The sequence below is a fragment of the Tupaia chinensis genome, unplaced genomic scaffold (assembly GCF_000334495.1).
Source record: "Tupaia chinensis unplaced genomic scaffold, TupChi_1.0 Scaffold000046_3, whole genome shotgun sequence".
NCBI lineage: Eukaryota > Metazoa > Chordata > Mammalia > Scandentia > Tupaiidae > Tupaia > Tupaia belangeri.
This window is the reverse complement of record NW_006159504.1, coordinates 1113197-1181785: the sequence shown is the minus strand read 5'-3', so window position 1 is coordinate 1181785 and position 68589 is coordinate 1113197. Positions and strand designations below refer to the sequence as shown.

General features: G+C 39.5%; 1 protein-coding gene and 1 pseudogene across 1 annotated transcript; one reads left to right on the top strand and one right to left on the bottom strand.

The window, feature by feature from the left end:
• The first annotated feature begins 7959 nt into the window (after positions 1-7959).
• Positions 7960-44667, top strand: UBXN2B (UBX domain protein 2B). The gene is made up of 8 exons (XM_006140864.2): positions 7960-8056; positions 14762-14865; positions 21718-21868; positions 26403-26486; positions 27264-27373; positions 31428-31565; positions 39895-40056; positions 40853-44667. The coding sequence occupies exons 1-8, from the start codon at positions 7976-7978 to the stop codon at positions 41013-41015; spliced, it is 993 nt and encodes a 330-aa protein (XP_006140926.1). The 5' UTR covers positions 7960-7975; the 3' UTR covers positions 41016-44667.
• On the bottom strand, positions 18370-21153 carry LOC106735415 (heterogeneous nuclear ribonucleoprotein A1-like; annotated as a pseudogene).
• Positions 44668-68589: the final 23922 nt, after the last annotated feature.

Sequence of the window (68589 nt, the reverse complement as noted above, 5' to 3'; positions counted from 1 at the left end):
AGCCTTGCCAACGTGTTGATCCGACTGGAAGCGGAGCTCAAAGGTCAGGGGGCTCAGACAGATCCTGGGGCCTTGCCGGGTCGGACTCCTCCAAGTCCTTACAGTTGGTTTTTAGGATTTAAGCTGGTTATAGTTCACAGAAGAAAAAAAAAACATTGAATGACTTCAATTAAATATAATTTTATTTCTTTTCCACACAGGATTTGAAACTGGGCCATTCTTAAAGGAAAATTTATTCTTAAATGCACATATGAGAAAGGAAGAATGGCTGGAAATTCAACAATTTAAGCATCTATTTTAAGTACTTAGGAAAATATAAAATTTAGCTCAAAGAAAGTAGAAAAAGGAAACAAAGTCCAATGTTGGCTCTCTGAAAATAAAGAATTTTAGGGGCTGGCAGGTGGTGTGGCGGTTAAGGGCGTTGGACTTCCGCACGGCCAACCACAGTTCAAGTCCCAAACCTGGTGGCTTTCTCTCTCTCTCTCTCTCTCTCTCCTCCAGACAAGGTAAAATAAATAAATAAAGTTAAATAAAATCATTATTAAAAAAAGAAAAGAAAGAATTTTAAATATTTTCTTTCTTTCCACTTCTTTTGAGGGTAAAGCACCCTCATCAGTGTCTTCATACTGCAGTCCACCCCAGCCTTAGCCCACCCACACTGAGACCCTGGGCCACAGCCTGAGACTTCCCATGTGGCCTCAGTATTGTGAAGCATGGCATTACCCCTGAGCCCTGTGGCTGGCCAGGTTTCTCGCTTGAAGTTATTCTACTTGGGGTTTTCTGAGAATTTTTTAATTTGTGGGTTGATTTTTAAAACAAGTTAGAGGGGCCAGCAGGTGGCGTTTGGTTAAAGCAGTGGACTTCCAGATGGCTGACTACAGTTCAAGTCCTGGACTTGGTGGATTAAAAATCACTCCAGGTATGAACTCCAGAGAGGAGAAAAGAGGAGAAGGGATAGCAGCATGGCCATTCTTCCTGAGGGGTGATTTTTCACTTTGCCTTTCACTGTCTCTCTCTCTGGTGAGTGCATGTACCTTATGGCAAAAACATAAAATAAAAATATAAAAAAAAGAAAGTCACCATAGTAAAATAACTGAAAATCTGAAATAAGGAGGAAATCTTGAGTCAGCCTCATAGCACAGTGGTTAAGCACACAGGACATTGGGAGCTGGGTCCCGTGTGGAGCAGTCCCATGTGGCTGACTACAGTTTGAGTCCCAGCCCTGGAGGCTTGACAAACACACGGGGCACATGTACGTGTGCGCCTAAAATCCTGCCAAGATGGAGAACAAGAGGAAAAGAATTGTAGCGTGACCACGCCCCACTGAAGAGTACTTCCTCTCCCTCTCTTTTTCTATTGAGCACACACACCCTCTGATAACTAAACAAATAAAAATCTTAAAAGCACCAGGGGGAAAGGACAAGTTATACGCATACAAGAATAAGAAAGAGGCCATAAAACAAGGGAGGGCATGTTACTGAATGAGACAAAAGCAAAAGAAAAAATTTAATCTGGGGGAAAAAATCATGGATGAAGGCAAAATAAAGATATTTCAGAGAAATACAAGCTGTGAGACTCTGCACCAGTAGATGCACACTGTAACAAATGCTGGATGAAATGAAGGGATTAAATTAAATAGATAAAATAAAGAATGTCAGATGGAAAATCTGAACATACAGGAAGGAAAGAAGGAAAGCAGGTAAGGAGGGAAAAGAAGAGGGAGGGCCCTGAAATTGGTAAATATACAATTATATATTAATATAAAAGAGGATTTTTCCTCTTTTTAAAATACTTTAGGGGGCAGCAAGTGGCAAGGTGGTTGGGTCGCTGGATTCCACATGGCCAATCATGGTTCAAATCCTGAACTGGTGGCTAGCTTTTTCACTTTCCCTCCCCCTCTCTCTCTGTGTCTCTCTCTGATGACTACAGCAAGTTAGTAATAATAATAATAAATTAAATAAGTATTCTTTATGAAAAAAAAAAAAAGCCCTTAAAAATACTTTAAAAGTTGGGACCAACAGATGGCATAATGGTTATGTCGCTGGACTCCCATGTGGTGGACCTAGTTTGAGTCCCAGACCTGGCAGCTTAAAACTCATGCTGGGCATATGTGTGTGCATGCCCAAAATCCTCAGAGGAGATTGGACGAGACAGGATTGCAGCGTGGCCATTCCCCCTGGACGATGATTCCTGGCTTTCTGTCTCTCTATCTCTCCAGTGAATGCATGTGCGTTATAGCAAAAATCTCTCCTAAAAAATACTTCGAAAGTCACCTTACTATTTAAAAATGATAACATTTATTACAGAGTTCACAATATTGGTGGCAGTAAAATATGTGACCAAAGTGCAGAGAGTGGAAGTACAAGCAAAATACATGTTGCAAAATTCTTGCAATTCCTATAAAGTACTCTACAAATCAAGGTAAACTGTCGATAATGAGAATGCAACCACTAGAAATTATGTTAAAGACAGACAGAGGCCAGGTGCAGTGGTGCAGCCAACAACACAACACTGCACGGCTGACGCCATCTGGGGAGGCCCGGGGTTCCTGTGCCGAGGCCTCCCTGCACACAGCAGGGGCAGGTGTGTGTGCACCCATGGTCCTAGCTGGCTAAGGCTGGGCAGGTAACTTCCCAGGCACCCTAGTGTGTTTTACTTATATTTAGTCATCCCCACTATCCTTTAAGATGACTGTTATTTTTTCCATCTTGACTGAAGAAACGAAAGTTTTGCTTCAGATCAAACAACTGGTGAGTATCAGATTAGGATCTCAGCTGTATTGTTGAAATCTCTGCTCTTACACATGGTGCCGTATGCATAAATAAAACAATTAAATAAAGGGCTCAGCTTATAAACAATAGGTGAAGATTTAAGATGTCATCACTTGAGCTTGGCTGTAAGACCTACTGAGCCATTGGCACACACAACCCACAAGAAGGGAGAAGAGCTTTGCAGTAAATAATCCCAAGGGGTAAGTACTGATGTTAGATGAGACACTGCATCCTCCAGACCACCACCGGTTCTATTAGAGAAACAGAATTCAGCCTTTCCTGAAATGGGCAGGCACTAGCCTAGTAGCAACAAGCTCTAAATGGGGTTTGAGAAAGAATCCCAGGCTTCTAAGGATTTACAAAGAAGCACTGCAAAGACAAACAATGTCCAGCAAAAGCGTCTGAGTCAGCGTGGCATCCTTCACCAGTACAGAGGCCACGCCAGGCCCGGGGATACATCCTGAAGGAGTGAAGATCCTGGGACTCTTTACAGGAACCCACTTCTAGGTAGTGCTGGGACTGAAACTGGAACTAAGCCCACCTGCCTGATTCGATATTTGCCCAGGAACTAGAGCAGAACTGAGCCTCAGAGCTAGGGGATTAAGGCTGCTGTGAAGAACTGGAAAAGAAATTACTTCTGGGATGAAAAGGTAAAGCACTTTCCTTTCTCACCGACTGTAAAGAATAAAAAATATGTAATTTTATAACTACTTACAGTATTATGCAACACACGGTGCAGATCACTATTAGTCCACGTTTCTAAAAGTAATCCATGTCGCAGTTACAGTTGGTGATGTTAGCAATGTTGCAATGTCTGTAGTCCCAGAGGTTCCCATATAATCTGATCACCGTCCCCGGGCATGTAAAGAGTCTTTGGAAGCCATCACCTGCATCAGGTAGAAGCCCTGTAAAATAGATCTGGCATGCTATTTTCTGGTAGCTCACAAACCATTAGACTTCAAATATGAAATAACTACTTTAACACATTTAGACTATCTCAGGACTTTACTGAAATCTCTTAAATGAAGATAATGCTTCCTGATATCTGGATGTTCAATCCAGTACTGTTGCAGAAGTGACCTCTCTCTACTCTAGTAATGTTAAGAGTTTCCATATACTAATACATCTTCAAAAAAAAAAGTAACATAGAAGAAATGCGTTTCAGTAAATTTGGATGACTTAAAAAGCATCTACCATAAAACCACAAATATTTTTTTTGTTCATATGAACATAAGCAATAAAAAAGTTCTTTAGGAACCATTGGTTGGAGAATGTGTTTACAAAAGTTACTCATTGACTCATAATCATGAAGGCCATCTCAGTCTCTCTGGTGTCTCCAGAAAGGAAACTGGCCAGTGTGCTGTCCCAATACTGCTGCTCCCAGGCCAGGAAAGGCTTAATAATAAAGTTTTGATTATAAACAGAAAAAAAAAAAGATGATTATTAGGTAATTTATGGGGATAAAGATATCCTAATTGATGAATTATGATATAAGGAAATCAATTATGCAGGAATGTAGAGACATCATTTTTTTTGGAGAGGTTTTTGCTATAGGGCATGTGCACTCACCAGAAAGACAGAGAGAGACAGAGAGACAGAGAGACAGAAAGCGAGAAATCATCACAATTGCAATGGACATGTTCCAATCCCTTCTCCTCCATTCTCCTCTCAGGATCTTGGACAAGCACACACACTCACCCAGTGTGAGTTTAAGACACGAGGTCCAGGACTCGAACTATGGTCAGCTACATGGGAATCCAGCAACATAGCCATTACGAGATCTGCTGGTCCCAAGACATCATTATTAATCAACTAAAACTGTCTGAGTCAAGGATAGATAAGAATGCAGACAGCCTTAATCGTAAAAAATAATATCAAGACTCATGGTTTAGTGGCCAGGAGTGGCACATGGTAACACAACTGGGCCTGCCTGGGAAAGGCCCTGGGTTGATATGACCTAGGACCTCGCTATACATGCTGGGCCTTCATGTGCACGCCCATGATCCAGGCCGGCTAGGACTGGAGCGGATTGTGGTGTGAAGAAGTTGGAAGTGCTTGTCTGTCTTTCTCTCTCATGGAAGAAATAAACAACAAAAAGACCCAAGATTTAAAGAGAATATTTCCATGGCCAATAACAGAAAACAATTTCCATGCACAATAACTCAGGGATAAGCTATCCCCAATCAACTGAAGCCCTCCATCCTCCCTGTCACTGATCTTATCACAGCCTCATACTCTTGGTCCAAAGTGTTTCTCAATCTCCTACTTTCCCAACCGTCTAACATCCTAAACACTATTGCTAAACACAGAGGTAGAACGCTGTAAGAACCTGTCAAAATTTTACTCATCATTTATTGATGACCACCCAGATTGCTTTTGGTTTGGGAGCTATTACAAATAAAGCTTCTGTGGACATCTGGGGACAAATATTTTTGTAAACATATGCTTCCATTCTTCTTGGTTCAATACTTGGGAGTAGAATTGCTGGGTCTAGAGATCATAGAACATTTAACTGCAGAAGAAATAGTCCAACTATTTTCCAAAATGGATGAACTATTCTACATCCCCACAGCACTGTATGAGGGTTCCAGGGCGGAGAAAGCCCATCTCGCTCAGCTTCCCTCTCTCAGATATCTCAGACCAGTACAGCCTACTGTTCAGTGTCTGGAAACAGTTATTTCACATATTTTGTCAAGGTTTTGAGTTGTTCAAATTGGGAGGACAAGTCCAGTACTAGGTATGCTGTCATGGCTGATAGAAAACTGCACTAGTGGAGCCTCTGAAAAAATACGAGGCCCAAGTCCCACCGCACACCAGCTCCCGAAGTGGAAAGGAAAAGGGAGGTGATTCTGATGTGCAGGAATGTTTGAGATCAACTCGCCTAGAAGGTAAATTCAATCTCTTTTCTATGGCAAGATCCTTCAGAATCGTCCAAAAACTATGTCGCTATGTTGTGCCCCAGTCACGAACTTCCCAAAAGACCACCAGGGAGCCGTTCCAATGTAAGCACATGAGGGTCGCTTTTATGCAGGCTCAAGCCAGGACTCCCAACCTCACCTACACAGCAGGTCAGAGTTGAGAGCCCTGCATGTTGGTTGGGCTGGGTTTTTATTTGGCTGTTGGGGTGGGGAGAGGTGGAGGGGTGCTGAGGAATGCACTCAGGTGTTTACACATTGGCTGTAGATTACAGGGAGTGTAGTTGTCTCACAGAGTGTAGCTGTCTCTGGTATCTCCTTTGTTTCTCTAAGCAAAAAAAGTTACTTCAGGTTTCTGGTATCTCCTTTGTATCTCTCATTGGTCAGTCCTGGTGGGGTGATGTTCTCATGATTTTTCCTACGTGACCAGCTCCCCTCCTTAAAATGGCACCATTCTCAGCAAGGTGGGTTTAACAAAATGGAGTTGCCCCAAAAGAAATGGAGTCACTCTGGCCCTTCAGCTAGTCTAGCTCTGGCCCCACACACAAACACACACACACACACACACACACACACACACACAACCATCTTTTGCCCATTCTCCTCCTTTGCTGACATGAACATGATCTTTGAAATCTGTGCCTTTGTCATAGCCTTGCCTTTACCCAGAGTCCTTTCTACTACAGCGTCTACTGCTCAACATAATTAAAGTGTCACTGGCTCTTTGGGGCACTTTTGGTAAAAGAAGAGTCAGAGATTTTTTTTAGAACAGAATGTTGCCTTAAAAAGAGTATGGGGGACTCCCATGTGGCTGACTATAGTTTGAGTCCCAGCCCTGGTGGCTTGTTTTCTCGCTCTTTCTCATCCTCCCTCTCTCTGTGTCTCTCTCTGGTCAAATTAAAAACAAATAGTAATGATGTGAATAAATGAAATAAAATTTAAAAAAAAAAGAGTATGGGGGTGCAGCAGGTGGTGTGGTGGGACTCCTACATGAGTGATGCAATTCAAGTCCCAGACCTGGTGGCTTGCTTTGTCACGTTCCCTCTCTATCTCTCTGACTATAGCAAATTCTAAAATAGTAATAAGTAAATAAATATTTTCAAAAACAGTATTGACACAACAAATGCAAGCTTTAGCATCTGGTACTGCTGTTTACTACACGGTGAATTTGGTGTTTATCATATCGTTTCCTCATATGAGATTACACATGCACTGTAGAAAAAAGAAAACCTTCTCTACTCTTGGGGTCTCCAGCTAGGCCTAACTATTAAACTTAGAATTAAACTCAATAGGAGAAAAGCCTAAATGTTTAAAATCATTTTACATGCACATGGCCAGCCTCACAGGAAAGCGGAGACCGAAAGAAGCGCTTATTTATGAGACTGAACAACGAGTAGGGAAGACAGGCGTTCCTCACGCTCGCATCTCTGATGATAAGGATTTCTTTCCTCCAGGCATCAGGAAGACATCTTTCACGTAATTTTGTTTCCTGCCTTCAGGAAACAAAAGAGGGTTAGAATGCCTTTCTTGAACCTGCTGTTGAACCTTTAGTTTAAAATTGTCAATATGCCAAAACAGCTATTGGAGAGTGGCCTGCGCTGAACGCCAGCACCCAGCACAGCGCGGACAGGAGACACCAACAGGGTGTTTTCCCTCACATCCCACCCCACTTCCTGGCAAGCTCTGCCCAAAGTGCATTTTATTGTCTGCTCACAGTTTCTCTTTCTTTCCACTTTTGCATCCCTGGGGCATAGAAACGTCTTTGGATAAGTCGGGAATTTAAATCAATCTCTGTTCAATGAAAAGTGCTTAAGATTCCCCAGTTCTGATTGCAAGGAGCAGTTTCGGTGTTCACGCTCTCACAGCATCTCGCCTCGGTTCTTCTTCGGGACTCGGTTATTCCTGTAGAAGATGAACGAATATGACCAAGACGAGAAAAGGAGGTTGCAATTTTCATCAGCTACAACCTCCCGAGGAGGTTTTCAGTTCAGTGGTCCTGCCAGTCTGCACGGCCCTCCAGGGCGGCCTAGAGCGCCCCCGCCCGGGCGGCAGAGAGAACACGAGGCTTACACAGAGCCTTGGCCGGGAAATTCCCTGGACCAAATGCCCGTAAGGAAAACAAGAGCATCGTACAAGGGAACCGCACCGGCAGGCGCCGGAGCATAGGGGGCGCGCGCTGGCGTGGGGAGCGCGGCTGCGTACGCATCCCCGCGCGGCTCCGCCTCCTCCCGGGGTTGCCTGGCAACCGCCCCGGAAGTCGCCGGAGGCGGGTCCGCGGCGCGGCGGAAGATGGCGGAAGGCGGTGCTGAGCCCGGCGAGCGGGAGAGGAGGTCTTCCGGGCCGCGGCCCCCGAGCGCGCGGGATTTGCGGGTGCAGCGAGAGGCGGAGGCCGAGAGCGAGGCAGGAGGCGCGGGCGGGGGACGGCATGGGCGCGCGCAGGGCGGAAGCCGCCTCTGACTTCGGCTGCCTTTGCCAGACCTAATTCGGGGACAGCACTGGGACTCGGTGGTGGTCGTGGGAAAAAGTGCTCGACCCTGAGTCTCCTGCCCACCCCGTGTGCCGTGCATTTAGAATGGCGTTTAGTGGGGTCGGCGGGTGCTTCCCGGCTGCTGCTTCCGTCGTGGGACTTATACTGTGGCCATAGGGAACGAGCAGTCATTTGTTCTTTCTGGTCTTGGATGCTGTTTCTGACTTGCTTACTTAAATATTTTAAATGGCTCTTTATTATCATACAGCTTTTTTTCTTTTAATACGGCCGTACAGCCTAGTTTTAAACATTAGCCTATAAAACCTCGCACATAAGGAATGGAGAAATAAAACTTGCGATGTTACAGGGCACGACCTTAGTACGAGTTAGCTAAGTACCAGTGCACCAAGTCCTGTTTAAAAAGATGCTAGCACCACTTTGCCCGTTACAGGCCGTTTTTCTGTCTCCTTATAAGATTATTGATAAAATTGAACAGGTAAACATCTGTAAGGAGCTGTGATAAAAATTAATGAGACTTGGGTTGGGCAGGTGGCGCGGTGGTTAAGGGTGCTGGACTCCCACATGGCCCACCGCAGACCAGCTTGCTTTCTCACCCCTCTCTCTGCCCCCTCACTCTCCCTCTCTGATCAAATTTAAATAAATAAGGTTAAATAAAATAATTCTTTTTTAAAAATGAGACTGAACCCACAAATCTTGGTGTAGCAGTTCTGTTACTTTGTAGCCACATGTCACTCCAGCTCTTTGAGCAAACATATATTGACCACCTGCCAGGTAACACGATGCTGAACTTGGTAATGTGAAAATAAACAGGGCGTCATATCCACAGTTGGTGCTGGACACCTTCAGAGGATACCTAAGTGTAAAAGACTTATTTCTACCTTTTGGAAGCCTACAGGGCTTTTTCCATATGATTACATTTAACATAATGTTTTAAGATAGGTGTTTTGGGTCCAGCGGGTGGTGCGGTGGTTAAGGTGGCTGGATCCCACATGGTGGATGGCTGGATTGGAGTTCCTGACCTGGGGGACAGAAAAACAGGACTTGAATGTGTGGGTGCTGGAGATCCCTAGAGGAGACTAGAAGGGTTTGTTGTGTGGCTATCCCGGCTGCGGGTTGAGTTCTTGCTTTCTCTCTCTCTCTCTCTCATGCTTGCTCTGTAACAAAACAAACTTTAAAAAACAAAAAAAATGGAGAGAGCTGGGACCAGCAGATGGTGTAGTGGCTACGTCACTGGACTCCCATGTAGTCAACTGCAGTTTGAGTCCTGGACTGGCGGCTTAAACTTGAGACCAGCAGTTAGCGTAATGGCTATGTCACTAAACTCCAATGAAGCCCACCGCAGTTCAAGTCCTGGACCTGGTGGCTTAAACTCACTCTGGGCGCATATGCGTGCGTGCCCAAGATCCCGAGAGGAGAATAGGGAAGGGATTGTGGTCTGGCCATCCCCCCTGGGGGTGATTTCTCGCTTTCTGTCTCTCTGTCTCTTTCTGGTGAGTGCATGAGCCCTATAGCAAAAAACCTCCCCCCGCCCCCCCAAAAAAAAGAATCAAAGAGAATCAAAGGAAAAAACTCACACTGGTCGCATGTGCGTGCGTGCCCAAGATTCTGAGAGGAGTATAGAGGAGATGGGATTGCAATGTGGCCATCCCCCCGGGGAGTGATTTCTCACTTTCTAGCTCTCTGTCTCTTTCTGGCGAGTGCACATACCCCATAGCAAAAACCTCTCCAAAAAAAAATAATAAAATGGAGAGAACAATGTAAGATTAAAATGTGAACTCATTGGAGAATAGTTCAGTGCCCAAAATTGAGTCCATAATGGTGGTAAATAATCAAGGAATGGGAACTGTCATCCACTTTATCTTTTCTTATATAGACCAACATCACTAAGAGGTAACGTGGCCTGTGGAATAAAACAGTGATCAGACCAACCATGTGCTGTCCTGCCCCTTAATTGTGTAAATTTCGGAGAAGTGCCTCAACTTCTCTCATCCTTAGTATCTTCATTTGTAAACTGAAGGTGACGGTGGTGGTGTAAGGATTAAATAATGTCTGTAATGGTTCTCGGCACAGTTCCCATACTATCTTTGCTCAGTACTTGCATGGCAAACATTTGATTCCTTTACGAAATAAGGAAAAGATGCTGTAACTTTAATTGGTTAATCTGTTCTAGTACCATTAAAGTTAATTCTTTATATCTCTAAATTAAATCCCCTTTTATATGAAAAGTGAAAACAGGACCAGCCAGTGATGTGGTGGTTAAGGCGACTGGATCCCATACGGCCAGCTGCACTGTTTGAGTCTCCGACTTAGTGGCTTGAGAAACATGCCAGGGGCATGTGTTAGGGTGCCCAAAATCTCAAAAAGAGAAACCGAGGAGAAGGGATTGCTGTGTCACCATCCTTCAGGGGGGATGTTTTCTCACTTCTCTCTCTCTTTCTCCCCCTTTATTCCTTCATGAGCCCTCTAGCAAATTAAAAAGAAAAAAGGTGAGAACAACTTGGTTAATAACCACCTGGTCCTTGACACAATGTTTATAGACTTAATCCTTTGACTCAGTGTAGGAGTAATTGTTGGAGATGTTTGGATAGATGTCATTAATTGTGAAGATACCTTTATTTCCACCAGAAATTAGAAGATAGGGGTTTATTTTTTTCATCCGTGTGCTTTCTGGTAGGTAGGTCACTGGGAAGATAACTGATTTCTTCATGAATGTGATTTCGTAGATCAAATACAGCATGTAAGCATTCATAATCTCTCATTTAGAATTTAGTAAGAGCGTAAAGAACCTGCAAAGAAACTTTAAAAACAAACTAAGTGATGATGTATTGAGAAAGCATCAAAGGTTTGAAAGTATTGATAATATTCGCCCATCTGTTTTCTTGGATATTGATTATGGGTTATCTTGTTATTGTTTAAGCTAGAAATGCTTATTGTGAGAAGTGATTATGCAGAGGGAGTCATTTCTGTCATGCCCAGCTCACGTAGAGTCTAAAGGCCGTTGGGATAAAGCTCTCAGGTCACAAACCCCCGCTCCAGAAACTCTGTCAAGCCCAGCTATCAAAATTACCTATTAAAACCATCAGACTAATTTTGTCTGGTAGCTGCCCAGCAGCTTCTCTGGTTTTAGTACAAGCTTCATGTAGAAACACCACTGGCATTCACCAAGAAGCTTGCCAGCTCCTCAATGAAGCCACTAGTGCCAGTCAACATTCTTTCAGACAACTTGTGTAACTTCTTCTCCTTTCCCAATAAGACCTCACTCCTTTTCCTTGTTCTTTGAACATACTGGAGGCCACCCTGACCTGTGTGTATGCTCCAGATTGCAGTCTTATTTTCCTCTATTCCCAAATAAATCCTTTGGTTCATAAAAGTGTAGCCATATTTTGAGTTTACCATTAATAGTTAGCTAATTTTGGAGTTTTCAGTGGATACTTCTTATTTTGCTAACACCTTGCTCTAAGAGTTTTTCATGGTGAGGAAAGGGCGACATGTTACTAAATGGAACAAGCAAAGCTATTCCTTAGTAAGTAAATCTTACGTGCCATGCAGTGTAGGGTAGATGTGGAAGGGAGGAGGGAGTGTTTCAGGTGCCGAGAGGAGGACAGCCTCCCTGCACCTGCACCAAGAGCCTCTGAGTTACAAAGTGTGGACATGGATATCTCATTTGGATATTGAGCTAAGAGTAGTAAAGTTTGGAGTGGGATTATTACTGACAAGCCTAAAAACATCTTAAGTGCTCATTAGCATTTCTGAATGTTTTTAGAGACCCTTGTCTCTTTGAGTGTCTCTCAGTCCATCTTCACACATGGCATAAACAGATGAATAAGCTATTTAACTCTTTTATCCCAGTGTTCTTTCAGAAAATGTCAAAAGGAGAAGATTTTTATTACTATTTCTGTGCTTCCGTATAGGTCAGAATGGGGGAGGGGGAGAAGAAAGCGAGAGGGTTAGCAATAACTTCAGTACTTATGGGTTATACCATTGGGCTTGATAGTTGGTATGCTAAGAGTATAAATGTCTAATCCTGCATTATAAATACCACAAGTATCCTACCTGTTGGATATAATTATTCACAATCGTTGAGTGTGCATCAGAATCACCTGGGAGACTTGTTAGAGCAGATTGCTGGGTCCCTTCCAGAGTCTAATTCATCATATCTTCCTGGCATGAACATGCACATCTAGGTGATGCTGAGGTTGATATTTTGATTAATAACACCTTATTGTAATTTCTAGAACTTACTACTCTGACTTTGAGAATTCAGCTTTTAATCTTATAATTTTTCTCATTCAGTTACTTTGCTTTCAGTTTTGTTTTCAAATTTTCCACATTTCTAATTCTAGAGAAAAGATTATCAGCGCTTACATAGTTTATTCTCTCTGTGTTATTGAATCATTAAATTTTGAGAGTTTTTTGTTATTGTATTGGTTTTGACCAGTTCTTCCATTAATTTTGATCAGTTTGGATGGTTTCCTCTTTGAGTGTGGCATCATCTGTTATGTCAACTGGTAGACATTAAGTTTTTTAGTAATACTAGTGAACTTATGCTAGATAACACCACATACTTCAACCCTTTGTCAGTCATTTTAATAGTTATTGATGTGCCATTAATAACTAAGATCTTTTAGCCACATAGACTCCTTACTCTAGTAATCATTTTATTCATATTCTCATATGTTCCACATTCCACAGTCAAAAGGCATTATTTTACTTGCTTTATTTCACAGAAGAAGATTATTTGATTGGCAGCATTCGTTCAAATCCTAAAGCAAAAAACAAACAATATAAAACTGTATAATAAATATTACCTGAATTTTAAAATCCCTAAGACATCAATCTATATCTGTTATGACTCATACTGTATTACAGTCTAATTTAATAGGGATTTGTTGAGTATCTGTTAAATACTTTATTAGCAACAATTTGAGAAACTTGTAGGAAGGATAAAATAGCAAAAGTACACAAGTAATGACAATATCATTGCTTAATTATATAAATGTCGTTAGGGAGATAGGTGCTGTGAGTGTTTAGAAAAGACATCTATTAAGAAAATTAGAAAAGGACACATTATAGCCAGGTTGACCAAAACCACAGACAAAGACAAGATACTAAGATTGGCAAGAGAAAAGCATCAAGTTACCTGCAAAGGACATCCCATCAGGCTAACAGCAGATCTCTCATCGGAAACAATGCGGGCGAGGAGAGAATGGGAAAATATATTCAAAGTGTTAAGAGAAAAGCAATTTCAGCCAAGAATACTGTACCCGGCAAGATTATCTTTCATGTGGGAAGAAAAGACAAGCACATTCTCAGATAAAACCTGAAAGAATTTACTAGGACCAGACCAGATCTCCAAAAAGTTCTCAAGGGTGTGCTATATCTGGAAAATCAAATACAGACACATGGAAATAAGAGTTCAAAAACTAAGAAAGTGGCCAACTTAATCGTAGGGACAAGTCTGGAGTTGAATATTATATCCCAGAATTTAATCGGGAAAATTGAACCAGAACAGGTAATAAAGTACATGAGACTGATAGGTTCATGCACCTACCATTTGGACAGAATCCTAAACTGTTTCCTGGCTTTAAGCAAAGTTCCTTGGCATTTCTTTGATTTAAGTTAAAACTGGTTTTCTTAATAGTACTGAGTGAACTTACTATTGAAAGTAGTTAGATTATGTAAGAAATTGTGTGATCAATACAATGTGGGTGGGAAAGGAATGGAAGACAATTGTAGACACCAGAGATAGTGTGAGAAGAGGGTGGGAAAGGACAGAGGGTCATAAAGAGGGGTTAAAAAAAATTCTAGGAACTAGAAATGGAAAATTTTTGATAATATGCATGATTAAGTCACTAAATGTTTTATGCGTTTGGCTTTTGAAAACTCGAACAGCTGAGTGAAATTATTTTGTGAGATTTGATAAAAGAAACTGACATTAAGATAAACCTCTTTTTTTTTTTTCTTTTCCTTTTTTTTTTTTGGAGAGGGTTTTGCTATAGGGCATGTGTGCTCATCAGAAAGAAAGAGAGACAGAGAGACAGAAAGCGATAAATCACTCCCCAGGGGGTATGGCCATGCCATCATCCCTTCTCCTCCATTCTCCTCTCAGGATCTTGGGCACACACGCACATGCGCCTGGCGTGAGTTTAAGCCACCGGGTCCAGGACTCAAACTGCTGTTGGCTACATGGGAGTTCAGCGACATAGCCATTATGCTAACTGCTGGTCCCCCAAAATGAAACATCTTTAAGAATTCTTAAACTTGTAGAAAAGTTATGTAGGTCTAAATTTGAACATAGTTTGTTTCATAATGCAGTTTTTGAAACTATGAAATAGTGCATTGAAAATAATTTAAACCATTAGTATAGCTTAAATTTGTTCTAATATGTGTGACGTTTCAGTTGATCCAGTAAAGTGAAAGTTACAACTAGTTTATTTGGAGAGGAGTCATTTTCAGCAGCAACCATCACTTTTTTATGAGAAGTCTTTAGCACTGAATTTCAAGTTAATGCCCTATTCATAACTTCGAGTTGTGCAAACGAGTTTATTTCTAGTGTTACACTTTCTAACAAGCCCATTACTGTGTAGCTGGCCTTGGCAGAATTATATGAAGACGAAGTGAAGGGCAAATGCTCCAAGGCTGATAGACCTAAAGCCGCGGCCTTTAAGAGCCCACGCACACCACCTCAACGGTAAGTTTTCTTTTTTCTTTAAAAAATGAAAACCCTTTTAAGTTCATTAGTCTCAAATTATTTGAAGTGGCCCTGAGGATTTTTTTATTATAATTTCTTAAGTACCACTTGTATATTATTCCTGGAAGTTTTATAGTCTTTCTGAAGATGAAAGAAACAAAATTACCTTTAAATTTCTAATATTGGGGCCAGCAGGTGGCATGGTGGTTAAGACGCTGGACTGCCACATGACCAGCCATGGTTTGAGTCCTTAACCTGGCGGTTTGTTTTCTCTCTCTCTCTCTCTCTCTCTCTCTCTCTCTCTCTTTCTGTCTCTGGTGAGCATACATGCTCTATAGCAAACTTAAGAGAAATGATAATTTAAAAAAAGATTTTAATGCCTAATGTTTTGGTGGAGTCATATGAAAGGATGACCTGAGAACCATCTTTTCTGGGTGCAGTGATTCTCCGATATGTTTTTAGTCTTAGGACTCATTAAGGGTCTGGTGAAAGCCACAGACCCTCTCCTCTCAAAACAATATTCTTACATAATCTTGTCAATTGTCTATGTGTTTCTTAAGACCCACCCATAGAGCCCTTCTGAGTCTTTTGAACTCTATTTAAGAATCTATAACTTACTGCTGTCATTCCATTAGATTATAATTTGTCTAATGAGTGACCTTCTATATAGTATTTGCTGATGTTAAAAATCTGTGGACTATAAAAAGAACCAACCACAACGATTTAAGAAATGAGAACCAGGCGTGCGAGTTGGATCTCTGTTTATATAGGTTCCATATCCACAAATTCGACCAAATGCAGGTAGAGCCAGGCCATGCCTGGTATCATATGGGAGAAGAGGTTGTTTTCTAAAAACAGGCACATGGGAGAAGAGGTTGTTTTCTAAAAACAGGCACGAAGGGACTACAGGGTGGCGTAATGGTTACACTGATGGACTCCCACATAGTTGACCACGGTTCAAGTCTCAGACCCAGTGGCTTAAAACTCACACCAGACACGTGTGCATTTGTATCCAAAATCCCAAGAGGAGAAGGGATTGCAGCATGGCCATCCCCTGTAGGGGATGATTTCTTGTTTTCTATATCTCTCTCTCTGGTGAGTGCAAGTACCCTACAGCAAAGCTCTCTCAAAAAAAAAAAAAAAAAAAGAAAAGAAAAAGAAAAGCACTAAAGTTTATATAATTTTCTTTCAGTTATATCTGATGCTAAGATTATTTACAAGTAGTCTAGAGATGACTTAAAATATATGGGAGGATGTGCATAGGTTATTTATAATTATTGGATCTTAGGAAGAGTCATGATGTATCTTCATCTATGTTTTTCTGTGCAAAAATGTGTCATGATTTTTCCGATGACTCAGTACTGAGCCATTTTATTTAATGGACTTGACCATTTGCAGATTTTAGTGCCTGGGTAGGTCCTAGAATCAGTCCCCCATGGATTCAAAGGGACAACTTTATATTATATTGCTGTGAGTTTTCTTGTTACCAGGGATATTGTCATTAACATTTTTTAGTACTGCATATTTTATCCCTGTGCAGAAACTTGAATTTTCCTTTAGCTCTCATTTTCAGAAAGCCTATAGTTTTACCAAAAGTTGACAAATTCACTGGAAGAGATAATTTCTTCCTGTTTTGTTTGTCACTACTCCACATCCTCTCTTTCTTTGGAGTGGATGAAAATGCCATATCTTTTTGGACCTGAATGAAAACAAAAAATAACATTTATAATTTCCCCAACTTTATGTCATAATTTTCAAACCCATAGAAAAATGAAAGACCAGTACAATGCATAAATACTGTATTTCTCACCTGTATTCACCAGTTGTTGACACCATAACATTGATCCATGCACTTGGTTTCACTCAGCCATTTGAAACTGTAGTCACCATGAACTTCACCTCTAGATGCTGCAGCTGTTTCCCCAGAGAGCAGGCACACACCCCTGCATCACCTCGATGACATTAGCAGTGATTAGGTAGTAGTGCTCCATGTATAGTCTGTGCTTGGGTATCTCTCGTAGCCTTTCTTTTGGATTTAGGATCTGATTAAGTATCATGGATTATGTTTGGTTATTCCTGTTTTGACTTTTTGAATCTAGGACATTCTTTCCATCTTTTGTTCTTCTTAGCTAAAGTATATAATCTAAAATTTATTACATTGAATTTTTTGAAGTGTCTAAGCCAAGTATCTTATAGATTATTGGTTCCTCATAATTAGAGTCTTGTTAAGTATTTTTGTCAGAAAAAAATGAGATGAAATTGCCATGACGTGATATTGTCATAGCTACATGATATTGTCTGTTATGTGATATCAGGAGCCATATAATTACAGGTTTTTACACTTTTGGTGATATGTTCACTTGGTTAAGGTGCTGATCATCACATCACTCGTTGTAAGGTATCGCTTGTTCTTTGTAATCAGCAGGTTGGTATCTTAGCGTTGTTTGAATATCTTATCCTTTCATTTAATTCTCATTTTTTAAATAAATACATGTGTATAAACTTATACTTCATATATATCTATAGTTTTTTAAAGTGATTCCTTTTTATTTATTTATTTTTTTGGAGAGGTTTTTTTTCTATAGGGTGTGTGTGCTCACCAGAGAGACAGAAAGAGGGAAAGCGAGAAATCACCCCCCCGCTCCGGGGGAGATGGTCACACCGCAATCCCTTCTCTTCCATTCTCCTCTTGGGATCTTGAGCACACATGCAAACATACCCGGCATGAGTTTAAGCCACCGGGTCTGGGACTCAAACCACAGTTGACTACATGGGAGTCCAACGACATAGCCATTATGCCAACTGCTGGTCCCAGATTAATTCCTTAATTTGTACATTCTCCCAAGTTTTGAAAGAACTTAATGTACATTTGTATGCCTAAGCTTTTACTCATCCACTGTTCGGCCATTGTCTCTCCAGGTGGAACATAAGTTGAATGACTTCGTTTACTCTTAATGTTCAATCAAAATATTTGAGTTCTGTAGTAAGAGTACTATATTAATATTGTCCTTGCTTTTTATGTATAATCAAATGAATGGTTTTTCTCTTTTCTGCTGTTTGAAAGTGTTGTCCTTAAATATTTGTAATTTGGTATTCTTGTTTTTTAGGACTTCGTGCCTCAGATTTTATCTCTAAGATTATTTATGTGCCCTTAAAATATGTTGAGACTTAACCTATGTCTCGTCTACTTAAAATACGATGTATAGCAAATTATTTGGAGTCTTTTTTTTTTTTTGTCTAATTTTGGCATTTTCTAACACTTAATGCAGTTTTTTTTATTTATTTATTTTTTGTTAAAGAGACATTTATTTAGCATCATGCTCACACTATTTCATTTAGCAGTCAACAGCATGGATGCACCAACAACAAAGTCTACATCATTTGCTGGAATGCTTTATGCTTTCCACAGAACAGAAACTAAAATAACCTATTATGCAATTAGTCACAAATATAGTCCACATGTTTTTTGCTTATACACGTTAGTACTGTCTAAAACACGTTGTCTTTATAGCAGTGAGGCCCTGCTGCCACTGTGCTTGGCGGGGTTCAGTAATCTGTTGTGACCTGTAGCTTCCCTTTACTTCTCTGGCTCTCCTTTCCTGTTAAGCTTTCTTTCCTGGCAGTTAATTAAAACCTTCTGCCACTGCCATAGCTACCGCTGGTGCCGGAACTATCATACCCACCTTGATTTCATGGTTTGGCTAACTATTGGCCTCGACTGCCATAAGGACCAGAGCTTATGCCTCCAAAGTCTCCTCCCTTCATGGATCCAAAATGTAAAGACTGATTGTTGTAATTGCCAAGATCCTTTTAGCTTCTACCACCTCCAAAATTGCTTCCATCATTACCAAAGCCGTTAGATCCATCCCCACTTCCACCGTATCCACCACCACCAGAGGTGCCACCAAAGCCACCATGACCACTGAAGCTTCCCCCATAACCAGAGTTGTCATTACCACTAGAGCCACTTGCACAACTACCACCAAAGTTTCTAGAACCACCTCTTGGGCTGGAGGAAGCACTGGCCATCTCTTGCTTAGACAGGGCTTTCCTTGTTTCAACAGTTGTGGCCATTCATAGCTTGGTGTTTTTGAATGAATGTTTTAACCACAGAGTCGTGATCTTCAAAGGTTACAAAAGCAAAGCCCCTCTTCTTTCCACTGCTTCGGCCAGTCATGATTTTAGTCACTTCAATTTTCTCATACTGTTCAAAATAATCTCTTTTTTTTTTTTTTGGAGAGGTTTTTGCTATAGGGCGCGTGCACTCGCCAGACAGACAGAGACAGAGAGATAGAAAGCGAGAAATCACCCCCCCAGGGGGGATGGCCACGCCGCAGTCCCTTCTCCTCCATTCTCCTCTCGGGATCTTGGGCACGCATGCACACGCACCCAGCGTGAGTTTAAGCCACCAGGTCCGGGACTCAAACCACGGTCAACTACGTGGGAGTCCAGCAACATGGCCATTATGCTAACTGCTGGTCCCAAAATAATTTCTTAATGATGTTCTTCAGTGTCTTCTTTAACGCCACCAACAAAAATCTTTTTCACAGTTAAGCGAGACCCTGGTCTTTGAGAATCTTCTCTTGAGACAGCCCTCTGGTTCCGCAGCTCTTCCATTCACTTTGTATGGCATTGCATTCATGGCCACACCCACCTCCTCCACAGCAGCATACGACAAACCCAAAACCCCTGAAATACTTGGTGTTTGGATTTCCCATTACCATGCAGACCATGAGCATTCGCCATAAAATGACTCCTTAGGTCCTCATTGATTGTTTCAAAGCTCAGCTCTCCCACGAAGAGCTTCTGTAGCTGTTTGGGCTCTTTAGGAGACTGGACTTAGATATGAAGACAGTGGGAAGAGAGACTTCAATGCTTTCCCAGTGGCTTCCACAGGCAGAAAGAAAGAATGTAGCTCTTTCAATTTCATGTTTAATATGAACATTTACTCAGTTTTAATTTGTTCAAGTACGAAAAATAGTGCTTACTTTCAGGGTCCACCTTAGGCATTATTAGGAATCAAAACAGTTATTGTCATTTTAAGCCAGTGTATTTTCATTATCTGAAATGCAGCATAATGTGGTCTGTGTTTTTAATTTACATGCGGAGATACATAATTGACAGAAAAGACCTCAGAAATATAGCCTGATGCCAATTTAACGTATTCGTCTAAGAAAGGCTATATGTCACAAGCAGAGCTTAAAGAAATGCCCTCTACAAGTGGTTACATAATACTGTTTTGAGAATTAAATGAGATAAAGTGTATAAGATGCCTAGTACAGAGCTGATACTTAACTGGGCCTTAAAAAGTGAGTAGGAATTAGGTAAGCGTAGAAGACGAGATAAGTTCCAGGTCTGAAGAGGCACAGAAGAGAAAATAATCAAAATTACCAGAGGGATCAGAAAAGGAACCAGCGTAAGTTTAATGAATAAGTGGCAAATAAGGTCAGGTGGATAAGGTGCAGCCGGGGGCTTTGGTTAGCACTTTACTGCTTCTGTCTGAAATTCCTCATCAATTCTGAACGGGAGATCCACATTCTCATTTTGCTCTGGGCTCCACACATTGTGTAGCCAGTGCTGGATACAGCCACATTGTGGACTGGGAAGCCAAGATGGTGAGTTATATTGGGTAGAGCAAGCAGCAGAAAGCCAGAATGTTTTTTAATGTAAATTTAATTATAAAAACTTTAATAAAGTGATAAAAGCTTTAACCCTGGAGATAGACATAACTCAGTTCTAATATTTTTTCCTCTCTGTTCTAATAAGATTTTGCAAATGGTCAAGTTATTGAAATTCCCTCAGGGGACCAGCAGTTGGTGTAATGGCTATGTCACTGGGTTCCCATGTAGTTGACTGCAGTTCGAGTTCCAGACCCCGTGGCTTAAACTCACACTGGGCGTATGTGTACGCGTGCTCAAGATCCCGAGAGGAGTATGGAGGAGAAGGGATTGCGGCATGGCCATCCCCCCTGGCGGGGGTGATTTCTCGCTTTCTGTCTCTCTGTCTTTCTGACTAGTACACTCACCCTATAGCCAAAAAAACAAAACTAAACTAAACCTCCCCCAAAGAAAGAAAAAAGAAATTCCTTCAACCTTAGTTTTATTCAAAGGCCAAAACCCCAAAGACTTTCCTCAGTGATGCGTTAACCACTTTCCAAAATATTAACCTTTTTAAGCCCATCTTCTGTCTCATTTCCTCAAGTCTCTCCTTGACTTTCTTGGTACCAAAATTGCTGTTTCTTTGCCCAGTAGAATCCAGCACTGCTATTTCTGTGTTCTCTAGGCCCATTTCTGAAGTTGGAGCAGAGTACACAGTGGTCACTGCATAGCTCAGACACAGAAAATTTGTTTACTTTCAATACAGGAGTTGTAATACAGTAGCTCTCTTCAATCCAAACAATTTCTAAGAAATGAACTCAGTGTGTGGCCCTGTTGTCTAGAATTAGATGTTTGTAAGGTCCAAATCTAGTGATCTCTTCACTAACTAGGTCTTTACTAAGTGTGGGCTCCTTAGGGGAAAGGAACCAGCTTCCAGTTGTCGACACTACCTTCCCTACATCACGAGTGTCCGATCTGTGAAGAGATGCGTTTGATAAGCAAGTGCACAGGGCCAAGGGAGGAGAGCAAGCACACAAGCCAGCTCTCATGCTGGAGGCCACGGTTGCTATCAGAATCTGCAAACTCAAAGTATTTGAGCTATTTACTAATGTTTTTCTTAATCTCACTTTAAAAATTCAACATTACTATGGAAGTCACAGGAATAATTTAAGTCATTTTGTAAGACCGTGTAACTCTTCAGAATAGTTCATATCTGTTATTCTGAGTTTTTATTCATGAACTGTAATGTTTAAAGGTTTTATTCAAGTGAACGTGAATACAGTGGATTGCATATAGTTCGACCTTCAACTGGGAAAATTGTGAATGAACTTTTTAAAGAGGCGAGGGAACATGGGGCCGTCCCTCTGAATGAAGCCACAAGAACTTCAGGTGATGACAAGTCTAAGGTGAGTGTGCAAGTTTTAAACTAACTATACTTTTTCTATGTTTGATTCCTTCTATTATTTTTTATATTATTTGCAAACACTGTTTTCTAATTTCATATTTCTGTTGTAAATATTTGTTTCACTTTTACGAGGTTATAACTTCTATTCATGATTTAAAGTCGAAGCAATTTCTTACATTTTTATGCCACTGTTATGTACTGTTTAGTTTTGAAATAATTACAGATTGATAGGAATTTGTAAAAAGAATACAGAGAGGTCCCAGGTACCTTACCCCGGTTTTCCTCAGTGGTTACATTTTACATGATTATAATAAAAGATGAAAGGCAGAAATTTGACCTTGTTGCAGGTGTGTATATAGATTTGTGTACTCAACCATGATGGTACTATTCCATCAACACAGAGCTCTTGCCTCATGATGTATCCCTTGCTAGTGATCCCCACCGTTCTCTCTCCTGCCATCTCCGATCTCTGGCCAACACTCATCTGTCTTCCATCTCTGTAATTTCATAATACTGAGAATGTTACACATATGGAATCATACAGCGTGTGACTATGAGGGGTAGCTTGGTGTAAGGCCCTTGAGATCCATCAGTTTCTCCATCTGTCAGTGTTTTGTTCCTGTTACCCCTGAGTATTATTCCACAGGATGGGTAGACCTCCATTTGAAACTATTTATTTGTTGAAGGACAATTTAATTATTTCTGGTTTTTAACCATTGCGAATAAAGATACCGTGAGCAATGTGTACAAGTTTTTGTACAGATGTAGGTTTTTGTTTCTCTGGGATAAATGCCTAGGAGTCCAATTGCTAGGTCATGTGCTTACATGTACATTCAGTGTTTTAAGAAACTACCAAACACTTAACAATGCATTTGTACCATTTTATATGCCCACAGTGTATGAGATGTCTAGTTTTTCCATGTTCTTGTCAGCATTTTGTATTTTCCTATTTTTAAATTTAGTCATTTAGTGATTACACACCGTGGTTCTGATTTGCATTTCTCTAAAGACTAATGATGTTTACATTTTCCTTATGGCTAGTGGTTGTTCACTTTTCAGGTACTTACTTAACTTTTCATTATCTTAATTACTCTTTTCAGTGAATTATTTCTTCATGATCTTGTTCATTTTCTATTTGGATTGTTTGATTAGTTACTATTGAGTTTTTTTTTTTTTTTTGAGAGATTTTCACTGTAGGGCGCGTGCACTCGCCAGACAGACAGAGAGAGACATAGAGACAGAAAGCGAGAAATCACCCCCCAGGGGGGATGGTCACGCCGCAATCCCTTCTCCTCCATTCTCCTCTCGGGATCTTGGGCACGCACGCACACGCGCCCGGCGTGAGTTTTAAGCCACCGGGTCCGGGACACGAACCGCGGTTGACTACGTGGGAGTCCAGCGACATAGCCATTATGCTAACTGCTGGTTCCCTGTTACTATTGAGTTTTGAGAGTCTTTAAATATATCTTAATAATAGTGAGTCTTTTGTCAGATACATCTTTGCAGCCATTTTTCCCATACTGTAATTTCCACATCTGAGGGAGAACATGAAGTGTTTCTCTTTCTGTGTCTGACTTATTTCACTTACAATGCCCCCCAGGCTCATCCATTTAACCTAACATGACATGATTTCAGCCTTTTAAATGGCTGAATAGTAGTCCATCGTGTGTATGTATGTGCGTATATACATGCCACATTTTTTTAAACTATTTGTCTGTTGATGGATACATGGGTTGCTTCCATGTCATAATTAACATTTTTTCAACCTGGAATTCTCCCACAAAAATCATTTGGGGAAGTTTTCTAAACTACCACATGGTTGAAAAGATGTGAGGTGTATCTAGATGTGAGTCTCTCTTTTTTTTTTTACAATTATTTAATTTTATTTATTCACTCATTTATTTTAATTTGACCAGAGAGAGACACAGAAGAGGAAAGAGAGAGAGGGAAAGTGAGAGAGGAAACCACCAGGTCTGGGACTCGAACCGTGGTCGGCCATGTGGGACTGTCCATCACCTTAACCACCCCGCCACCTGCTAGTCCCGTAGATGTAAGTCTTTTTAAAAGGTCTTTTTGAGCACTAGCAGTTGGCATGGTAGTTAAGGTGCTAGGCATTCCCACATGACTGACCATGATTCAAGTCCTGGAGCTGGTAGCTTGTTTTCTCACTTCCCCTCTTTCTCTGTCTCTCTTTCTCTTTCTCTGTGTCTCTCTCTGTCAAATTAAAAATGAATGAATAAATAAAATTTAATAAATAGTTTTTTGTTTTGTTTTGTTTTTTTAAAAAAAAAGGTCTTGGGACCACAGTTGGCATAATGGCAATGTTGCTGGACTCCCATGTAGTGGACTGTGGTTAGAGTCATGGACCCAGTGGCTTAAACTCAGGCCAGGCGCATGTGCGTGCATGCCCAAGATCCGGAGAAGAGAATGGAGGAGAAGGGATTGCAGCGTGGCCATCCCCCCTTGAGGGGGGGGGTGATATCTGCTTTCTGTCTCTCTTTCTCTCTCTCTCTTTCTAGCAAGAGCATGCGCCCTAAGCAAAAGCCTCTCCCAAAGAAATGGTCTTTCTGATTGTTTTGACATTCACTATTGAGAAGCATTGGTGAGAATTTCTGTTCTAAGTGAAACTTAAATTTTAATTTTCATTTCATTATTTTTTAGCAGATGAAATTCTCTTTCAGTCAAATCTTTAAGTAATTTTGGCAGGCTCCCCAGTGCTTCCCATGTGGGAAGGCTCTAGGTTCCTGTCCAGGGTCTGCCCCGACAAGCTGGGTATGCCATGGACATGACTGGCTGTAGAGCGGAGGGGAGAGTCACGGTGTGGAGACCCCGGTGTCCAGGTCTGTCTGTCCCTCTCTCAAGAAGGAAATTATAAATAAAACAGACAGAGATTTTTTTAAATTATCATTATTTTAGGAGAAGACTTATAATCAAATCATGGGGTGATTTCATGGAGTAAAGAAAAAATTTATAATTGGGTAGAAATTACCCTTAAAAAGCTCTATTCTTATTTAGAAGCTGCTTTTATTCAGCTGTAACAAGTCAGCATTTTTTATGCTGCTGAAGGTAGACGCCTCCCTTAGCTGTGGGGGTATATTCCAAGACCCCCTAGTGGATGCCTGAAATTGTGAATAGGACCAAGCCCCATATGTATTGGTTTTACTGTACATGCATACCTATGATAAAGTGTGCTTTTTAAATGAGGAGCAGTAAGGTAGTCAACAATAAGTACTGATGAAGTGAAACAGTGATAGCAATACACTGTAATAAAAGCTATATAAATGTAGTCACTCTCTTCCTCTCTTAAAATATTATATACTGTCTGTTTCAGCTGTTTTTGGACCACAGTTGACTGGGAATAACTGAAACTGCAGAAAGCAAAACTGCAGGAAGCGGGGACTGTTGTATACGATCTGTCCAGATCAGGCAAATCTTTACAGACCAAAGCAGATTTATGTGAGGGGCTGAAGCTCAGAGGAAGTGGGAAAGGGTGTGACTACTTAATGGGTACAGGGTTTTCTTTGGGGGTGATAAAAATGTTTTAGAACTGGGACCAGGAGATGGTGTAATGGTTACATCACTGGACTCCCACATGGCCACGTGCAGTTTGAGTCCCGGAACTGATAGCTTGAAACTCATGCCCATGCATGCCCAAAATCCCAAGAGGAAATGCAGGAGTGGGGATTGGGGCATGGCCATCCCTCTGGGGGTGATTTCTCGCTTTCTGTCTCTCTGTCTTGCCAGCGAGCACACTCGCTCTACAGCAAAAATCTCTCAAAAAAAAAATTGTTTTGGAACTAAATGGAGGTGGCAACACCAATAACAAGGGCTTCTGCTTTTTCACGTGGTCTGTATGAGACAAAAATATCATTCCTTTTAGTCACCATTTATATCATGAATAAGTTTTTAATTATCACACTGTTTAATTTTCTAGACTAAATTATATCAATTTCACATTTTTCTTACAGAATTGGAGAAGCTGCATGAGCCAAAATTACTTACAGATTTAGTTTAATGTTTAAATGCATGTTTTATTTAAGGTTACTCTATAAATTCTTTCAGCCTCTGAGTCATTAATTTTTTTTATGGAAAGAAGCATAATTTGGGGGCTAGCAGTTGGTGTAATGCTATGTCGCTGGACTCCCATGTAGTTGACCATGGTTCGAGTCCCGGACCTGGCGGTTTAAATTCACACCGGGCATGTGCATGCATGCTCAAGATCCCTAGAGGAGAATGGAGGAGAAGGGATTGCGGTGTGGCCATCCCCACTGGGGGGAGATTTCTCACTTTCTGTCTTTCTCTGTTTTTCTGGCAAGTGCACATGCCATATGGCAAAAAAAAACTCTCAAAAAAAAAAAAAAAAAAAAAACAATATTTGTACTTGAATATGATTCTCTGTAGCATAAGACTTCCATTCTAATATAGTTTTTCTGGTAAGTTTGAACCAGTTTGGCTAATTATACTTTATATAGTTTTAAAATAAATATTACACACTTTCACATTTTGCGAATTAACTCACCTGCTGTGTATTTCAGTCATTTACAGGCGGAGGATACAGATTGGGTAATTCCTTTTGTAAGCGGTCCGAATATATCTATGGAGAAAATCAGCTGCAAGATGTAAGCACAATAATTGAAACCCAAAGATCTATATTTCCCTCTACTTTTGTTTTACACAATTAAAACTTGATAATATAGTTTCTTTGTGTTTCTCTTTGAAAAGAGCCAGAAGGATCAATGTGGACTTAGAGCCCCAGTTTTTATGCTTTGTGTCTTAGTCATGCTTTGCATTTAGAGACCCATAGATATTTGCTGACAGAATGTGTTCACTGTCAAAGTGAGTTTACATATATTTTGTTATTATAAATAGTGTAATTTGTCTATAATATAAAATGAGCTAAGTTGTAAACATAGAACACCTAAAGTCATTCTTTGTTTCTGTTGCCTTTTATAACTTCGGAGTTACGAATTCACTTCAAACATTTATGCTCTCTTGGAAGGTCACTAGAAAGTCTGTCTTTCCGCTTAGTGTGAATATTTAAGTCCTATGGCAGAGAAGAAGAATATGGTGCAGATGAGAAGGGTGGGAACAGTTAGTGGCAACTGGATGCTGTCTTCTTACAGCTCTCGTTTCCTTTGGGAGCCACCAGTAATTATACTGCAAGGCCAGGGTCCATCAGCCTCGGTATTTGCTACCATTGTCAACCTGATGAGCTGAATACGTATCTGCTGGGCACACATACCTGGTTTCATTTATGCCTTTATAAATGAAGGCTAGTGTGAATAACCTGTTTTAAGTTAAGTAAATGGTTTAATATATTGTGAGTTATCACATTTGAAAGTTAAAATTGTTTGGTGGAAATGAATTTTTGTATTTTTATTTCCTGTGCCTGAAAGGTTCAGATTTTACTTAAACTGTGGAGCAATGGCTTCAGTTTAGATGATGGAGAATTGAGACCTTACAGTGACCCGACAAATGCTCAATTTCTGGAGTCCGTTAAGAGAGGGTAAGTGTTTATTTGTATCCTATTTGTTATTTAGAGTGGGACTTTTTTCATTTGACAAACTACTATTCAGTAGTGTACCACTGGTTTTCAAGAATTAGTTACTGGAATATAGTATTATATAAGCAGTCACTGGAGGGATGCCCTTATCTGAAGTCCATAACACAAGGGTCCTCCACCTGCAGGCCACAGGCTTGTACTGGGCTGCACAGCAGGAGGTGAGCAGCAGGCCAGCAAATCTTCCTCTGCATTTATAGCCACTCCCCAGCACACCATTACCACCTGAGCTCTGCCTCCTGCCAGATCAGCAGCAGCATTAGATTCTGATAGGAGTCTGAATCCTATTGTGAACTGCACATGCAAGGGATCTAGGTTGCATGCTCCTTTTGAGAATCTACTGCCTGATTATCTGAAGTAGAGGTGAGGCAGTGATGCTAGTACTGGGAATCAGCAACAATGCTGCATTATGGTGAGTTGTATAATTATTTTATAATATATTACAATGTAATAGTAACAGAAATGAAGTATATAATAAATATAATGTGCTTGAATCATCCTGAAACCATCCCTCCCACCATGTCCCCTTAGCCCACTGTGAGAAGATTGTCTTCTCCAGAATGGTCCTGGTACCAAAAAGGTTCAGGACTGCTACATAAAGTATTGTTATGACTGGTATGTTAATGTTGTGCAGAAGGGAAATTGAGCATTGGCCTCTTTTAAACTCGATGGAACTATAAACCCAACTCTAAGAACAAACATCTTAATGTACTAAGTCAGTGAGTTGATTACAAAATGTTGCCCCTCCACTAAGCCACTGTCCTGCTTACTGTTGACAGGATAATTCATTGCATGTATGCCTGAAATTCAGCAACTTTTATTAGTAATCTTTTAATGTGGCATTACTGCTGGCAGAAGATTTCAAAAGGTTAGTTTGAAGTTATAATTTGTTAAAGTAAACTAGATAACCAGTTCTTTTGGCCATCTGAAGAACATCATAACTCACTGACCCTTCTCTGGCTCAAGGATGAGAGCTCAAGTAGTTTTTTATGATAATAAAAGCATTTCTAAATTATGATTTCACTAGTTGTAAGGAGATCTTTCCTAAGTAGAAATATAACTACCAACATAAAGTTGATGATAACTGAGAGATGAAGTTAACAAAGGGACCAGAGTAGGGAGTTTCACTCTATAGAAGAGCTGAAGGCAGAGCTTTTCTAACCCATGAGACTTGTCCAGGGAAAGGGGCTAAAGTGGAAGGCAGATGATATTCTTTGGAGTTGAGGTGGTTAAAGAAGTCTGGAGGAAATGTATTTTAAAAGTCTAATTAGCATGAATTCTGGGGGGATTTTTGGAGAGGTTTTTGTTATAGGGCGTGTGCACTCGCCAGAAAGACAGAGACAGACAGACAGACAGAAAGTGAGAAATCAGCCCCCGGGGAGATGGCCACACCACAATCCCTTCTCCATTCTCCTCGGGATCTTGGGCATGCACGCATGCACATGTGCCCAGTCTGAGTTTATGCCACTGGGTCTAGGACTCGAACCACAGTCGACTACATGGGAGTCCAGCGACATAGCCATTACACCAACTGATGGTCCCACTGGGTTTTTTTCTAAGAGTTATTTATTTTTATTATTTATTCATTCATTCATTCATTTAATTTGCTGTTAGGGCACATGTGCTTACCAGAGAGGGGGAAAGTGAGACAGCAAGCTGTCAGGTTTGAGACTTGAACCACGATCAATCATGTGAAAGTCCAGTGCCTTGACCACCATGCCACTTGCTGGTCCCATGAATTCTGAATTTAAATTCTATACAGATTATGCAACACACCAAACAAAGGCAAGAAGTCATTTCCTGCCTTCAGTCATTGAGAAAGGTGGGAAGCCGTTCTCTGAGGCAGTGAATGCTGGTAGCAAATACAAGGACCTAATGGTCAAGTCAGAGCTGTGAGTGGATTTGGAGATCTGTAGAATCAGTGGGAAGAGCAGTAACACCTGATTGGGGGAGTGTTATCTGCTAAGCCCACTATTGCTGCTGCGATTGTTGGTGAAAGAAAAGAACATAGTGATTATGCATGTCCTATGGTACAGATCAAAATTAATTTATTGTTAAGTGACAATGACACATAAACTTGTTAGGCTAGTAATGTTCAAACAAAACAGTATATTAAAAAAGGATTTTTAAGGACCAGGTGGTATGGTGTTTTAAGGTGCTGGACTTCCACATGGCTTACTGTAGTTCAAGTCTCAGAACTGGTGGCTTAAACATCGTACCAGGCATGTGCGCGCCCAAAATCTTGAGAGGAGAGTGGAGGAGAAGGGATTGCAGTGTGGCCATCCTGCCTGGGGGCTGATTTCTCACTTTCATGCTCTTTCTTTCTCTCTCTCTGTTTCTCACAAGCGCACTTGCCCTATGGCAAAAGTGTTAAAAAAAAAAAAAGGGATTTTTAAATTCAAGCCATGCTACATCCTCAAGTACAAATTACAATCAAGAAGAGTTTTACAAAAGACTCTTTGAAGAAAATAAATGATGTCAGATAGTGATTCTCAATTATTTAAGACCCATTGTTTCCTTTTCATAATAAATATTCTGTAACACCATCTTCACTATCCTCAAAGAACTCAAATATAATATTATCTACTTATGCACTTTGCCTAGAAGTTGGTATAATATTCTACCTTAAATATATTAAAGAAATAAAGTAATTTTCTTTTTGAGATTTTTGCCATAAGGCACATGTGCTCTCGGTGGGAGGGAAAGTGAGAAATCACCCTGCTGGGGGCAGTGATCACATGGAAGTTCCTTTTCCTGCTGAAACCCTGAGCATGCATTCATATGCACCCAGTGTGATTTTCAAGTACCAGGTTTAGGACTCAAACTGCAGTTGGCCATGTGGGAGTTCAGTGCCTTAACCACCATGCCTCCTGCCCCAGAAAGTAGTTTATTATAAAATGATTACATATTTCAGTTTGTAAATGCCCAGATATGACCACACCAGAAAGACACAAGAAGTAGTCAGATAGTTTGCACCTGTATACACTCTAGCACTAATCATGCAAATGTGATAGATACAAAAACAGAATAATTAAATATTTAAAATTATCAACTTATTGCTGTGCTTGGCATTGTATTTAAGGACTTGGTAAAGTTTCAACTGAACTGTAGTCTTTCCTCAGTTTACATGGATGTTTTCCTAGAAATTTGAAAGTGTATTAACCCTAAAAAATGCTTTTTGCTTATATGTAAGATAGAGTTAGGTTTTAGGCTCAGACATTATATTATAAACAGTGTTATCATCTACATGCCTCTCTGTTGAGGCACTCAGTGATTCTGTGAAACCCAAGACAAGCCTTCCTTATACAAGACGAATTCTCCATTGTAACACCTCATGCAGAACAGCAGCACACGCAAGTCACCGGACAGTCAGAAACACCCCTGTCACTTCTCAGAACTTCCCCCAGGGAGCTGAGAAATAAATATCCACGCTAACTGTCCTCATAGCGATTTTCTTGTACTAATTTAGATATAAATTGCTGTCTTACAGTTTAGCTGTCTAAATGCCAGAAGCAATCCAAGATCAGTGTGACAACCAAAACATCTATATGTTGAGAGCCACAGAAGAATATGTGAGGTAACTTTAAAAAAGAAAGATCAGGCCAGCTCACGGTCCAGTGGTTAGGATAGCTGTATCCCACGTGGCCTACCACACAATTTGAGTCCTGTACCCTGTGGCATAAAAAACACACCAGAAAAATATATGTGCCTGCCCAAAATCCCCAAAAGACGGAGATACGTAGAGAAGGGATTGTGGCATGACCATGCCCCATGGTGGGGGTGCTTTCTCCTCTCCCTCTCTCTCTAGCTGACACATGTGCCCTACAGCCAAAACAGGAGAGAAATCTACTCAGACTGGTGAGTTGTCATGGAAATTTTTATAATACAATTTAAACAAAAATTGCTGCGTTTTTTTTGTTGTTGTTCATGAACAGTAATCTTAACACTGTAGTTTAATTTTTGTAAAACTTAACTAAAACCTTTTTCCTCTCTTTGAAAGAGAGATTCCCCTGGAGCTTCAGCGACTGGTCCATGGATGCCAGGTGAATTTGGATATGGAGGATCATCAGGATCAAGAATATGTAAAACCTAGACTGAGGTTCAAGGCCTTTAGTGGAGAAGGGCAAAAACTTGGAAGGTAAAATCGTAATATTAGGAAAATGCTTGTCTTTGTTCAATACGATTTTTTTTTTTTTTTTTTTTTTGGAGAAAGTAAAAAGCAAAATGACCAGTAACGTGATAACCTAAATATGAACTGTGAAGACTTTGCTAATAGAACTAAATATGCAAATCTGGTGATAATATTAGTAGTTAATTCTTAGATTGCATCTACCACATTCCAGGCCCTCAAAGCACTTCACACACATTCATTCACTTCATCTTCATAGCGACTCTCTGCTATAGGTGCTATCAGTACTCCACGTTGTAGGTGCAGTAATTTGCCCAAGATGACTGAGCTAAGTGACTGGCATGTGGAATTCCAGCCCAAGCACTCGGGCTCCAGACTGTTCTTCTCTGTGCCATCTGCCTCTTCCTGGTGACACAGTTCAGGTGGGAAAATGGGAAGGGTGTTGATCAGGTGAAACCGTGGATGTCTTTCATCGCTGCCTTAAGCATCCATGTCCACCATAAGTAATTACTAAGCTCTTGCAGTGGGAGCCATGTGCTTATCTCAGTGGTTTTTTAAATAGCCAAAATTTCCAAGTTATGGAAGCCCAGTAGGTAAATCAATGTAGATCTGAACTCCGTCAGTGGTAGATAATGAGGGAATAGCACCAAGACATTTCTAAAGAGCCCTAGGACTTTGAAGAATCCAACTTAAAAACCACTTTGCATGACATAATGTATGAGTGTCTCCTTGATAATATCTGTGACTTAGCAGATCTTCATAAATCTCGTGAACTATGCTGGCAAAAGTTACCTTACTCTCTGTTTATCCACACATCATCACAGGTGACATAGAATTTCAGCACTTGTTTCTAACGTACCCATTTGCATATCCTTGGTTCCTTTTTATGTGTTTCCTCCTCTCCCAAGTTCTTTCCAGTTGCCTTGTTCACCCTGGTTCTTCTCATCACAAAATAGAAAATAACTCAATATTGTTTTAAATACATGTCTTTGATATATCTAGTCTCCCTTTCTGTATCCTTTTCTTCTGATAAGAATCCGATTCTTGGAACATATAGGGAATATAGGAATACGTGTTGACCCTGCCTATTTTGAGAACGCAAACCCTGTGGTGTCCAGTCACAGGACTAACTTAGAAATTTTCTTTTTCATCTCTGTTTTCCATTAACACAAGTCAGGCTTCTTCTGATCTGTACTATATTTCCCCTCTCCTCTTACTTTTATAACTATGACTCCCAATATATCTTATGTTTTTAAATTTTCTAGCATTTCTCATTTTCACTTACTATTTATCAGGGCTATGATTTTTAACTAAAACATGATAAAATGCTCAGTCATCTCTCTTTGTCATATACATACTCTTATTTAAATGTATAACCAAGAATTAATGTTAGACTGCGTATCTTTACTAGTAGAACTATAGTAAATCTAGATTGGGATTAAAGAAGGTAGCCTACAGGAAAGACAACGGAGAAGAGCTAGTAGTATAATCTACAGGTTCTTTTTTTGTTTTCTTAATAGCCAGAGTGCATGCACTTACCAGAGAGACAGAGAAAGAGAAAGAAATAGAGAGAGCACCTCCCTCCCCCCCCCGCCCCGTTGCTGTCCTTTCTCTATTAATCCATTCTGTTCGGATTTGAGATATACACAGACGCATCCAGCATGCTTTTCAAGCCTCTTGATGTCAGGATTTGAACAGCAGTTGGCCCCCGATGGGCTCTAGCTCCCATAAACACTTGGCCATGGGGCCAGCCCCAATCTGCAGTTCCAACCCATGAAATGAGGATATTATCTGATGATAGTATTGCACAAATACCAACCTTTTTCTTTATGTAGCTAGAGAAAATGACAAAAAGAAAGGGAAAATTGATGAGAGTGAGTGACAGGTAGCAGTAATGATAATGCCATATGATCACTAGCTATATTGACCCAGGTTTTGATTATAGAATATAGAAGCTACTTGACGGTTTAAGTGTTAAGAGGTTTCTTACGGGATCTTGAGTAGTTTATAGAATTTCTGAAAGAGACAGCAAACCAGCGTTTCCTTAGGAGAAGCAAATGTCTAGAATAGAGGACTGTAGTAGAGAAAACACTCCCATGTGCTCTCAGCTGCTCAGTGCCCACGAAGCTGGGGACCAGCCACTAACATCCCACTGTGACTGCTGCAGAAGCAGGTGCCTGCATCAGTTGATACCAGAAGATCTGCATCACTTCCCCTTCACAGCACTTACTGTCACCACACAAATGTGCTTGCTGTTTGGTAGAAGTGCAAAAACATAAAGTCCTAGCTGCAAGGGAGTCTGAGAAATGTAGTCTTTAGAAGTTTTGGCTTCTAGAGTATAGACTGTTTCCACTACAAAGAGATTAGCTTTATGGGTTGAGCCTGCATGTGCAGGAACCCAAATGTGGAATAAGAAATGTCTTATCTTCTAATAAGTGAAGGACATCTTACCAGCCTACTTAAGATATGAATCAGTTCATCTTTACCTAGTTAGAAAGTGCTTTTCTACCATGTTTCATTTCCTAAGGGTTTCAGACAACTATTTACTGAACAGAGAAATAAAAGAAAGCAAATTGAAAAGAAATGGGAATAGCCTATTATCTTCTACAGATGTCAGTCTCATGACAAATGAAACATTACTTAATGGAAACTGGGATTTTTTAAAGAATATTTGTTTAATTTTATTTGTTTGTTGTTTGGGGGTTTTTTTGGAGAGGTTTTTGCTACAGGGCACGTGTGCTCACCAGAAACAGAGACAGAAAGTGAGAAATCACCCCCCAGGGGGGATGGCCACGCTGCAATCCCTTTCCCATTCTCCTCTCAGGATCTTGGGCACACACACGCACCCAGTGTGAGTTTAAGCCACCAGATCCGGGACTCAAACTGTGGTCAACTACATGGTCACCACACAAATGTGCTTGCTGTTTGGTAGAAGTGCAAAAACATAAAGTCCTAGCTGCAAGGGAGTCTGAGAAATGTAGTCTTTAGAAGTTTTGGCTTCTAGAGTATAGACTGTTTCCACTACAAAGAGATTAGCTTTATGGGTTGAGCCTGCATGTGCAGGAACCCAAATGTGGAATAAGAAATGTCTTATCTTCTAATAAGTGAAGGACATCTTACCAGCCTACTTAAGATATGAATCAGTTCATCTTTACCTAGTTAGAAAGTGCTTTTCTACCATGTTTCATTTCCTAAGGGTTTCAGACAACTATTTACTGAACAGAGAAATAAAAGAAAGCAAATTGAAAAGAAATGGGAATAGCCTATTATCTTCTACAGATGTCAGTCTCATGACAAATGAAACATTACTTAATGGAAACTGGGATTTTTTAAAGAATATTTGTTTAATTTTATTTGTTTGTTGTTTGGGGGTTTTTTTGGAGAGGTTTTTGCTACAGGGCACGTGTGCTCACCAGAAACAGAGACAGAAAGTGAGAAATCACCCCCCAGGGGGGATGGCCACGCTGCAATCCCTTTCCCATTCTCCTCTCAGGATCTTGGGCACACACACGCACCCAGTGTGAGTTTAAGCCACCAGATCCGGGACTCAAACTGTGGTCAACTACATGGGAGTCCAGCAACATAACCACTGTGCCAACTGCTGATCCCCTTAATTTTATTTGTTGTTCTTATTATTTTCTTAATTTAACGAGAGAGAGAGAAATGGAAAGTGAGAAAGAAGCTGCCGGGTCTAAGACTCAAACCGTGATCAGCCATGTGGGAGTCCAGCTCCCTAACCACCATACCACCTGCCGGCCCCAATGGAAACTAATTTAATTTTTTATTGTGATGTGTAAATAATTACAGAAGAAATCTAATAAACACAGTAAAAAATTTCCCTGTAAGTATTTACACACATAATAGAAGCAAGCAAATCATGGAGATGAGACTGGAAATTGATAATGGTAAAACAGACCGTGTCACTGAGTAAAAAGCACTTGGTGAGCTAGAGTAGAACCCAAAAAGCAAACTGCTTAGAAAACCACAGGGTAATTTTGATAGGCAGTACTAATGGGTTTGCAGTCACTGTAAGCCTTTGGCCTGGCATGTGTATTAATAAAACTCATGATTTGAGGCAGTTCTCTCCCTCTGTTTAGGAACTGAGTCACTGCCGAATTGTCATACTGTCCAGTCCAAACGATTATGCTTCCGCTTTCCCTCATTCCCGGCACAGCAGCTGAGGTTTGCTTTCGTCTTGGTTTCTGGGCTCCAGAGCGCTCTCTCCTCTAAAGCCTGAGGCACCTTCCTGCCTCCCTTTCATTTTTTCTTACCCTGCTCTTCGCACCCTCTTGGCTATAGCTGTCTGGTTATCTGCCCTCGCATGGCTTGGTGCTGTTGGCAAACCATTTCAGCTGTGCCAATGTTGGGCAGATGGTTCTGAACTACCCCTTGTCACGAGGCTGGCCCCAGTGATTCCTGTTTCCTTGAGCCCACATTCTACTCTCACCCCTTACTCTCAGCAGACTTCTTTGTTTCTAGATTCACTGAGAAAAAAATAGAACCTGAGAAGAATAAACTTTCTTCATTTGTTCTCCTCATATTAATGTCTGTGTCCATTCCCTCTCCCTCCTGAAGGTTGAAGAGGAGGGACCCAGCTTGGTGGTGCATTCAGTAGCAAATTGAACTGCATTGCTGGAAGCCACATGGTTAACCACAGGTTCAGATCCCCAGAAAACACATGGGCACATGCACGTGCAGTCAAGGGACAAATTGGAGGGCCCGCAGAAAGGGATCACAGTGTGATGGAGTCAACCCTGTGCAGGGTGCCTTTCTCTTTCTTTTTTCTCTCTCTCATACACATGTACATGCATTTTCTTTCATAAATAAACTTAAAAAATAATGTGAAGAAATGGGTGCTTCCCCTCTTGTCTGCAGAGATTATTTTAGTTACAGTGCACGTCCTTTCCTTCCCTTTGTTTAAAACCTAGTCTTACCAGTTAACTTCCCTATCTTCTGTTCCAAAAAGGTTTTCTAAATTTGCTTTAGGGCGCGTGCACTTACTAGAGAAAGACAGAGAGACAGTGAGAAAGCACACGCCAGGGGGAATGGCCACGATCCAGTCCCTCCTCCCCCGTTCTCCTCTTGGGATTTTGCACGTGCACGCACGCACACACACGCACCCAGCATGTGTTTCAGGCCACCAGATCTTGCCCTTAAGCCATGCAGTCAGCTTTGTGGAATTTAGCCCTCTTCACCGTCACACTTCTAGCTGGCCCAAATTGATTTTTAATGCAAAACTTGAAATATAAAAGCAGTATATTAAAAGATCACAATATTTTCATCAATCGAAGGGTAAGGGGAAGTTTTAAGTAGTGTTGGTGTGACTTTGAAAGCAACGTAATGACGTTAACATAACAGATTATTTTACACTGCACGCCAGCTTATCCTCTGTCATGTGTCTTAATCGCTCTGTGCCTCAGTTCATTTCCAGTAAAATGATAGGGTCGGCCTGAATTGTCTTGAAAGTCCATCCATTACAGTTCTCAAACGTTAATAGTCCATGTAACTTCATTTTGACTTACACATGTTCCCCTCTAGAGCTGTTAGGACAATAGTTACAGTGCTATTAGTAACTACTAAGTAGTGCCTGCTATGTAAGAGTGCAGTTAGAAGTATTTTTGTGTCCCAATTAATTTTTTTTTTTTTTTTTTTGGAGAGGTTTTCGCTATAGGGCGTGTGCGCTCGCCAGACAGACAGAGACATAGAGACAGAAAGCGAGAAATCACCCCCCAGGGGGGATGGTCACACCGCAATCCCTTTTCCTCCATTCTCCTCTCGGGATCTTGGGCACACACGCACATGCGCCCGGCGTGAGTTTTAAGCCACCGGGTCCGGGACGCGAACCGCAGTTGACTACGTGAGAGTCCAGCGACATAGCCATTACGCTAACTGCTGGTTCCCTGTCCCAATTAATCTTTACAACAGTGCTCCCTCGTCTTTACCAATGAGGAAACTCAGGCACTGATGGTGTGGTTGCACATCTCATGAGTGGCATTGAGAGTCAGCATTGAAACTAGGTCATTTGGCTCTGTGATCCCTGCTGTTACCTGTAGTGGGACACTGCCTCACTAGATGACTTAACCTAAAATAGCAAATGTGGCTGTGATGCTGATAGTGATGCAGTAATATTCGTGTGAATGCCTGGTTATTGGTGAGGCCGAGGGAGGGAGAAGTCCTTTACATGCAGTTTCTGGTGTCCTTTTCTCTTTGATTTTTGTCCCTGTCCCTATGTGAGGGACATGGGTACAGTAAGCCAGCTTAGCAGTGCATCTAATTAAGCCCTTCATTCCAAACTTGAAAATAAATCCCTTAATATTAGTCACTTCCTGTAAGTTAGCATTTTCCCCTTTTTCATACATTTATTATGTATTTAAAAGGTAAAATGTCAGCAGTAAGTACCAATTAATTTTTTCCACTTTACTAAATGTTCTAAGAGAGAAATTTTACTTGACAGTAAGAGTCAAAGGTGAGTTCTATTTACATTGGCTAAAGCCCAAATGTTCAAAGAACTTTTATCCTGATAAATTCAGATACATTTCTTTTCTTTTTTTAAGGAAGAAAATAATTTATAAAATGCATTTAAATCTCAGTATTTGAGAAAAAAAAATATAAAGACTCTCAAAGCATTCATCAAGATAACTGAGAAAATATTAAGATTTTTATACTTATAATGGACTTGGCAGACTAGTTCCAAAGCCTATGGGTTAAGGGAGCTAGGTCCCACATGGCTGACTGTGATCTGAGTCCTGGCTCAGTGGCAAACATGCCAGGTGTACCTGCCTGCATGCCCCAGATCCCAACAGGATGGAAAGCATGGAGCAGAAAGGATCATGGCATGGCCCTGCCTTAATGGGGTTCTGTCTTTTCTGTCTCTGGTGAGCACACGTGGCCTCTGGCAGCTTGTGAAGTACAAAAAATGATTTGGCTAAATTTCTTTTAAATCTTTTAACCAAAAGAGCACTCGACTTTTGATACTTACTTTTGGCTGAGAATGGAAGATCGCCCTTAATACCTTAGGGGCTACTAAGATATGGTCCAGTGATGGGCAAGCCCATGTATCGTGGTTAAAGTGGCTGGATCTTACAGTTCCATACTTGGTTTGAGTTCTCAACCCAGTAGCCTGAGAAGCATACCAGTCCTATATGCCCAAAATCTGGAAAAGAGGGAGGAATTGAGGAGAAGGGATTGCGGAGTGACCATTCCCTTGGGGGAGTGCTTCCCTGACCTCTAATCTCTTTTTTTTTTTTTTTTTGAGAGGTTTTTGCTATAGGGTGCATGCACTCGCCAACCAGACAGAGACAGAGAGATAGAAAGCGAAAAATCACCCCCCAGAGGGGATGGCCACGCTGCAATCCCTTCTCCATTCTCCTCTCAGGATCTTGGGCACGCATGCACACTCGCCCGGCATGAGTTTAAGCCATCAGCATAAATAAAATATCATTCTTCACTAACTCTTAAAGTTACATTCTCTTTCTCAAAGCTGTAACTACTAAGGGCAGATGTTTTTAAATAATATTAACCAAGACGAAATTAAGTTAATAATTTAGTGCTGACATTTATGAACAAAAATAGCTGTTCTAGAAACTGCTAAGGAATTACTAGAATAATATGCATTCATAGGATAGAATTAGCCTTGTACCCCATTTTATTAATGATAGAATTGGGATTCAAAAAACTGGGAACCAGTAGTTAGCATAATGGCTATGTCGCTGGACTCCCATGTAGTCTACCTCGGTTCGCATCCCGGACCTGGTGGCTTAAAACTCACTCTGGGCGCATGTGCATGCGTGCCCAAGATCCCAAGAGTAGAATGGAGGAGAAGGAATTGTGGCATGACCATCCCCCCTGGGGGGTGATTTCTCGCTTTCTGTCTCTCTGTCTCTGTCTGTCTGGCAAGCGCACACGCCCTATAGCAAAAACCTCTCCAAAAAAAAAAAATTATTTGTAAAGTTTATACAAATGACATAGCTGAATTCAAAACCAAGTCTGTCTGTGCCTTTAGTCTTTCTTGTACGTGAACTCGAGTTGCTCAAAGTCTTATTGAAGAAACTATTGTGCTAATAGAAATTTCAAAAGAGATAATGGAGGAAAGAAAGCGATAGGCTCTTGAGAGAGATTGGATAAACTAAATCAGAATCATAGGATGCAGCTGGTTATAATATACTGAAAGCGTTCAGGAAAGTATGGATTCTCTAATGAAGCCACATTCTAGCTAGACCAGAGTTGTGCGAAGGATCACTTGGCAGTGAACTCTAGATCTCAGCGTTTATTTACTGGCACCAGTTTGTCACATGTCTGTGTATTCGGATTTCACTGATTCTGCATTTCTTTTTCTTAGCCTCACACCTGAAATAGTCAGTACACCTTCCTCCCCAGAAGAGGAGGATAAGTCGATACTTAATGCAGTTGTTCTAATTGATGACTCAGTGCCAACAACAAAAATTCAGATCAGGCTAGCAGATGGGAGTCGTTTGATACAGAGATTCAACAGTACACACAGGTAAGATCTTTACCAGCAAAGTGTCTAGTTATATACCGAGTTATTTATCTAAGTAGTTGTATATGAAATTCCTTAGATTTAATTTTGGAGTAAGTTTTTTTTTTTTTTTGGGAGAGGTTTTTTCTATAGAGCATGTGCGCTCGCCGGAAAGACAGAGACAGAAAGCAAGAAATCACTCCTCAGGGGGGATGGCCACGCCACAATCCCTTCTCCTCCATTCTCCTCTCGGGATCTTGGGCATACACGCACACGCACCCGGTGTGAGTTTAAGCTGCCAGGTCCGGGGCACAAACCGTGGTTGACTATGTGGGAGTCCAGCAACATAGCCATTACGCTAACTACTGGTCCCATAAGTTCTTGATAGAAGGAAAGATCTTTTAAAAAATAATAGCTATGTATACAAGATGAAATACATGGTATTTTAAAACTATTCTTATGACAACACTTTTCATAGGTGTGGACTCACGTTGCCATAGGCCAGTCTGAGTTACCTTTCTCTGGGTCTTCACATAAACTGTAGGACCTACACTATAATAACATTGGCAGCACTTAATGCCTACCTCATTTGAAGGTTGTTTCTACTTTATGTGCAAAGGAAATGTTAGGTACACTCCAAAATTAATCCTTATATTATAACTTAAGTCTAAGATTCTTGCATTGAAATAACGTAAAGTAAAGAAGGTTACAACACCAGTAAGTAAGGGTTGGAATTGTGTAATTTTATTATGATCTCATTTTAGCTAAAAACATAATGAAAATATAGCTTTTCTATTACATTTTTTTCTTATTTCTTCAGGATCCTAGATGTCCGGGACTTTATTATACAGTCTCGTCCTGAATTTGCCACTCTTAACTTTATTCTTACAACTTCGTTTCCAAATAAAGAGCTAACCGACGAAAGCCTGACACTGCAAGAAGCAGATGTCCTTAACACTGTGATACTCCAGCAGCTGAAGTGACAGCACTCCTACCATGCAGCAGCGTGGCGGAATAGATCATGTGCCATACTCGTAAGGAAACTACTCCCAGCATAAAAACAGCCGAACTACTTTTATTATTTTTATGGATAAATTTTGGTTTTATTGTTATCCTATCTTCTAGCATTATATAGATGAATTAGGACTACGGCTAGATGTTGAGATAAGTATGTCTGAGTTTTTAGTTGCAGGACTGGTGTATGTTGATAGCTTTTATATAAGTAGGCAAATCAGTTTGTTACATGCTCAGTGTTAATGCAATAGCGTTTGCAGAGAAAATGAACAAAAACCCTTTTTGATGAGTACATTTAGTAAAATTTGCACTTTGCACTAAAGTAACTTAATGTAGCATTGACCAACAGCCATTAAGAAATCTTTTGACCAAATGAGTTGAACATTTTTCTATCGTGTGTTACTTTACAGAATATATATTGAGTGTATATTTCTGGAAAGTAGTACATACTGAAAAGGATCTGTTCTAATTTTGAAATTGTTTGATCATACAGTAGTTATTTCTATAAAGATTTACGTATGGATTTTACTTACTGATTTAACTATATTATGAATATACAAAAATACAATTTAACTTTGTATTTTCTATAATTATGACCATCATAAACAAGAACAAAAAGACATAAAGGTCAGAATTTTTGAAGATATATAGTAAAAAGCACTTTAGAATCAAGTAATCACAATCCCTTCGAGAGCCTTGATCACATTTATTTATTCAACACATTTTTCTAGAGACTCTACTGTATATATCAAACACTGTTCTAAGTGCGCAGCCCAGAGTGTGTTCCACTCCAGGACAGAACTAGCATAGAAATACGAGAACGTAAATTCTGTCAGACCGAATCTAAAGAATACCAGCACAAGTGTTTCCATTTCTACTGACACCAAGTATTTCCTGAATGATGTAGGCTAAATAAGAAATGATCAGAAAGCTTTTCCTTCTTCCCAGGCATCATTCCATTTTTGGTCACTAGTTCTGGTTAGCTTTCATTGCTGCCATAACAAATTACAAAATTTTTGGCTTAAAATAATGCAAATTTATTGACTTTCCCAGCTTCAAGAAGCTACCTGTAGTCTAGTCTTTGGCTTGTAGCTCCTTCTTTCGTGTTAAAAGGCAGCACCGTTTTTTGTCTCTGCCCCTTCTTTTGTAATCACAGCTCTCTGCCATCATCCTGGAGAGGCTCTCTGCTCTAATGGATTCTTGTGATTAGATTGGGCTTGCTAGATAATACAGGATTTTCTCCCATCTCAAGGTCCATAGTAATCTTAATCACATCCGTAGAGTCCCTTTTGCCATTTATGGTTACATATTCACAGGTTTGTGGATGAGATGGACACTGAGGAGCAGGTCATTACTCTGCTTGTTTAATACAGACCCCTGACCCGAATAAACTCACCCCATCCAACGGTGCTCAAAAGTCTCAACCCATACAGCAGCAGCTCATAGTCCAAAACCTACTTGAATCTCACCAGCTCAGAAGTCTTGAATCTCATCCATTAAATCATCTAAGTATGAGAGAGGATGTATGTTTTCTGGGGCCTAATTCCTCTCCACCTGTGAACTCAGAAAACAAGTTGTCTGCTTCCAAATTTGACAGGATAAGGGTAGAATAACAGTTATAGACATTCCTGTTCAAAAAGCAGAAAACGGAACCAACAGTGCCAAACCACGTACAAGTCCTGCCAGTAAGTTACAGGCCGGGGATTAATCGTCCATGGCTCACATCTCAGTCCTCAAGGCTTCTGACTGTCTCAGTCATTTTTCCTTTTTCACAAAGGTAGCACATTTTTGCAGCTGAGTAGTTTTATCAGCTTATATTTTATTTCATACACTATTCCTTTTCGGTTTAAGAAGACAGTGTTTTCAGCTGCTGTAACACTGCTGAGAAACGTACGGTTTTGTTTCTGTGGGATGATTGGAAAAGTAATGTGGGTTTTTTCTGTTTTTATGCAAAAACGTGTCATGAGTTTTCTGACAACCCAGTATATCATAGGGATTATCTCCATTAGACAAGAGATTCCTCTATGTGTCTTTCCTAGATAATCTCAACTCCTGGACTTTTTCTGAGAGAGCTGAGAGGATCCTGAGTTGTACCTTCAGTCTGTTCAGATAGTCTCCTGTGTGATTCTCCTCAGAAGTGTGGGGCTTTCTGGGGTGTTAGCAGAAGTTGTACACCCATACCTTCTTCTCTTTCTCTAAAGCAGGTGTTCCTAACCGTAAACCTTAACTTCAGTGTATTTTACTGTTTGGGTAGGCAGAGAATTTGCCAAATCAAGTCCTAGCTTCTTTATATTTTGCAGTTCTTCCCTCAGTTTATTTCCTTTGACATTTTACTGTAATATAAACAGCAAAAAGAAAGCAGGCCATACCTTTCACAGTTTCCTTGAAAATCTCAACTAAGTACCTAAGTGTCTCACTTCCCAAGCCTGCTTTCCACATCGGTATAGGACGTGATTTGGCTAAACCTTTGCCACTCTGTAACAATGATTTCTCCTAGTTTTCTAATAATGTACTTTTCGTCTCCTTCTGAGCCTTCAGTGGCAGCACCTTTAATGCCATTTTTCCCTATGAACTGTTTACAGTCATTTAGATATTCTCTGTAGGGTTTTAGGTGTTCTTGTCCGTGTTCCTTCTGTCAAGCCCACACTCATATTAACACCCACATTTCTACCAGCCGTCTGTGTAAGGCAGTCTAGGCACTTTCTGCCATGCTCTTTAAAATGCTGCAGCCTCTACCAGCTGCCCCTTTCCAACGGGCCTTGTTCGTTTCCAGGTGTTACAGTAGCACCGCACTTCAGGTATCTAGGAAAGTATTCTTATGCCTGCTCACTGCCAATTGACTTGAATGTGTTTCCAGGACATTCAGAGTTCTCCTTTTTCCAGGATCACTGGTTATTTCAAAAAGATGAATCCCTGTGTTGGGAGCTCAAATACTAAGAGTACTACCAGAGCAACCAGGATGACCAGGATAAGAGTACTGCTCCAGAGAAAAAGTTATCTCAGTGTCATAATGTAGGAAGATTTTTCCTAAGGCTTCTCCTGCTAGGAAGCCCTAGTCCTTTCCACTTCCAGAAAACAAGTTGGATGATACCTACATAACAGTGTTCATTCAAAAAGATTGCTAGGGATGAACTACCTTTTCTAGGAACAAAATCATCTTTCTAAGGAAATGATTTCTTGAAGGAGTTGAACATTTTAAATAAAAGGGCATTGTTCAGTTTTGGATTAACAAAACAAAATGAACCAAACCTTATGAAATCATTAGAAAATTTCTTGTAGTTTCTTTTTATTGTTAAGTGGAGTAACTATAGATGTACATACAAAAATGACTGCCATTTCTGTATATAAATAGTCTTCCAAAATGTAGAGATTTGCATTAGGAGAAAGAAACATCGAAATAGATGAACAGTACTTGTATATGTGCTACATAATGTTTTGCTTAATTGAGAGTCATTTTCCCGATTATTTTTACTGTGCAGTTACTGTAACTTTTAAAATTTATAATCATCTCAGAAAAGATCATGTGTGAGTCAGTGATTTTGCATGGTTTATGTAATCAAAAAGTTCAAAGTGTCTGTTTATCAATAAAGATGGTCTTTGTTTGAAACTCCTTGAAAATAATTTTCAAAATTTACTTTATTTGTAGTGTTGAATAGATAAATAGATTATATTAAACATCAGAAACATTCCCTGTGTTTTACTTTCCCTTGGTACATTTTTTCCAAGGGCAGAGAAGAGACTCAAGTTGAAGCAATATTACCTCTATTTCCCATTACTGTTTGTGTTTTTACCTACCCAAATAAAAAGGTTCAGTTGCTTCATAACTTTTTGCCACATAGATTTCTGAACACCTTGTCGTAGCATGTATTGTTATAAAGTGCAACTTGTTTTCCCTTAAGAGTTGTGTGTCCTGATCAGCGATGCAGAATAATGTCGTGTAGTACATAGTCTATACTGTCATAAAGGCTAAGAAATTCAAGATTTGTACAGGATCTTCTAGCTCCATTTAAAAAGTTTGTAGAAGGCCCTCAGGCCTGAGAGAAAAGAAATAGAGGGAGCAACCACTTGGCTTGTGCTCATGCTCGGGGAGGGGTGGGCGGAGCTGCTCCAACCCTGCTCTAGCTTTTGAAAAATAGCACCTGGTTCCCACAGTCCCTGAGATAAAGAGAAGGTTGGAGCTTGTACTAACACTGCAGACACTGTTCTGCCCCTCACCCATCCAGGAGCATCAGGGAGGTCCAAGCTGCTTGGCTTGAGCTCGTCAGGGACACTCTGCCCAGCACGCTGTGGAGGAGGAGGGACTCTTCCAGCCCATGCAACATGCAAACACATCATACAGAGTGGTCTACCACCTTACATTCTGATCTAGCTCAACCTCCAGCCACACTGGGAGCAGAAAGTTTTGTGTATACAGGAATCAAACACCTGAAGACAGGAGACTTGGAGGAATTCTTTTCCCATAACTCCTCAAGCAGTAAAAGGAAAGAAATCCCCCTCTGAAAACCTGAACTCAAAACTACTGTGGATACCACACTCCCATTCACAGTAGATCATGGAAACTGGCACAGAACTAATGCCATAGGGAAGGGCTCAAGCACACAGTTAAAGAAACATACTTCATATGGGACCAGCAGTTGGCGTAATGGCTGTGTCGTTGGATTCCAATGTAGTCCGTGGTTCAAGTCCTGGACCTGGTGGTTTGAACTCACCCCGGGCACGTGTGCGTGCATGCCCAAGATCCTAAAAGGAAAATGGAGGAGAAGGGATTGCGGTGTGGCCATCCCCCCTGGGGGGTGATTTCTCGCTTTCTGTCTCTCTATCTCTCTCTGGTTATTGCATGCACCTTACAGCAAAAACCTCTCCAAAGAAAGAAACATACTCCATAGATGTAGGTAGAATTGAGTATATTACCAGAGTATATCTGGCTAAAAATAAAAGCAGAAACCCAAGAAATAGAAATCAGAAATCCCAGAGTATATCTGGCTAAAAATAAAAGCAGAGACCCAAGAAATAGGAGAAATCAGAAATTATTTTCTTAAGGGAGCTTACTAACTCCTCACTAATAATGAATAAAACATAAGACATTACAGAAATGTCAGAAATAGAATTCAAGATAGTCATCATAACAAAACTCGAAGAGATGCAAGAGAAAACAAACCAATTCCAGGAAGTGAGAAAATCCTTCTATGACTTCAAAGGAGGAATTCTATAAAGAGACACACTGAAAAAGAATCAAACAGAACTTCCGGAGATAGACTACGATGCACTAAATTAAAGCCTCCCTCTAAAGTATCAACAGCTTATTAGACCATGCAGAAGAATCTCAGACCTTGAAGATAAAACCTCCAATTTAGTCCAAGCAACTCAAAAGGGAGGAGTAGCCATTAAAAGTCAGGAGAGCATACTGGAAATTCTAGACACTGTTGAATGGTTGAATACATAACAGATTCCTGAAAGTGAAGAGACAGGTAAAAGCATAGAAAATCTCTTTCATGATACATTAAGCTGAAAACTTTACAAATTTACAGAGGTATGTGGACATCCAAATCCAGGAGATATAAAGGACACCAAACAGATGTAAGAAAATCCTCTCCAAGGCATATTGTAGCCAAACAGGCAAAAATCAAAGATAAAGGCAATATTCTAAAAACGGCAAGAGAGAAATGCCAGGTTTCTCATAAAGGATACCCCATTAAACTAACATTGGGCCTCAAGTGAGACAATGCAGGCAAGGAGAGAATGAGAAGATATATTTAAAACTTTGAAAGGAAAGAAAAGCAATTTCAGCCAAGGGTACAATACCCAATGAGATGATCTTTCAAAGGGGGAAGAGAAATAAAATCATTCCCAGGTAAACAAATGCGGAAAGAATTCCCTCAAACTAAACCAGCTCTTCAGGAAATAGTTAAGGGAATACTTCAGGAAAACTAGGGCATGAAATAGAAATAAGAGAGCACAAAACAACCAGAAAAACGGAAAATAAGTCCACACATATCAATGAAAAACACTGAATGTCAGGATTAAATTTCCCAACTGGAAAGCTAAAAGTGGATATTCAACTTTTTTTTTTTTCTTTTTTAGAGATTTTTGTTTTAGGGCATGTACACTTACCAGAGAGACAGGGAAGTGAGAAATCACTCCCTAAGAGGATGGCCACACTGCAATCCCTTCTCCATTCTCCTCGCAGGATCTTGAGCATACATGTACATGTGCCCAGTGTGGATTTTAAGCCAGCAGATTGGGGACTTGAACCATAGTCGACTATATGAGCCCAGCAACATAATCATTATGCCACCTGGGGGTCCCCAGATTTGACTATTTTACACACAAGTGGGATTAAATACAAATTCTCCAATTATTTGATAGACAGTTATCTCCCCAGGTTTCAATTTATGTATTTGCTATAACCTTTACTCACTGTATAAAACTAGATAATAGAGGGGGAACCAGCAGTTAGCGTAATGGCTATGTCGCTGGACTCCCATGTAGTCGACTGCGGTTCACGTCCTGGACCTGGTGGCTTAAAACTCACGCCGGGCGCATGTGCATGCATGCCCAAGATCCCGAGAGGAGAATGGAGGAGAAGGGGTTGCGGCGTGGCCATCCCCCCTGGGGGGTGATTTCTCGCTTTCTGTCTCTCTGTCTCTGTCTGGCGAGTGCATGCACCCTATAGCAAAACCCTCTCCCAAAAAAAGAAAAAAAAAAACTAGAGAATAGAGGGAAAGTCCAAAATGTTCTAAGTAGCTGGATCTTTCTTGGAAATGAAGTTAAAGGAAACTAAAATCAAGAATTTATAAGGCCAATAAATTACCAAATCATTGACTACCATGTCTTCACTTTTATTTATTTATTTTGAAATTTTTGCCTTAGGGCACCTGCACTCACTGGAAAGAGAGAGAGAGAGACAGTGAGAAGGAAACTGAGAAATCACTCCCCCAGGGGGGACGGCCACGTCACAATCCCTTCTTCATTCTCACAGGATCTTAGACATGCACGCACATGTGCCGGGCGTGAGTTTTAAGCCACTAGGTCCAGGACTCAAACTACGGTCAACCATGTGTGAGTCCAGCAACATAACTGTTAACACCATCCGCTGGCCCCTGTGTTCTCTTTCAAACATCTCCAATTTTGTTTTGTTTTTGCATTTTGAGGGTTTATGAGGACTTATTTCTTTTTGCACAATACAGTACCATGGTTACAAGAACTTACAGTGAGTTAAATGGTTTTCCCTCTTCCTAATAAGTCATTGTTATGTGTCTCTGTTACCAGGGACGCCACCAATCTTCTCAGGATGTAAACTCTCAACTCCCACAGTCCTCTACGTGAAAGTTACAAATTCTCTCATTGGCTACGTTTAGATGATCTTTGTTTTCAAAACTCCATTCTCATTGATTTGTGGTATTTTTCTCGTCTGATTCTTAACCAATTTGTTTTTCTCTAGAACTGTAGTTCACAGTAAAGAACATCACTGACAATGTAGTACCTACTTCCAGAAGAACCAGTGGAGCGGCTTTCAAATGTTCATGTCATAGGACGTCAAACGTTGAAGGTGATGAATATGTTTATATCCTAGATTTGTGTATTCTACACCATATATATGCTTTTAAAGACCATTTCATACCCTACAAAAATGTTTAATGATTAGATATAATTTATAATCAAAATTTTAAAAAATACAGCATAGTACTACAATGGGAATGTATCTGTGTTGTATAACACATGAAAACGGTTGTATGTGGCCTAGAAATACTAAGTAGCTTTAATTCATTTGTCTGGACAGTTTTGCGTTTTTAGTATCTGTAGCTATTACTCAGGCATCTGGTGCTGGGGTAGGGGAGAAGCAAGCTCTCTTAGAAAGTTTGACTAATTTTTCCTTCAGTAAATGTTTCTGTATGAAGCAGAGACGCCAGAATCATTCTAGGCCGCGCGCCCTACGATTTCTCTGTAGCTGATCTCATAAAGCCTCCGGGGGCACAATTCCCAGGGCAGCTGCTGCCATGAGGGGGACAGGGACAGAATGCTAGGAAGCTCCTGTTCACTACTTGGGTCACAGCACTTGTTTCCTTCGGAGCACACGATAAACAGTTAACTCAGTAACAAGGATTTAGAGACATCACAATAATGAGCAGTAAAATATTTTTCCTGTTGGCTTCTTGAATTAAGGTTTGTGTGTCAATTAGGCAACATCAAAAACGGGCTAAGAGCTTGAAGGGATGGGGCAACTACCATTTCTTTATCACAAAATGCTTGTCTTTACTTACCCTTCGGTTTCCATTGTCTTGGTGGTTGTATTCAAACTGACTTAGTGTGGCCGTCTAAGATAGTGACTTTTCTCACTTGAATATTGAGGACAGGGGAGTATGTGTCCTTTGTATTTTGTGTCTTTGTACTAACTTTGGTTTGTATTTTCCTTATCTACGTTGTATACCTTAAAATGTACTTTTTAGAATGATGACCTGAAAAGGGAGACTGAGGCACAGTAAGTGAAAGTTTCTTTGCACTAAGGGCTGAAGACGACTGGCATGAATGACAGATTCTAGGTGTCTGGAAAGTTGGTACCAAAGCGGCTGTTGAGAGGGCAGTTCATCTAACAAAGAGAAGGGCGGGGCGTGGTGGCACCCTGCCCTACGACAAAGAGAAGGGCAAGAAGCAGTTTTACAAGTTGTTTGTCAAGAATTTGCACTGGTCTGTTTTTATTTTTAGAGGTTTTTGCTACAGGGCAGATACACTTGCAAGAGAGACAGAAAGAAAGAAATCACCCTCCTATGGAGGATGGCAGTGCTGCAGTTCCTTCTGCATTCTTCTCTCAAGATTTCAGGCACGTATGCATGCACGCCCAGCCTCAGTTTCATGTCGCTGGGTCTGGGACTTGAACTGTGTTCAGCCATGTGGGAGTCCAGCACCTTAACCACTGTACCACCTGCTGGCCCCACCAGGTGTGTTTTTTAAAATAGGCAGCTAATTGTGCGTTATTCTTTACATCAAGAATTCCAGGAACATTGTGATGAAGAAGGAATAGACTCACATTATAAACCTGTAACTGTTCAAAGTATGTAGCATATGTAGTTCATGTAAACTCCAGCTAAGGCACGCTTTCTGAGCCCCACACTGACGAACGTGGGCCTATCCAAGGTCTCAGGCTCTTGCCTCTTTGGGACCAGGTGGATTTTAATGGTCCTCGCCTTCCATAGATTGTGCTGACCTTTCTCAAGAACATCCTTGCAAATGGTACTTTATTCTTGTTTTGTTTTGTTTTTAGGTTTTTGCCATAGGGCACGTGTGCTCATTAGAGAGAGACAGAAACAGAGAGAAAGTGAGAAATCACTGCCCAGGGGAGATGACCACGCGACAGTCCTTTCTCCTCCACTCTCCTGGATTGGGGCATGCACACGCAGCAGGCATGATTTTTGAAGCTACCAGTTCTGGGACTCAAACCATAGGTGGCCATGTGGGAGTCCAGCACCTTACATATCATGCCACCTGCCAGCCCCAACTTGTTTTGATTTTTAACATCTCCTCTGTTTTATTTTTTATTTTCATCTTTGTGGGAAAGGCTTGTTTCTCCAAATACAAATGGATTAGAAATAGTGAAAAACTATAACTTACAGTTTTGTATGAGAATATGTGTTGATTATTTAAAAAAGGCAATTATAAATAGATATTCAGGCATCAGTAGACTTGACAGTAAAAGCATAAGCATAGTTGAGCCCAAGTGGAGGTCCTGTTCCTAATAACTGAATTTGTAACTGAGTCTGGGCTTTTGAACATGAAAGGTAGCAAGCTGACTAACATACAAAGAGATGTTCATCTTGGGGGCTGGCGGGTGGTGTGGTGGTTAAGGCACTGAACTCCCACATGACTGATTGTGGTTTGAGTCCTGGACCCGGTGGCTTGCTTTCTCATTCTCTCTCTCTCTGGTCAAATTTTAAAAAAATAATAATAATAAAATTATATAAATAATATGTTTAAGAAGAAAAAAAAAGAAATGTTTATCTTTTCTACAAATGGATAGCAGCTTCAGTATTCCATGGAATGAGGTGGTTATTTTTAGTAATGTAATAAAATTACATGCAAATACCAAGTTTTGTATATGTATTTATATAATGGTAAATTGAGACTGGGAGGCTTTTCTTCTCCCTTGAAAATCTATTATAGTGGGACCAGCAGATGGTGTAGTGGTTACATCACTGGACTCCCACATGGCCAACCATGCTTTAAGTCCAAAACCTCGTGGCTTGAAAATCATACTGGGCACGTGTGCATGTACGCCCAAGATCCCAGAAGGAGAATGGAGAAGGGATTGTGGCATGGCCATCCCCCTAGGGGGTGATTTCTCACTTTCCTTCTCACTATCTTTGTCTCTTTCTTGGTCGGCACACATGCCCTAAGGCAAAAACTTCTTTTCAAAAATCTATTATAGATATTTCTCATGTGAGTAGATATTAGTGTTTGAAATAATGTATGTGTAGGTATTCTGTGACAGCTCAAACTAATCTGGCTGCATTCTTTATCATTAAGCATGTGTGTGATTCATTTGCAATAAGGAATGTATACCTTAGAGATAACGACTTGGTCTTACCATTTCTTGAGGGCCTTCTAAGAGCAGAGTCCTGTATTTGCAGGCAGTATGTTATTTATGGTAATGTCACTCTTACAGTTTGTCATTCTGCTCTCAGCTTAATGTAATCTCTTCAGAGAAGCCTTCCTTGCCGCCTCAATCTAAATCACCCCTCATCTCTTTCCATCACTTTACCTTATTTCCTATAGCATTAGCAGTACCGTTATTTCTCGTCCATTTGTTGGACTTTATAATTTTGTCCCCATCTGCCAGCAGTGTCCCTTTGAACCGACCCAGGCTCTCAGATGGTCAGTCCTGTACGAGTAGGCGCTTTGTCTTATTGCTGCCGTATCCTGTGAGTATCTTACTCAGAGTCACTCAGCAAATGGTTAATAGGCACTAAGCCCATGGGTGAAGAACGGAACATGAGAACTGTACACTAGTGTTCTTAAATGAGGGATAAAGAATAGTAACAACAGAGTTGATACTGGTGGGGAAAAAAATGTACATTTTGATTGAAGAAAGGATTCTGGACGTGTTACCCTGGTTTACTTCTGGGAGAAGTAAGTGGTGTCTGTAGTCGTAAGTGATGTTACCTGATAGTTCTGGTGGTAGAACCAGGGTGGAAAAGGCCAAGGAATTCCCTGAGGAACTAACAGTGTCAAAACACGTGTTTTTGTTTGTTCGTTTTTTGTTTTAATCCCAGTAGTAAGTGCTGTGATTGTAGAAGAACACCGGCTTTGAAGACGTGGTAGAACCCCTTCAACTTCTTAAGTAATTCTTCCTTGATTATTCAGAAATAACAAAAGGTTTTCTGGTCATTTGTCATATAATCTGATTGCTTGTAATATGTTTTTTTTTTCCTTACAGGTTTTAGTTTATATACAATATAGGCTGACTATAGGTAAAGACATTCCACTTATTTTATGTAATTAATTTCTCATAAGTAACAGTCGTAAGTATTAGTATTTTATTTTAGAATGCAGTAATACCTTGTCATCCTTTAGTTGTTATTTTACCGATACATCAAAACTAGAGAAGAGGAATTAAGAAAATCACAGCATATTGGGAATGCACTAAAATATATGTATTAACTTTTTCATTGTAAAGGCTGTAGAATATCCGATGCTAACAGTTTTAATCACATGGAACCCATACCTCTGAAATCAAATGAGCTGAGGACTTGTTGACTTTGGCTGCATTCTTGATTTGGCTGAACTTGTGAAGAAAATTCTCACTTGTTATCATGTATTATTCTTGTTTTCTAAATTAACTCCCTTATGCAATCTTCCACGCAAGCAAAGGTGGCAGAAATGACCTGGAGTTACAGGTTTCCAAATAACTTTTACAAACAGTCAAGAGTATCTACAAAAGTGTGTGTTTCAATGTTCTTCTTGGAATTATTCTTCAGAAAAAAATGTTATGAAAATTTCTCCATTTTAATATTTCTCGATATACCTTTCTATGTAGGTTAAATACCAATCAGTACTTAATTTCTGTCATTTTCTTTTTATTTATAAAGACACATTTTAAGTATATTTGCCATTAAAAATGGCACTGAAGCTTATCATATTAGGTCAGGAGTTCTCTATATGCAGTTCTTGAAGTAAGAAACTACTTTTATTACAGGATTGTATCCACAAGCATCTGAAGTCTTTGTTTTAGATTAGTGAAAATGGCAAAGAGCCACGATTGGATTCCATATCATGTCCATGTCTCAGTGAGTGTGTGGCATAGATGAACTTGATTTGACCTTCGCCAATGCAAAGGACCACTGGATGATTCAAAAACTGTATTTCTCTCTTGAATTTAGCTTTCAAATTAAGAGGATATGCCTTAATCAATTAGTGAAAGTAATAAAGCTATAAGATGCTTGCACTATTAAAAGTTTTTTAATGTATTATTTAATTTTTTAAAGAATTATTTTATTTAACTTTATTTATTTATTTAAATGTGACCAGAGAGGAACAAAGTGAAAGAGAGAGAAGGGAAGTGAGAAAGCAAGCCACCAGGTCCAGGATTCAAACCATGGTCACGCATGTGGGAGGCCAGCACCCTTAACCACCACGTCACCTTCTGGCCCCATAGAATTTAAACTTTTATTTCAGACCTACCAATAGACTTTCTGTTTCCACTTTGATGTATCTTTCTCTGATAAAAGCTAAGATTTTACTCAGATAATTGCTTTTTAAGTATATGCAAAGTCTTGTTTATTTTATCATTCTCTCTGCTATAAACAGTAGTCGGGGGGAACCAGCAGTTAGTGTAATGGCTATGTTGCTGGACTCCCATGTAGTCAACCGCGGTTTGCGTCCTGGACCCGGTGGCTTAGAACTCACGCTGGGCGCGTGTGCGTGCGTGCCCAAGATCCCGAGAGGAGAATGGAGGAGAAGGGATTGCAGCGTGACCATCCCCCCGGGGGGTGATTTCTCACTTTCTGTCTCTATGTCTCTGTCTGTCTGGCGAGCGCATGCGCCCTATAGCGAAAACCTCTCAAAAAAAAAAAATAAATAAAAAAAACAAAAAAAACAGTAGTCGGTGCTTACTTGTTTACATAGTGTATGTACCCAAATGTCTCCAAACCTTCATACTGTATGTACGCAGGAGTTGGGAGTAGGGGTGGTGATTTTTTGTATTGTTCGTATGCCTCTAAGTCTCCAACCAACACATAAACTTTCACTTCCATTTTTTCTCCTGCTGCTGCTTCTTAGTTTACTTTTCTCACTGTTCTCCATATACTTCAAAATATCTCTTCCAAAACTTTCTTTCTGGCTCATGAGGAGCTTTCATTAGAACAATGGGTTCTCCATCCTAAAAACGTCAAGTGTCCCTGGTTCAAGTTTGGAGTCATTCCTGAGGGTGCCAGGCACTCAGCTGTCCATGATTTGGGGCCGGCTGAAGTTATGGGTGAATCAGAGCCTCAAGATCCTGTTGGAGATGATTTCTGTCTCTATCTCTCTGTCTCTCTTACTCCTAGAAAGAATAGACAACACTTTTTTACAAAAGCAAAGCCATAGGACAGATGTATCTTTTCTTTTTTCTTTATCGTTTTTCTTTGTTGTTGTTGTCGTTGCTAGAGGGCAGATGCGCTTGCCAGGAAAAAAGCACAGAGAAGTCGGGGGGAGGGGGGGGAGGAACCCCACGGTGGAGTATAGAGACACCACAATTCCTTCTCCATTTTCCATCCTGTCAGGATGTGGGGCACATGTGTGCATGTGTCCAGCGTGCTTTTCAAACCACCAGGGCTGGAATTCGAACTGTGGTTGGCTCTGTGAGATCTGGCTCCCTTAACCACTAGGCTATAAGGCTGGCCCTAGATGTCTTTTTCAAGGGCATCTTTATGCATAAAATCATATTTGAATTAGGGACAGCTCAGCTGTCAAATAAAATACTGTTTATTAAATCATTCTCTAGCATTTCTTAAAATGTATTCTGAATCATTTGATTATAAAAATCAGTTTCCATTCAATACTTCAGGTCATCTAATTTGAAAATAGAGATAGATCCATAAATACCAACCACTTAAAATCCTTTATAAACATAAATCTTTTATAAATATAAAGGATTTTATGACATATTATTATATATCACTTATAACTTTTTCATCATTTTATATTTTTATTTTATTATTTTATATTTCACTGTTTTCATTATTTCATTGTCTTCATGAGAACCCTAAGAGATAAGCAGAATAAATATTACCATTATCTCCATGGGGAAAAAGTTAAATGACTATCAAGGAACCACACTGTGAGGAGAGTGAAGTCAGTGTCTCCTTATGCTTGATTAGTTCATTTTTAATTGTCCTGTGGTTTGGGATAACAAATATTGTCTTCATTTCTTCATAGCAATTTGTAGTATACCAACACATAATGATATATCCATTTTATAGATTATAATAAAATGTTAAGTAGTTTACTAGAGAGTATTCAGCAAATGAGCTGTTTGCATATTAACTTCCACTGTATTAAATTATTAAATTTAAATAAAATATAAATTTAAAATATTAAGTAATATTTTAAAGGATCTTTTAGCACATATGGTAACTCTTGGCTTAACTGCCAATAACATCCTCAGATAAAATATTCATTTATGAAATTTACTAATTGTGTTTCTATTTTACTCATGTGGAGTGTTCTAATGGATTTCAATGTTCTGTTATATTTTTCCCCAGCATTGCTGTTGTTTTGTTTTTTAAACCTATCCTAGCAACTTCATTACATTAAGAATGATGTGGCAGCAAAAGAGAAATAGAAAGGTTTTGATACTAACTCTGTTAGAATATTATGTCTTGGGGCCAGCAGGTAGCATGTGGCTAAAGCGTTGGACTCCCATATGGCCAATGGCAGTTTGAATCTTGGACCTGGTGGCCTGCTTTCTCACTTTCCCTCTCTCTCTTTCTCTTTTTTTCGTCTCTCTCTAGTGAATTAAAAAATATATAGTAATAAATAAAATTAAATAATTATTTTTAAAAAGAATATTATGTCTTTTTTGATTGGAGGTATGAATAACATTTTTCTTACATTGATCTAATGCAAGAATCTAGGAAAGAGACTCCTGCATCAGGTACTATTGTTTGGTAGTGATTAGAAATATCGATACTACTGTTTTTATTAAATTTTCACTTTTCACAAAATGTCTTTGGTCTCCTATGACAGCCTGGGGTAGGAAAGAAGGGAGAGCTGTATTTGCACATACCAATACCTGTGTATGAGGGAGAGCCACATCAGAAACAGTGAGTGATGAAATGTTTTCCAATAGGTCATCATGAGCAATACATACTTAAGGCCACAGACCCTGTTAATCTTTATAAAGATCACAGTGCTGCTGATAGTACAACAAAGTCTCGTAGTTACCTTTGACAAGTTAACATTAGGACATCAGGGTGGAGAAGTTTGGTTATTCATTCTTATCTCCACCAGAGGGTGCATGGATCCTGGGAAATAATTTACATCGATATGTTTTCATAAGCTGCTTTAGTAAAACTAAAGGAGAAAATCAAAGTTATTTGTTAAAATATGAACTGAGAACTACCCAGACGAGAGTATCATTTAGCAATGCTTTTTGTGATGTCCTGCAGTAGAGTTTAGTAATACTTGGCTAAATATGATAAACGTTTTTAGCAATGTAATAATGTGAAATTGTAAAATAAGAATACATTTATTTATTCCTCACTTCCATGAGCAAAAGGGACCCAAAGAGAGAAACAGAGACAGCATCCACAACAGAGTCTTAATGCTGCAATCCACCCCCAGCCTCAGCCAACCCTAGATCACGGTCACATATATATACCTGGTGTACTCATGGAGGCTTCTGCATGCAACTCAGAACCTTTCCAGGTGGGTCAGCCTTGAATAGCATAGAGTTTCACCTTGGTACTACTGTTCAGCTTCCCATGGCATAAAAAATATTGATTGTGTTATTGTAATAGGTCTTGGGTTCTCTTCAGTGAAATTAGACATCGCCCATGTATTTATCACCTGAGTGTATTTCTCACTGACCAGGCTTCCTGGGAAGCATTTTAAATGTCCCATTGAGTTCTTCAACTTCTTCAATAATACATTCTTCATTTAAATGTGCTGACATAAAATTTAATATTAAACTCTTTCTTTTTTTTACCCATATCATAGTCTTTCCTGTTTTCCTTGACTAGATTCTGATTTTATCATATTTTTTATTGCTCTTTATCATCTTTTCTGTCACCAGTTTTTAGTATATTCTACTTTAATCTTTACCATTCCCTGTTTCAAAATTGTTGATGCAACTTTATGATCACCAGGCCCACCAACAAAGATATGAGAGGCCGAATCACAAAATAAAAATGGAAAGGATTGACATAAGAATTGGACATCCTAAATTCCTCATTATACTTCTACTATGAACTCTACAAGTCCTGATTCTCCCATCTCCAGAATGTAGAGATTAGAAAATGCTCCTTCTGGTCCAGCCATTGTGGAGAACATGGTGGTTTCTCTCAAGATTAAAAATAGAACTACCATATGATTCAGAAATTCCACTTCTACATATATATCCAAAGGAATTAAAATCATCATCACAAAGAGATAGCTGCACTTCCATGTTTATCGCAGCATTAATTGCAGTAGCCAAGATGGAAACAACCTAAGTGTCCTATAACAAAAGAATGCATAAAAAATATGTGATGTGGGACCAGCAGTTAGCGTAATTGCTATGTCGCTGGACTCCCACGTAGTCAACTACGGTTCAAGTCCCGGACCTGGTGGCTTAAACTCACTCCAGGCATGTGTACGTGTGTGCCCAAGATCCTGAGAGAAGAATGGAGGAGAAGGGATTGTGATGTGGCCATCCCCCCTGGGGGGTGATTTCTCGCTTTCTGTCTCTCTGTCTTTCTGTCTGTTTGGCAAGCGCACGCGCCCTATGGCAAAAACCTCTTCAAAAAAAAAAAATATGTGATGTAAAATCAAATATTCAGCTTTTAAAATAAAATAAATCCTGCCTTTAGTGGTAACATGGATAAAGCTGAAGGACATGGTAAGTGAAATAAGTCAAGTCTAGAAAGAAAATACCACATAATGTCATTTACATGCAGAATCTGAAAGAAAGGTGATCTTCATTATAATAGTAAAATGATTATTACCAAGGGCTAAGTATAAAAAGGAAAAAGGGAACTTGATCTAAAGGTACAAACTTTTAGTTATACAATGGGGACGTTCTGGAGAAGTAATAAACAGTACAGTGACTAATTTTTTTCTTTAAGAATTATTTATTTAATTTTACTATTCATTCATTTTATTTATTTTTTTAATTTGACCAGAAAGACACAGAGAGAGAGAGTGAGAAAGGGAAAGTGAGAAAGCAAGCCACCAGTTCTGAGACTCGAGCCATGGTTGGCCATGTGGGAATCCAGCACCTTTATCCACCACGCCCCTTGCCAGCCCCCAGTGACTAATGTTAATACTGTATTGTATACTTGAAATTTGCTGAGAGAGTAGATCTCATATGTTCTTAACACACACACACATGCACATACACACAAAGTATGTGAGGCAGTAGATGTTAACTAACTTAATTGTGCCAATCATTTCACAGTATATGCTTTTATCCAGACATCACATTATATTAAGCCTTTATATATTTTTTTTTCTCGATCACATCACAATAAAGCCGGAAAGAGAAAAAGAATACAGTCATTCAGTTCCTAATTCCATTTCTGTTTTACACCAGCAAGGATTCTAAAGATGTTATGATAGGTTAAAGATGGAAAGATGTAAGTAAATCTAGGGAAAGTAAACTTATATTCTTTATCCCCTGTGGAGCGGGGGGAGGGGGGGGGAGGAACCCCACGGTGGAGTATAGAGACACCACAATTCCTTCTCCATTTTCCATCCTGTCAGGATGTGGGGCACATGTGTGCATGTGTCCAGCGTGCTTTTCAAACCACCAGGGCTGGAATTCGAACTGTGGTTGGCTCTGTGAGATCTGGCTCCCTTAACCACTAGGCTATAAGGCTGGCCCTAGATGTCTTTTTCAAGGGCATCTTTATGCATAAAATCATATTTGAATTAGGGACAGCTCAGCTGTCAAATAAAATACTGTTTATTAAATCATTCTCTAGCATTTCTTAAAATGTATTCTGAATCATTTGATTATAAAAATCAGTTTCCATTCAATACTTCAGGTCATCTAATTTGAAAATAGAGATAGATCCATAAATACCAACCACTTAAAATCCTTTATAAACATAAATCTTTTATAAATATAAAGGATTTTATGACATATTATTATATATCACTTATAACTTTTTCATCATTTTATATTTTTATTTTATTATTTTATATTTCACTGTTTTCATTATTTCATTGTCTTCATGAGAACCCTAAGAGATAAGCAGAATAAATATTACCATTATCTCCATGGGGAAAAAGTTAAATGACTATCAAGGAACCACACTGTGAGGAGAGTGAAGTCAGTGTCTCCTTATGCTTGATTAGTTCATTTTTAATTGTCCTATGGTTTGGGATAACAAATATTGTCTTCATTTCTTCATAGTAATTTGTAGTATACCAACACATAATGATATATCCATTTTATAGATTATAATAAAATGTTAAGTAGTTTACTAGAGAGTATTCAGCAAATGAGCTGTTTGCATATTAACTTCCACTGTATTAAATTATTAAATTTAAATAAAATATAAATTTAAAATATTAAGTAATATTTTAAAGGATCTTTTAGCACATATGGTAACTCTTGGCTTAACTGCCAATAACATCCTCAGATAAAATATTCATTTATGAAATTTACTAATTGTGTTTCTATTTTACTCATGTGGAGTGTTCTAATGGATTTCAATGTTCTGTTATATTTTTCCCCAGCATTGCTGTTGTTTTGTTTTTTAAACCTATCCTAGCAACTTCATTACATTAAGAATGATGTGGCAGCAAAAGAGTATTAGAAAGGTTTTGATACTAACTCTGTTAGAATATTATGTCTTGGGGCCAGCAGGTAGCATGTGGCTAAAGCGTTGGACTCCCATATGGCCAATGGCAGTTTGAATCTTGGACCTGGTGGCCTGCTTTCTCACTTTCCCTCTCTCTCTTTCTCTTTTTTTCGTCTCTCTCTAGTGAATTAAAAAATATATAGTAATAAATAAAATTAAATAATTATTTTTAAAAAGAATATTATGTCTTTTTTGATTGGAGGTATGAATAACATTTTTCTTACATTGATCTAATGCAAGAATCTAGGAAAGAGACTCCTGCATCAGGTACTATTGTTTGGTAGTGATTAGAAATATCGATACTACTGTTTTTATTAAATTTTCACTTTTCACAAAATGTCTTTGGTCTCCTATGACAGCCTGGGGTAGGAAAGAAGGGAGAGCTGTATTTGCACATACCAATACCTGTGTATGAGGGAGAGCCACATCAGAAACAGTGAGTGATGAAATGTTTTCCAATAGGTCATCATGAGCAATACATACTTAAGGCCACAGACCCTGTTAATCTTTATAAAGATCACAGTGCTGCTGATAGTACAACAAAGTCTCGTAGTTACCTTTGACAAGTTAACATTAGGACATCAGGGTGGAGAAGTTTGGTTATTCATTCTTATCTCCACCAGAGGGTGCATGGATCCTGGGAAATAATTTACATCGATATGTTTTCATAAGCTGCTTTAGTAAAACTAAAGGAGAAAATCAAAGTTATTTGTTAAAATATGAACTGAGAACTACCCAGACGAGAGTATCATTTAGCAATGCTTTTTGTGATGTCCTGCAGTAGAGTTTAGTAATACTTGGCTAAATATGATAAACGTTTTTAGCAATGTAATAATGTGAAATTGTAAAATAAGAATACATTTATTTATTCCTCACTTCCATGAGCAAAAGGGACCCAAAGAGAGAAACAGAGACAGCATCCACAACAGAGTCTTAATGCTGCAATCCACCCCCAGCCTCAGCCAACCCTAGATCACGGTCACATATATATACCTGGTGTACTCATGGAGGCTTCTGCATGCAACTCAGAACCTTTCCAGGTGGGTCAGCCTTGAATAGCATAGAGTTTCACCTTGGTACTACTGTTCAGCTTCCCATGGCATAAAAAATATTGATTGTGTTATTGTAATAGGTCTTGGGTTCTCTTCAGTGAAATTAGACATCGCCCATGTATTTATCACCTGAGTGTATTTCTCACTGACCAGGCTTCCTGGGAAGCATTTTAAATGTCCCATTGAGTTCTTCAACTTCTTCAATAATACATTCTTCATTTAAATGTGCTGACATAAAATTTAATATTAAACTCTTTCTTTTTTTTACCCATATCATAGTCTTTCCTGTTTTCCTTGACTAGATTCTGATTTTATCATATTTTTTATTGCTCTTTATCATCTTTTCTGTCACCAGTTTTTAGTATATTCTACTTTAATCTTTACCATTCCCTGTTTCAAAATTGTTGATGCAACTTTATGATCACCAGGCCCACCAACAAAGATATGAGAGGCCGAATCACAAAATAAAAATGGAAAGGATTGACATAAGAATTGGACATCCTAAATTCCTCATTATACTTCTACTATGAACTCTACAAGTCCTGATTCTCCCATCTCCAGAATGTAGAGATTAGAAAATGCTCCTTCTGGTCCAGCCATTGTGGAGAACATGGTGGTTTCTCTCAAGATTAAAAATAGAACTACCATATGATTCAGAAATTCCACTTCTACATATATATCCAAAGGAATTAAAATCATCATCACAAAGAGATAGCTGCACTTCCATGTTTATCGCAGCATTAATTGCAGTAGCCAAGATGGAAACAACCTAAGTGTCCTATAACAAAAGAATGCATAAAAAATATGTGATGTGGGACCAGCAGTTAGCGTAATTGCTATGTCGCTGGACTCCCACGTAGTCAACTACGGTTCAAGTCCCGGACCTGGTGGCTTAAACTCACTCCAGGCACGTGTACGTGTGTGCCCAAGATCCTGAGAGAAGAATGGAGGAGAAGGGATTGTGATGTGGCCATCCCCCCTGGGGGAATGATTTCTTGCTTTCTATCTCTCTGTCTTTCTGTCTGTTTGGCAAGCGCACGCGCCCTATGGCAAAAACCTCTTCAAAAAAAAAAAAATATGTGATGTAAAATCAAATATTCAGCTTTTAAAATAAAATAAATCCTGCCTTTAGTGGTAACATGGATAAAGCTGAAGGACATGGTAAGTGAAATAAGTCAAGTCTAGAAAGAAAATACCACATAATGTCATTTACATGCAGAATCTGAAAGAAAGGTGATCTTCATTATAATAGTAAAATGATTATTACCAAGGGCTAAGTATAAAAAGGAAAAAGGGAACTTGATCTAAAGGTACAAACTTTTAGTTATACAATGGGGACGTTCTGGAGAAGTAATAAACAGTACAGTGACTAATTTTTTTCTTTAAGAATTATTTATTTAATTTTACTATTCATTCATTTTATTTATTTTTTTAATTTGACCAGAAAGACACAGAGAGAGAGAGTGAGAAAGGGAAAGTGAGAAAGCAAGCCACCAGTTCTGAGACTCGAGCCATGGTTGGCCATGTGGGAATCCAGCACCTTTATCCACCACGCCCCTTGCCAGCCCCCAGTGACTAATGTTAATACTGTATTGTATACTTGAAATTTGCTGAGAGAGTAGATCTCATATGTTCTTAACACACACACACATGCACATACACACAAAGTATGTGAGGCAGTAGATGTTAACTAACTTAATTGTGCCAATCATTTCACAGTATATGCTTTTATCCAGACATCACATTATATTAAGCCTTTATATATTTTTTTTTCTCGATCACATCACAATAAAGCCGGAAAGAGAAAAAGAATACAGTCATTCAGTTCCTAATTCCATTTCTGTTTTACACCAGCAAGGATTCTAAAGATGTTATGATAGGTTAAAGATGGAAAGATGTAAGTAAATCTAGGGAAAGTAAACTTATATTCTTTATCCCCTGTGGAGAGCATCCAATCTAAGCAAACATGGTGACTTTTAGAGACATGTAGAAACACAGTTCCATGAGCAGTCATTTGTTGCAGGGCAATGAACATCATTTACTTGTGAATACTCTAGCTACCTGTTGTTACCAAAACTGCAGAGCAGTATCAGTCTAAAGGAAGTCACATGCATTTAGTCAGAATTTGCCCATAAGATTAGAAAAAAAACTTACATAGAACTACATGGTACCAGGCATCTTTGCATTTTTAACTGATTAACATCTGAAAACAAGTGACTTTCCATTCCTCTTCCCTTCCTCTATTTTCTGCCCTTTAAAAGAATAAAACTGAAACTGGTTTGGGGCCACAGCTATCTCCATCAGAGAAATCTGGACCACCCAATCCCACTTGTCTATACTTGTATGTCTTTGTGTATTTATTCTTATGTTTATTTCTAATCCACAGCCCCCACACACACACACACTCAGAAAATGCATTCAGCTATTCAGGTCATGGCAAGTGGTGCCCAAACATGCAGGCTGAGAACAGAGGAATTACAGAGTCAGGTGAGTGGACAGTCCCTGAGTCCAGCCTGAGATGATGGAATAAGGTAAGGAATAAATAGAATAAAATAAAGAATAAGGAAAATAAAGAAGAAATAGAGTAAAAGAAACAAATGGAGTAAGAGAAGGAGTGGATTTGATTAGTATCAGGTGTAAAACATGGGGACATAATTGTCTAAAGAGTAAGATATGTATATCTAAATGTTGTCTTATATGTTAAAAACTAGGAGTAGCTAAGTTAGTATCAAGCAGTTACATCATTTCTTGGATTTTGTGCAAGAAACATGCTCCTAGATCCTGGACCAGGAAAATGTTAATGTGGATACCTGGGATAAGGTCAGAGAACAAATCAGGGAATGGTATACAGCAGAGGGTTCTAACAGGATTCCTGTTTTTGCCTTCTCACTATGGAATTTAATTATCGAATGCTTGAGACAAAACCCTGTGGAAAAACCTGAAGCTGGCTTGGTAAATTGACTGAAAAACACCCTGGGTGGGTATTCTTGCCTCCTACCTAAGAAGTCAGAGTCTGTAACTAAAGACAAGGATAGAGAGCTAGGACTTGGTCTTTTGGATCCAAGCAGACTTAAGGTTGTAGATTCTGAAGCAGCCATAGAGGGGAAGGATTAGGGAGCCACTGCCCCCCTTTGACCTAGAGCTCCTCTGCTGTGTCCCACTGCTTCCCAGACATTACCTGGTTGCATATCAAACGGTGCTAGGAGAGAAAAGACATCTTCCTCTTGAACCTCTCTCCCTCCCTCCCCACCAGAGAGCTTTGCATTACACAGCAGATAGAGGAGAGGACACTTTGGGGTTTAAATTATGTCCAGTTATAGTGGCTCCCAACTCTGACAACCCAGGAGAAAATCAGCATCAGCATGAGCTGATACCCTTATCAAAAATGGCTTGCACACACTGTGGTCCCCGAGAGCCATATGCGATAACTGTATTAGAGATGGCTACTCAATCTACATTTCCACCTAATGATTGGCAAGTGTTAGGCAAGGCATGCTTGTCGAGAGGCGATTGATTATTTTTTGTGGAAAATCTGATTGGTCTGAGGAAGTCCAAGAGCAGATAAACAGGATCAACAACATGCAATATCTATCACATTTGAAATGTTGACTGCAACAGGGAGCATGCCAGTACAGGCACACCAATTGCATATACCCCACAGACATATCAGCAATTAACGTTATATGCTTGAGATGCTAGAAAAGTCTTCCTGGTCAGGATCAAGGGACAGGCAGTTTGATCAGTGTACGACAGGGACCTATAAGCTATTTCAAGATTTTGTTTCCTGCTCGACACAATCTGTATTCCAGCTGTCTCTGATCAGGAGGCAGGACAAATTTGGTTGAAACAATTGGCCTTTGAAAATTCCAATGCCTCTTGCAGAGCAACTATACCCCATATATATATTTTTAAAAGGAGGGGGGAGGGCAGTGCTTTATTATATTAGACTTTTCAGGACTTTGGGAAAATTTATTAAACAGCTTTTGCTTGTTTATAAATCACATATTCATAAGATGCTCATATGTACTAAAAGCTAAATTTGCTAAGAGTTTAAGCATTCTGGTAAATATGTAATGTTCAACATACAAAGTTAATATCTTTTTTTTTCTTTTTTTTTTTTTTTGAGAGATTTTCATTGTAGGACGCGTGCACTCGCCAGACAGACAGAGAGAGAGAGACATAGAGACAGAAAGAGAGAAATCACCCCCCAGGGGGGATGGTCACGCCGTAATCCCTTCTCCTCCATTCCCCTCTCGGGATCTTGGGCACACACGCACACGCGCCCGGCGTGAGTTTTAAGCCACCGGGTCCGGGACACGAACCGCGGTCGACTATGTGGGAGTCCAGCGACATAGCCATTACGCTAACTGCTGGTTCCCACAAAGTTGCAATCTTAATGGCCTTTTCAGAGGTGTCAAATTCCTCAGGCTATTAAAATAATAATAATAAATAATAATAAATAAAGCTAATTGTACTAATTTAATGCCATAAGTCACAATTAGATAATTATCTTTAAATACTATATATGATAAAAACAACAAATTATCTGTCAAATTTGTCTGTTCTCACTGTTTAGTTTTTTTGTTCACAATTTCAAGATTGCTTCCCATGGAAAAGACTCTTAACAAGTACTTAGGCTTTTAGAGCCCCTGAAAAACACTAATCATTATTTCCAAAAAACTTTTGGAATCCCACGTATCTGCTTTACATTAAATAATTATGCCCCTAATTGTTTGCCTCTCTTTAAACAGGTATGAATACACTGTGAGCCCCTTCTGGATCATGTTAATGCTATTGTTAAATTTATTAAATTAGAAAGTTTTCAACATACTAATCTTACTAAAAGTTCATTTTTGCCTTCCACGGTTCCCACCCGTAGCTTCCTCCTGGAATATTCTGTGGCTTGTAGGAGGTTCCACTACACACTATTTAGCCCTGGCATTCTGTTGTATAAAAACTCAAAAAATTTTGAAAAAGGGAGAATAATTGTAGAAAGTAACAAAAATCTTTTGCTTATGTAACTACATAGATAAATGATTTCTGATATATCTCTTTTAGAACTGTAGTTTTATGAGAAAGAACATATCCAGCATTGTTGTTATATCAAAACCAGCTATAAATGCTAATGAACAAATGTTACTTTTGGCTTACTGCTTACAGACAACAGTGGGCCTCTTAAGTAAATGTAATCTCTTGCCTCAGACTCACAAGTGACCCAGGACAGTGTGATTGTTGCCATCTTCTTATTCCCCAAACAGACTGATTGTCACTACCCTTCTGATCGTATTATACAATTTGCCTGTACTACTGCATTTGTTTTTCCCAAAGTAGTCTCACCTAAGCCCATTCCAAGTGCTCTAGTGGTATTCACTGTTAGCTCAAGCACTGGGCACCCAACTAAATATTGACAAATGAATCACAGTCCATTTCCAAGAGCTGGAAACTAACTTAGACAGCTTAAGAAAACAGGTGTTCAAATGAAGCTAGAAGGTCATTTAAAATGTCATATATTATGTCTACATATCTGTGTGATGACTTTGCCCTATAGTGACACATTGGATCTGGATTTCTATACAAAACCATCTCCATGAGATATGGTCTTCTAACAATATGTTGTTAGATATAAAAAAAACTTCATAACCAGATCATAAATTTGCAATGTAATTTTTTTTTCTCTCATTTAACCCTTATTTTGCCTCTAACATTTCAAATCAACTCAAAAGCACTCCCATTGTGTGTTTTCTCTCTCTTTTTTTAAAGAATAATTTTTTTGCAAGTTTTTTTTTGTTTTGTTTTGTTTTGTTTTTTAGCTCTAGAAACTTTTTTCTTTTGAGAGGTTTTTGTTATAGGGTGCCTGCTCTTGCCAGAAAGACAGAGAGAGACAGAGAGACAGAAAGCAAGAACTCACCCACCTGGGGGGATGGCCATGTTGCAATCCCTTCTCTTCCATTCTCCTCTCGGGATCTTGGGCACGCATGCACATGCACCTGGTGTGAGTTTAAGCCACCGGGTCCAGGACTCGAACAGCAGTCGACTACATGGGAGTCCAGTGACATAGCCATTACACTAACTGCTGGTCCCAAAGAATAATTTTATTTAACTTCATTTATTTATTTTAATTTGACCAGTAAAAGGCAGAGTGAGAGAAAAAATGAGAAAGCAAGTTACCAGGTCTGGGACTTGAACCATGGTCAGCCATGTGGGAGTCCAGCACCTTTAAGAATTATGTCACCTGCCAGCCCCTATGCATTTTCTCTTAAAACTGACTTAGAGATTGTTTTAAAATCTCTTTGCATGTGTACTTGTGTGTATGCATATATGTGATATGTCATGTTACATACTATATGTTGTATGTCTATGTGATAAAAGTCCTTAAGAAATTCCACTCAATTTGATTTATAAAAAAAGTGCTCATATAAATTAATTTAAATGCTTTTCAAGTTGATGCGACTTAAAATCTTTGACAAATCAGCTGTCTTCAAATATAGTAAAAGAGGAGCTGGAAAGTGCCGTGGTAGTTAAAGACATCAGACTCCCACTTGGCCAACTGTGGTTCAAGACCTGGACCTAGTGGCATGCCTTTTCACTTTCCCTCTCTCTCTTTTTATCTCTCTGTCTCTGTGGTTAAATAAAATAATTATAATAATAATAAAATAAAATTACATAAATAATTCTTTTTAAAAATAAATCAATTAAAAGAAAAAGGTTAATAAGTAAAAATCTTCATAATTTTTGACATATATTTTGTTCATGGTTTTACTGCTCTGGTGACATCATGTTTAATTTAATAAGACTGAAAATATGAATCAGCATATATATATATATATATATGTATATAAGTATTATGCATTGTATGTTACATGATAAATATCTGACCAATAGGAAAAATGGATTAATGTATGATCTTCTTTAATATTTTGTTCCTCACAGATAATCAAGAAATATAACCAAAAAAAAAAAAGGTTTTAAGTGCTGTTTAATAAGACTGACTTTCCTAAAGTTCAATTTTTGGTTCTCTTAAGGTTCAGTTACAAAAATTATAACTAAAGGTGATAATAACAAAACCTTGAAAAGAAAAATTTTATATGTAATTCATATATTAGTCTTTGGGTTGTTTTGTTTATCTCCGAAAGTCCTATCTGACTACTGTAGTCTGCCATGTATTCTGGTTTGGGTTTTAATGCCAACTAACCCTGAGTTAACCTTTTTCATCACTAAGGTGCTTGACACATTTAACTTTCATTTTCTACAGTTAAATATTTAAGCTTTTGCTATCTTTGACAAGATTTTCCCAAAATCAAATTATAAATTGAGTTCTTTTATCTCAAAATTGGATGTTTACAGAGGGACCCTGAAACATCCAAAAGACAAATGTTAAACCAGTCAGGCTTATTTTAATATATTATATGATATGAGAATCATTGTCAAATCTACAAATTTTAATTTTTTTACAT

Bases quoted from the DNA above. Each gene is read 5' to 3' on its own strand.
- UBXN2B (XM_006140864.2), top strand. From the start codon at position 7,976: ATGGCGGAAGGCGGTGCTGAGCCCGGCGAGCGGGAGAGGAGGTCTTCC. The intron at 14,866-21,717 runs GTAAGTTTTCTT...TAATGTTTAAAG, and splicing joins CCACGCACACCACCTCAACG to GTTTTATTCAAGTGAACGTG. The intron at 40,057-40,852 runs GTAAGATCTTTA...TTATTTCTTCAG, and splicing joins AGATTCAACAGTACACACAG to GATCCTAGATGTCCGGGACT.